General features: G+C 36.8%; 1 protein-coding gene across 1 annotated transcript; it reads left to right on the top strand.

Moving 5' to 3' along the window:
* Positions 1-15,443: 15,443 nt before the first annotated feature.
* On the top strand, positions 15,444-70,319 carry LCA5 (lebercilin LCA5). Its single transcript, XM_010370071.1, has 8 exons — positions 15,444-15,677; positions 34,523-34,903; positions 39,860-40,389; positions 61,365-61,502; positions 62,466-62,562; positions 63,391-63,533; positions 66,096-66,228; positions 67,453-70,319. The coding sequence occupies exons 2-8, from the start codon at positions 34,714-34,716 to the stop codon at positions 68,313-68,315; spliced, it is 2,094 nt and encodes a 697-aa protein (XP_010368373.1). The 5' UTR covers positions 15,444-15,677; positions 34,523-34,713; the 3' UTR covers positions 68,316-70,319.
* The last annotated feature ends 1,770 nt before the right edge of the window (positions 70,320-72,089 follow it).

Genomic DNA, 72,089 nt, shown 5'->3' with positions numbered 1-72,089 from the left:
GTTCTAACTGCCACAAGGTTTTTCTTTTTATTTGGCAACTAAGCAAGCACTGACCTAAAGATAAGCAATGTTAAAACAATTACAGCTCATTCAGTTCACAGACACGAACGGAACCCCTGTTCCATCAGCCATAACTACAGCTTTGATTGGACAAGAGACTGGTTTCAGTAACTTTCTCCTCATAAGAGGACCACTGACCATGGACTGGCTCTCGCCAGTTTACAGAGACTGCACGCTCACATGCTTTTGTCCCAAAAAGACTTTTATTTTTTTCTTTTGAGACAGAGCATCACTCTGTCACCCAGGCTGGAGTACAGTGGTGCGATCTCAGCTCACTGCAACTTCCACCTCCTGGGTTCAAGTGATTTTGTGCCCCAGCTTCCCAGGCATCCAAGAATACAGGTGCCCACCACCACACCCGGCTAATTTTTTGTATTTTTAGTAGAGACAGGGTTTTTCCATGTTTGCCAGACTGGTCTCAGACTCTTGACCTCAGGTGATCCACCCACCTTGGCCTCCCAAAGTGCTGGGATTACAGGCGTGAGCCACCATGCTCGGCCTGAAAAGGCATTTTTACATATAGGGCCTAATTGTAATATATTTAAGTGTTAAGTCTCCACCACAAAGTGAACATGGGTGGTACGTTACGTGTATGTTTGTTCAATTCTTTAGGACCACCTTCATGAATATTCACAGCTCCTCCTGTAACCAGTTGAGCATGTATGTTTAGCCAAACTCTTCAGCATAAAGCTCCTACCCCAACCCCTCCTCCTTCAACGTGCCTGTCTCTGGTCTTGGCTAGAGGCATACCTCCTAGTCTGCAGGAGGGCCACCTTGCAGGCTGTAACTCTTTATAAGAAATAGTCTCCTCCTCTCCTTTTCTAAAATTATAAAAATTATGTTATTTTTTAAAAGTTTTCTGATATTATGAGTGATTCATATCATTGATGACACTGCTTGTTTGTGGACCTCATTTTAATAAGTGAAGTCTTGACCAAAAAGATCCCAGCTGACTTTTAGACAGCCCACTGCAAAGTCAGCCATGGCTCCCTGAATATTTCAATACTGTCTACTGCTCTTTATATATTAAATAATTTGGGAGTGAGGTTTTATAATTCCATAGAACTTTTACATTGATTAAAACGTCCTTGCAGCTTGTAATGGAAAAAGTCCATCAGGGGTATTAGAAATATTCCTTCAAAATGTAACAAAAATATCCTTCAAAAGTAACTCTTTCAAATCTTGGAAACATTGCAAGAAAGTGGCCTTCACCTGGGATCCTTGAAATAGTGGATATTTCTTTCTTTTCTTTTCTTTTATTTAGCTTTCCCCATAGTAAACTGGCACACTGCTCTTTGATGTTCAACTAACATTGCACCCTTGACCATTGACTTTTGTAGAAAATCTTGGCTGGTTTTGTGAGAAAATATAGTTTTCCTGGGGCATTGGTAGGAAAATATGAAAATAAAGGCACAGAGACAGATACCATGATTATGACACTGAAGTACAAGTGAGACAGGTTTGCTGGGGACACTAATAGTTCAGCGAGCACCAAGGCTGCTGTGCAAAGGCATCTCCTATGACGGCTATTACTTTCTGATAACACTCTGCACTAACCACACCATACTTGGTGATCATCCTGTAGAAGTAAGTACTCAATACCTTGACTCCTTGACCAAATAGGAATAGTAGTCAGGTGATCATGAAGCTAACTCTATAAGATAATGTCTAGTTGGTGGCAGACATGATTGGTGAGGTCAAAATCAGGAAGCAGTGATCTTTTTCTTCTTTTCATTTTAATCTCTGTGGTGGTTGGATTTTTATCTGGTTGTGATAAATAAGAGAGGAAAAAAGGATCTGAAGCTCTCATTATACATATATATCTACCTAAGCAGAGGATTACATTAGGAAAAAATCCAGGAGTGGCTTAGTAAACTCTATGGCTGGCCAAACTTTCCATTCCAGTAGACAGTCAGAATTTATTCTTTCTGATACGGGCTCCAGTTTCTTTCCTTCAGTTCCAGTTTCTACTTTTTCCTGTTACCAGCAGCTGCAAAAGTCCAGCCTTTCCTCTTGACTTCTTTAATTCTCCTCCTTTCATCTAAATATTGCTTCAAATTATTTATTTATATGCATGAAACTTAACAGCAAACTCATGGTCATGACATTTTGTTAATAACTTTTTCTTACCATGGAAGTAATTGAGATAGAGAACTTGGAAAATGCAGAACTGTAGAAAAACAAGAAAAATTTTTTTTGGTCCATAATTCTTACTAATCAAAAAAATCACTATTAAGATTTTAACGTATTTCCTCATGTTTTTCTCTTACTATGCATTTAAAAATTTGTTTTTAATCAAGGAAACATTAAAACACAGAAAAACTTAAATGATACAAATATGTCTGTGTAAAACTCTCCTTACCCCCACAGATAATCATTTTTGTCAGTAGCCCACTGAATGTTTTTAAGGAATTCTTATTTGTTTGTTTGTGACGGTTACTCTTTAATCTAAAATAATGTATTTCAATTTTATTTTTTAACTTACTAATTTTAGACAGTATCTATTAACTCACTGTTATAAAAGATGAGGAGATTAGGATACTTATAGGTATTCCCCACCTTCCTCCTCCCTGATTTTTGTTATTTTTAAAAACAGTTGTTAGGCTTGCTTGGAACATCTATTTAACCCTACTACATACCTCAGCTATATGGTATAGCCTATTGCTCCTAGGTTACCAACTTGTTAAGCACGTTACTATACTGAATACTTAGGCTACCAACTTGTTAAGCGTGTTACTATACTGAATAGTGTAGGCAATTGTAACACAGTGGTAAGCATTTGTGTATCTCAACATATCTAAACATAGAACACGTAGAGTAAAAATATGATATGAAAGATAAAAAATGTTACACCTCCATTACAATCTTATGGGACCAATGTTGACTATGTGATGCATTGACCAAAACATCATTACATGTTTACATTGGTGACAGCCTCATCTTGAACTGGCTTTTGCAAATGTTGCCTCTGAACTTGAATTTCTCTGGGCCTCTTTTGAAAAATGTTCCTCTTACCTATGAAATTTTGGGCTGTAAGTTTTTATTTCTTCGTTTGCTCCCTTAGTCTGATTTTATTTAGTTTGTACTTTCCAGAATTTCCTTGAACTTGTTGTGAACTGCTGTCTTCATTCCATGCCCCTCATTCTTAATGTTGTGTTTTTAAACTTTACAAATGCTTTTTATTTGTTTCATGGCGTTTCTGTCATTTCATGGAGACTTTGGGAAACAGAGGATTAGAAATGTGTTCAGTTGGCCGGGCGCGGTGGCTCAAGCCTGTAAGCCCAGCACTTTGGGAGGCCGAGACGGACGGATCACGAGGTCAGGACATCGAGACCATCCTGGCTAACCCCGTGAAACCCTGTCTCTACTAAAAAATACAAAAAACTAGCCAGGCGAGGTGGCGGGCGCCTGTAGTCCCAGCTACTCGGGAGGCTGAGGCAGGAGAATGGCGTGAATCCGGGAGGCGGGGCTTGCAGTGAGCTGAGATCCGGCCACTGCACTCCAGCCTGGGCGACAGAGCGAGACTCCGTTTCAAAAAAAAAAAAAAAAAAGAAAGAAAAGAAATGTGTTGTTTACCGTTTGGTGACACTACAAATAATTTCCTCTATATGGCCATTGCTTGGTTTCAGTCATTTTGTTATAAGCTTGATATCTTATTCATTGGATTAATTTATATCTTAATAACAAAGCCATAGGATCATATTGATACTGGTTCTGATGCCAGGGACCTGAAACTCCCTCATCCCCTTCATCTTTGTTTTCTGTAGGCCCTGCCTTTTTTCATTGTTTCCCCTATTAGATTCAGACTTGCTCTAACCATCTACTTACGTGGTTTCCATAAACCACTGTGCAAAAGCTGACGATGAGGAATAATTATGTCCCACCCCTAGTTTTTACTACCTTCACTTACTTATATTTAAAAAATATTTATTTAGTGGCTATCCAGCATTGGACCCTGTTCTAGGTGCTAGACATATGGTAGAGAATGAAAAAGAATTCCTGTCCTTGTGGTACCTACATTCTAGAAGGCAAGGACATGTTATTTCCTGTAGTACTACAGCCCTCAGCTCTGAACAAATTGGCAAACACTAGAAGGATAAAACATGCAGTGCTGCCAGCTTAGTAAACACACATAATCAAAACTCCCGCTGGTTGAGCAATACCTCAAACTTTCTCCTAATGAAAAACTAAGTAGTCAGAATCTCTTTGTCCAATGATCAGTCGATGTTTAATAATGAAAATAATAATCACATTTAAGGGAACAAATACTTTAAATCTTAAAATTTAAAAATAACACCAGTGTCCTATAATATAATAAAGATTAAAACATTTGGCATATATATAATGGAAATATAAAACTATTATAAATGATACTTATGAAGTTTTTTTAAGATGATAAAATTGTTAATTAGTAAATGAAAATTCATGACACAAAATTATGTATGGCTGGGAGCAGTGGCTCAGACCTATAATCCCAGCACTTTGGGAGGCTGAGGCAGGAGGATAGCTTGAGCTCAAGAGTTTGAGGCCAGCCTAGGCAACATAGTGAGACCTCATCTCTACAAAAAATTAACAGAAAATATTAGCCAGGTGTGGTGGTGCACACCTGGTCCCAGCTACTTGAGACACTGGGGTGGAAGGATTGCTTGAGCCTAGGAAGTTAAGGCTGCAGTGAGCTGTGATTGTGCCCTTGCACTCCAGCCTGGGCAACAGGGTAAGACTTTGTCTCAAAAAATTATTATTATTATGTATATAGTTGGACTATATATGTTAATTCAGCAGTCTCAGCTTCTTAGGGTATTAACAAAAATTACATTTTTCCCCCCTAATCACTGCTTTCAACTATGCATAGGGGAACTCCAGAGTCTCATCATTGAAACATTTCGGACACATTCTATAATATTCTGATTACTTTCAGTGTTTGAAGTATAGTCCAGTTTTAAAACTTCAGTCTAATCTCTAATTCAACCTCTTTTCTTTCCACCACAATGGACTGATGTTGGGGAGCAGTCTCTGGTGGAGGGAGAGGGAATAGATCCAGCTTCTTATGCAAACGGCCCTTGGATCGGGGTAGGGAGGCAACAAGGGCCTCACTCCGGTTCAGCATATTCAGGTCAGATGCCAGTGCATCAAGGCTTGAGATGTTCTCCAGACAGGTCAAGTGTGGTGGGTGCCCTTGGGCAATGCTCAGCGTTACCCAGCACCCCTCTGTCGCTGTGAGGAAAAGAAAGACTTCCCTCAAGTCTACCAGTAGTGTACCTCCCAGCTTCATCTCTGGGTTGCGCTCTTTACCACCCAGCAGCCTCCTGGGGTGGATCATGCTCCTCTGCTTCTCCTCTAACTCATGGAACCATAAAACCTCAGTGGTCCTTGCCATGTCCTTTAAGGTCATAGAGAACCAGACTGTGGGCAGTCTAGTCTTAGCCTCTTCTCAGGCATACTATGTCTTTAAGCCTTAAGGCAGTGGTTTTGCTACACCCATCTTCAGAAATTTCTAGACTAGAAACAGGGAATAGTCTCTATGGATGCCTCATGAACAATGGGAAACTCTCCCAAGAACTGTCTCAAATGCTTTAGTCCAATGGTAGCACAAAATTACAAAACAGTTTCAACTTAGGCTGGGCGCAGTGGCTCACGCCTGTGGTCCCAGCACTTTGGGAGGCTGAGGCGGGTGGATAATGAGGTCAGAAGTTCGAGACCAGCCTGGCCAAGATGGTGAAACCCTGCCTCTACTAAAAATACAAAAAATTAGCTGGGCGTGGTGGCGCGTGCCTGTAATCCCAGCTACTCAGGAGGCTGAGGCAGTGAACCCAGCTGGAGGCTGCAGTGAGCTGAGATCATTGTACTCCAGCCTGGCGACAGAGCAAGACTCTATCTCAAGAAAAAAAAAAAAAAAAAGAGTTGCTAGTTAGCGGGCCTCAGGAAGGGAGATGCCAATCTCCTCTTCTTCAAAGCACCCTATGAATTGCTATGAATTATTTTCTTGGACTTCCTACTCTCAGCCCCATCCACTCTCTCCTTGGGAGAACGAAAACCCTCTCCAAGAAGCCAAATATGGTTTCTTCCCTTCTTTCCCATACACACACCTCTCTTACGGTGAAGTAAAAGTGAAGAGAGGAGTTTCCTAGGGTGATGGTTGCTGGCAGTACGGTTGGTCATACACTTTTTAATAAGCCCTGGTGGGAGGTTTTGACTCCTAATTATTTATGGCTCCTTAGAGAATGTTCTCAGCTTTGGGCAGTAGCCACAATTCTGAGGCAGCAGGAAAAACCCCACTAAGCAGGAAGTGGGAGAAAGAAGACTGAAGACACTTTCAAGCTTAATCATTTTTACCCCCTTATTTGTATTATCTGGAAAAAAAAGTTTTTAATTCATCCAAATATTATGGTTTTCCTAAATATCTTTGGCAACATCATAGTGTCATAATGTTAGGGTCTACCTGGGTTCTATTCCCAATAATTAATTTTTGTGTTATGGATTAGACCAAGGCACGTGAAATTGCTACCCTGTTCTTCCTTCCCTGTTGCCTGGTCCAGATATCATGATCTCAGCTCTACTTGTTTCACTTGTACTATTGATTACGGTTTTTTTTTTTTTTTAATGTAAGGAAATTTTACATCCCTGGAAAGTCAGTGTTATTTATAATATAAATTTATATGAAAGTTGAGAAAATGGAAACATTTTAACTAGAAGCTATTGCTTACCAAGGTTGTATGCAGTCTGCCCTTTGTTGTTGTTGTTTATTAAAAAAAACAATGACAGCACGTTAGCAAGGTGCTAAGACTACCATCAGGCTTAGGTTTTCTCTTTCCTAAATGCAGAAAGATTTGAAGTCAATGTTATTTAATAATTTCAAGTATCACTAGTGTTAAGTGGCCAGCGTTTTGGATGACACAACTTTGTCAATGTTTTACAGTTTCCATTGTTTTCCCTAGTATTGTGCAGGTCCTCCATGCTTTATTTAGCCTAATAGTTACTTATGTACATGTAGTGAGAGGGAACTAAACATCTTTTAGTTTCTTTTCTGTTGGAATCTTATTTCTGAAATTATCTTTCTATTAATTATGAAGACAAAATTTTCAGGTGATAAGATCAAAGATTATTTGAATTTACCAAGGCATAATAATGGTTAAAGAAAAAAAAGAAAAGAAAGGGTAAAAACATAAATATATTAATTCCTCTTTAATAATTCAAGATTTCAGTGATCTGAAAGTATTGGGAAAAGTCACCTGAGTAATAAAGCATGCATCATTTGACTGGATTAAAGTTCAAATCACTGAAAAGCAGCTTATTTTTCATCCGTCACCATGGATACAAAAGGACAGCTGAAGTACTGGGCATCTGACATCGCAAGCATGCCCAAACAGGCCTGCAGGGGAGTTGCAGCAGCGCCACAAAGGACAAAAAGAAAAGCGGCCAGGGAAGGGGAGGAACTCGCAAAGGGAAACAGGTCATTGTTAAGATGACGAGTCAGAAGTTCAGTTGGGAAGATTAAATACAGGGAGACATGAGGCCAGCTGAGAAGCTTGAGGACTTCAGCATTTGTTTACACTGACCTTTCAGTACCCTTCCTAGCCAGAAATAGAACTAGAGGCAGACCGAGACACTGTATCAGATGAGTTGCTACTCAAGCGGTAGTTTCTGTAGCTTCTTCTATTTTCTCCTTATTTTATGCTTGGGCTTTAATTTTAAATAATTTAAAACATTTAAAATTTTAAACATTTAAAAATAAAGTTTTAGACATTTATTTGCCTGGCTCATCTAATGTTAAAAATAATCCCTAAAGTAGCTGAATACTCCAAATAACAGCTTAAAGAATCAAAGGAACCAGTATGTGCTGCACAACAGGAAATGGTAAATATTGAGAAAAATTGCTATTTTAGGTGTTGTTACTCATGAAGAGACACAATTTCTATTTTGGTTTATTTTTGATTTTTACTAACTTAAATTTTTTTTCTTATCAAAATGCAGCACATCTATTCTCAGGTTGCTGGGTAGTACATAAAGACCCAGACAGGAATGCTGGGTGCGGAGGTGTGCTGGTAAAGGTTTAACAAGCGGCTCTGGGGAGGCTATGATTTGCAGCATTTGTTGGTTTCCGTGGTGTAAATATTTTCACCATGGTTGATTTTGAGCTACCAGGGTGACATCAATTGGCTTGCAAAATTTCTGAAAATGTAACAATTGGCTTTTGCAAGCTGGAACCAGCTGGCTCCAGCACAGCAGTGATTATTCCAGCTCTGACACCAGCTTGGGGTGGGATTTTAAGCACCTCACTGGGCCTCGGTTTCCTTATTGGATGAAAGGGTTGGAGCTGGGCTTAATCTTTGGTTGTTAAAACTCCATTGGAGGCCGGGCGCGGTGGCTCAAGCCTGTAATCCCAGCACTTTGGGAGGCCGAGACGGGCGGATCACGAGGTCAGGAGATCGAGACCATCCTGGCTAACACGGTGAAACCCCGTCTCTACTAAAAATACAAAAAACTAGCCGGGCGAGGTGGCGGGCGCCTGTAGTCCCAGCTACTCCGGAGGCTGAGGCAGGAGAATGGCGTAAACCCGGGAGGCGGAGCTTGCAGTGAGCTGAGATCCGGCCACTGCACTCCAGCCTGGGCGACAGAGCGAGACTCCGTCTCAACAACAACAAAAAACAAAACAAAACAAAAAAAACTCCATTGGCTTGCTCTAGTTGTAAGGCGGTCCAACCCGCTTGATTTTGTCGTCGTCGTTGCTCTGTTTTATTTTAGGCTTTTAGCAGCCTGAAAAGCCATGGTTTTTAGTTTCTGTCTCTAGTGTTAGGCAGAAGAGGGATGAGGAAGGGGCTTTACTGGCCAAAACAGAAACAGGAACCGAGAACCCATGACTGTATTCTATCCCCTGGACACCCTTGCAGAGTGATTTGAAAGAGGATTCTTGGGGGCCACTTATGGAAGAGAGTATTTGAGAGATGCTGAGTTGTTAGGGTTCTTAATTCCTCGTAGACACTTCAACTTTGCAGGGCAATTCTGATTTTAACTAGCAGTTTTGTTTTATATTTCTTTAAAAGGTACTGTTTGAAAAGAAGGGTCTCTTAGTAAGGAAAAAACGACATCAGAAGACAACTTGAATAACTGATCATAAAGGCCCTCTTATATTTATAAATAACTGATGATTCTATGAAACTAACAATGTGAATCAAACACCAATATACTGATGTCTGTAGAGTACTTGAAGTGTTTGTCAGAGGCTCCTCAGATGATGCCTTTGTGTGTGTATGTGTGCAGACTACACAGATTGTAATCCACTTGTGCCCCTCACCTCCCTGCTGCTATGCCTCCTTCAACAGAGAGACAGTTACTATGTTTTAAATATGCTTCTTATGTTTTTAATATGGGGTTTCCATATAAGATTTTACTTGAGAAAGGGTTCTGCTGCAGAAAGTGGGTGGGGGATTAAAGACAACTGACTGATGCCATTTAACAAATCCATAAACCAAACTTTAAGAAAGAATGCCTTATCCTGTGTTTCACAACTAGTAAGAGGCAGAGCCATGTATGGAATTAAGGACTCTGGGTTTCCAGACCAGCAATATTTTCCTTTTTAGAAGCTCGCTACCTGGGACCATTACTTTCTATTATATACCTCTGGGTAAATAATCTAATCCTGTGTTGTCCAAGAGGTTAGCTACAACCTACAAGTGACTACTGAGTACTTGAAATGTGGCTGGCCTGAAATGAAATGTGCTGTAACTGCAAAATATATACTAGGTGTCAAAATCTTAGTATAAAAAAAGGTGAAATATCTCATCGATGACTTTAAAATATTGATTTCAAGTTGAAATAATTTGGATATTAAATATTAAATAAAACTAATCTTACTTTTTAAAAACTTATTTTTTTTTTATTTATTTTTGAGACAGAGTCTTGCTCTGTCGCCCAGGCTAGAGTGCAGTGGCACGATCTCTGCTCTCTGCAAGCTCTGCCTCCTGGGTTCATGCCATTCTCCTGCCTCAGCCTCCCGAGTAGCTGGGACTACAGGCACCTGCCACCACATCCAGCTAATTTTTTGTATTTTTTAGTAGAGATGGGGTTTCACCGTGTTAGCCAGGATGGTCTCAATCTCCTGACCTCATGATCCGCCCGCCTCAGCCTCCCAAAGTGCTGGGATTATAGGCATGAGCCACCGCGCCTGGCCTAAAAACTTATTTTAAGGTGACTACTAGAGAATCTAAAATTAAGTGGGTGGATCACATTCTATTTCTATTAAGACAAATCTGATTTATCCTCAGGGTCAGTTTCCTCATCTATATTCTATTTCTCAGGGCTGTTTAAGATCACAAGGTCGAGCTGGGCGCGGTGGCTCACGCCTGTAATCCCAGCACTTTGGGAGGCTGAGGCGGGCGGATCACAAGGTCAGGAGATCGAGACCATCCTGGCTAACATGGTGAAACCCTGTCTCTACTAAAAATACAAAAAATTAGCCGGGCGCGGTGGCGGGCGCCTGTAGTCCCAGCTACTCAGGAGGCTGAGGCAGGAGAATGGCATGGGTCCGGGAGGCAGAGCTTGCAGTGAGCCGAGATCGTGGATCGCGCCACTGCACTCCAGCCTGGGCGACAGAGCGAGACTCCGTCTCAAAAAAAAAAAAAAAAAGACCACAAGGTCATCTTCATGAAAGTACTCTGTAGAGTGCCAGGCAAATATAAGACCTTATTTCAACACATTTTAATTCTTGTGTGGTCATCAACTGTTAGTTGCTCTCTGTAAGATGGTAAAAGTTTTGTGGAGGATTTTTTTTCTTTTGCTGTTGCTTATATGGGTTTTTTGGGGGTAGGAGGAGAAGGAGGAGACAAAGTAATAGTGTACGTTGCAAACATAATAACAAGCACATTCATTTAGTCTCCTCTTTTATATTCAGTGAGTAAAAGACATATTAGACTAGAGCCAATTGTTGCCTGACAGGAACAGAGACATTGAGAAGGAACTTTTCCTAATGTCCACCTTCCAACCTCTCCCTAAGTGCCCCATTTTAGCAGAACCTACTGATAAGCCAACCAGCAAGGGTGTCTGGGAAATGCAGTTTGTTGAGTCCTAGCTCCTGCACCTTAAAGTAGAATATAGTGGCTCACGCCTGTAATCCCAGCACTTTGGGAGGCCAAGGTGGGTGGATCACCTAAGGTCAGGAGTTCGAGACCAGCCTGATCAACATGCTGAAACCCTGTCTCTACTAAAAACACAATATTAGCTGGATGTGGTGGTGCATGCCTGTAATCCCAGCTATTTGGGAGGCTGAGGCAGAAGAATCGCTTGAACCCAGGAGGCGGAGGTTGCATTGCAGTGAGCTGAGATTGCATCATTGCACTCCAGCCTGGGCAACAAGAGCGAAACTCTTTCTCAAAATAAATAAATAAAAAAGTAGAATATAGAAAGCCAGGCTAGGATCTGAGAAACAAAAGGCATATAACTGGCACAATTCCAGTTCAACTTTGCCACTGGTGTAAGTGGTGGTACTCAGTGACTTCACAGTGGCCACCAGCAGGAGTTGCTTGGTCCTGGAGAGAAGAGGGATAGACTGTTGCCTGGCAGAGCAGTGGTCCTGGTATCTTGCCTAGTGGGATGCCCAGTAGAGGTAGGTATGTGTTTGTAAGTATGAGACACTCTCTAGGAAGTCCCAGAAATTATTGGTGGGGAAGTCTTTGGAGGGGAGGGGTACTATAAAGCAGAAGCAGTCAAAAAGTAACAAAATTTGGTTAATCTCATCTGTATTTATAGACTGGGGAACTTATAATTACAAGAGCTTTTCTTAAACAAAATGGGAAAACAGGCCCACCAGACTGATCTATGAACCTATTTGAATAAAATTATTATCACTTTTGGGGACATCTATTAGCTTTGTCCAGTATTTCTTCTTCTAGTAACAGCATTCCAGTTTTCCTTTGGAGAATCGCCTCACTATTCTGAGCGAACATGAAAGATAAGGGGACTTTATCATATTCTTTCCCCAAGCAAACACTTGGCCACAGTAATTACTACTAGTTTATATTCAGGTGTGGGCAGTCAGAGTTAATACTAAGATTTCTGATGGACTAATCAGGAAAGAGATATTATTTTTCCATTGGGGTTCCTAGGTAAATAGAATGTAAATCTGGAGCATGGTGGCCATACCTGGAAGGGAAAGCCTGCCTTAAATAAGACCAACACATAGAAAGTACATCCAAGAGACAGAGAAGAAAAAATTGTAATGATATTGAGCACTTGGATCCAACCATAAGTGGAGCTAGGTCTACTAGATTTTTCTGTTATACAAGCCAATGCATTCTTTTTTTTTTTTTAAGTCATTAAAAAATTGAGGTAAAATTTACATACAGTGAAAAGCACATGTATTTTTATACATTTTGATGAATTTTGAGAAAGGAAACTTTTTTTTTTTGAGATTCTCATTCTGCCACTCAGGCTGGAGTGCAGTGGTGTGATCTCAGCTCACTGCAACCTTCGCCTCCCAGGTTCAAGTGATTCTCCTGCCTCAGCCTCATGTGTAGCTGGGTCTACAGGCATGCACCACCACATCCGGCTAATTTTGGATTTTTAGTAGAGATGGGGGTCTCACCATGTTGGCCAGACTGGTGTCAAACTCCTGACCTCAAGTGATCTGCCTGCTTCGGCCTCCCAAAGTGCTGGCATTACAGGCATGAGCTACCATGCCCCGCCGGAAAATGTCTTTAACTACCATGTCAGTCAAAACAGCATATTCACATGACTCCAAAATTAACTTTCAGTCCCTTCCACTCGATCCCACCTCCATCCCCACAGTGAATAACTGTTCTAATTTTCTCCACTTTAGATGATTTTTGCCTGTTTTTGAATTAAAATTTCCAAGCAACATGACATAAAGAAGTTAGATATAAAATTTTTGCATTTTATGTATCACATTTCTGTAAATTATATAAAATTGTGACAGTGCTTTTCTTTTTTTTTGTAGAATGGTATGAAATAGACAACTGAACTTTAGCTAAGGATAATTATACTTACGTGCTTTCCAAAATACTATATATAGTATGTCCCCCCTTTACAAATTATGGTCATTGTAATTTCTCTGTCTACAGTTACGGAGTCTATTTATCTACCTTTACTTTTTTGAAACTTCTAACCATTCAAACTCGACACTAGTTTCCCCAAAGGAAGTGAGAATAATCCTACTAGTAAGCATTTGTAGGAGTATTTTAATTACATTATATCAGCTATATCATTGCCATATAGCATTAAAGAGGCCAATCGAAGTCCTACAGAAAATGAACATTCAGTTAGCAATACAGCAAATCTGGAGATATTGCACTATCAATGAAAGAAGCCCAGGAATATTAAAAATAAAACACCAAAGTGCTTAATGACCATTGCAGAATTTATTTCATAAGTAAAATCTTTAAAAACAAGAAAGAGTCTGATTTCTGTTAACTATAATTTCAAGTGGCAGAAATATAAATGTGGTTTGGTTAACTTTGTTTCCTTTATTTCTGAAAAGCAGAATCCTGTGTGGCAGTGAAATAAAATGTCAAATGGTACCTTAGAAAATTCTAGCCCTATCAAAAATAATATATAAAACCATATATCATAAAACTTTAAAACTGTTTTCTATTTTGGGGTAACCTTTTAAAATAGTAATTACTAGTTTTTCTGTAAATTTATAAATTTTCTGATCTTTTTTCAAGGTCAAACTGATACTGTTATTTTGAATATGAGGGGGTGACTTTATTTACACTGTAAGAATCCTGAGAATATGTTACACACAACTAGACAATTTTTTGGATTCTCCCAGCGTTTTAAATATTTTCTTGCTTACCAACAACTTCTTAACCTGTAGGTGAAACACACTGAATGCACTAAATCTGAAACCACGAAATTTGGAAGCAGACCTAGGCTTGTACTATGGCATTACTACTTACTACTTTAGTATGTTAAGGTAGATATACTTCTTTGAATCTGCTTTCTCAAGTATAAACAATGAATAGCAATACCTGTCTGGAGTCATGAATGAAGATGGAATGAGATTATACTGCCTGGAGCATTCGGAGGGTTGAATAAATGGTGGTTTCATTCTCTGCTGTCCTTCAGCAATCCTGATTTGACGCTTCTGTGACAGACATTTGTTTGTCCACGTAAATACGGCATGTTTCCTGATTCTTCCTAGCATCTTCCTTTATAAGTAATCCACCCATACGTTTACATGTTAATTCTAACAGAGTCCATCAGTGAGCTATTTTAAGAGTGTCAGCAGAGATAGATTAAAGCATTGATGAAAAGTAATTCAGTGCAATTTAGGGATTACTCATCTTATTTTCACTAACAGATGACTGCCATCTTGTACAGATATATTTCGCATACAGAAATTTACGTTTAATCACAATATTGTTTGGGTGGGTTAGTCTGTAACTTGAAGTATAATGTATTGACAGGATAAAATGCAAGCTTTGAAACAGTGCAAAGGTGGAAAAACGAGGTTAAGCGAGAAGTAGGAATTACCAATCTTCATGGTTAGAAGATTCATTGGGAAGCATTTGCCTTCAAATATTAGATTCTCTACAGAATGGTGGTAAAGGCCAGTGAGCAATTAACCGCCAGAGTAAGTATTAAACCACCTTGATAATCAGATGGCTCGGAGCATTTAAAGCCCATCATGAAAGAGGATTTTTTTTCACCTTCCCTGTCTCCAGCAATTAACGCCATTTTTAAAAGAGAAAATATGTCACACATCAGCTCTCAATAGGCTACTGACATGCTCCTCAAAACGTTCCTTAAAAACAAAACAAAACAAAACTTGTGTGCAATATTTCAGATGCCATTCCACCCCAAACCTGTTCCAAAACCTAAAAATCACTTTCAAGCCAAACTCACGGCTCGTTGGTGATTCACGGCCAGGATCTCGAGGCAGGAACATTAGTGCACTCACCCCGTATCCTCCTGAATCAGCCATTTCGGTAAGAAGACCCAGAAGCACTTGCCGTTTGTTTGTAATTTGTTTACAATTTAAAAGCAAGTTATTTCCCAAAGGAAATCTAAGCAATTAAGTGTTTTACATTAAGCAGTCGCCAATTTTACAATTCATTTCATGAACCCACTTTGCCCTCCGCCCGCGTCCCTCCCAGAGCCCGCTACGCTCAGCAGTCAACCCTTCGCACAGCACAACCCATAGGAGCCTGGCGCCCTCCGCGTTTTGCCCCAATTTCCCTACTTGGGGTCTCCGCTACAGCTAGAGCAGTCGGCCTTCTCCCGCACTTGCCGTCCCGCCTTCCAGTTCCACGGAAGCCAATAAAAAGGGCCGTCTGGAGACAGAGGCCAATGGGAGCTCGACTAGAGTCATCATGATTGGCTGCGGTCTCTTCGTAGTGCAGTCTAGGCCTCCGCCTCCGTTACCCTGGAGCCCAGGTTACCGCTGCTGCCACCCAGGATCCGCGGTCCTCGCCCCTGTCCTATCCCTGTGTTCAAACCTCCGGCAGCCCGGCAACCTCGGCACCCGCCCCGCAGCCTCTGCAGGAGCCAGGCACCCACTCTTTGGCGGCCAGACGCCGAGGCCCCAGATGGGAGTTCGGTCCTAAGAGGGAAGGCAAGAGGCGGGACGCCATCGGCTCTGTGGAAGAGCTGGCGGGTGGGAGGTGGGCTTTGAAGTGGGCGTGGAGATGGGGCGGAGGAGGTAGAGGTGCGAGGTGATGCTGGGGTGAAGCGTCTGGGAGTTGGCGAAGGGGCGTTCTTGGATGGGGGCCTGCGGGTGGTTCTTAAAGCGGGGAAGATGAAGGGATTAGGGACGGGGAGGATTTAGGGACCGCGAGGAGAAGGAAGACTTTGGAAAATGAGTAAAGAGCTCGGCTCCTGAGAGGGTCCCGAGGAAGGGAGGTTGACTGACACTGGGGGGACTGGGAAGTTAGGAGGAGAGGAGCTGGGAAGGGGTATTTACTTCCAGGGACCGGGAAGAGAAGGAAGGGAGCAGGCGGATCTAGAGAAGTGGTTAAGAGTTATTAAAACAAACAAAACGAAAACCTTGGAGGCCCTTGGAGACTCAAGACTAGAGAGGAGGGGCAGGGCCAAGGGCCAAGAAGGAAAAGGAGGCTTTGGTAGCTCTGGGATAATAATAGATGTGTTATTATTAGAGTGGAAAGCCGTACTTGTCCAGGCTGTGATATTTCTATACATCCTTCAGGGATGGGATGAGAGGAGTAAAGATGGTTAGCAAATAAAAGAAAAAAAAAGTGCCTTTTTGGCACACTCGAGTTGGAGTGGGTACTCAGATATAGTATGTTTACGTTAGATAGACCGTGGGGTAGTGTTTAACAGTGAAGAGCCCTGGTCCAGTTCATCTGATATAAACCCCTTTTTCGTTCACTTCGTTCTTTGGAAAGTATACTTGGGCACATACATATTTATGCCCTCCTTTATCTTCACGTTAATAACTTGCATTAGCGATGTCTTTGGAATCAGAAGTCATTTAAATTAGTTTTTGGGAGTGGCTATATGTTTTTTAGAATGGTAAAACCAGTGTTTCCAGTTCTTTACTCATTCCCTCTTTCTTTTGCGTGGTTATTTTAATCTATGTTTCTTTCCAGTTGTTCCACATTTAAATTCTATATTACCATTTTAAATATTTCACTTTGTGATTTCCTGCATGTTAGCTAGTATCTTTATCCAAATAAGTTATAGGAAATAATTGTTTGTTTTGATTCTCTAAGTTGACAAAGTATCATTTTAAATATCAAAAAGTAGTTTGTGACTTTGGAAAAGATATTTTTCTTCTTTTGTCAGTCACATCTCTTCCGTTAAACATATTGTAGAACTGTAATTCTGTAGGACACAATGGAAGCCCGTTAAAATAAAGATGCTACCCTTCTCTTGGGTTCTTCTTCTGCCTGTCATTCTTCAACTCCTTTGTGGGATCTTCTTCCTCTGCCCACTATATTTCATTATTGTTTTTCCCCATAATCCAGTCTTCTGTCTTCTTTTTTTTACTCTGTGTTCTTGGCTGTGTTCTTCCTCTCCTTTGGGTTACACTATTTGTGTTTTATTAACACTCTCCCAATGTTTTATTTCTGATCTGGAACTTTTGAGTTATTGTCAAACTTCTGTAGCTTATTTTTGGTATTTCCACATAAATTTCCCATTCATAGGCATCCCAAACTCAATATGTCCAATATTGAACCCATCACCTTTCCCTGCCAAAGCTGTCCTGCTTGAATACCACATTCTCCTAATTTTGCAAGCCCCAAACTTTGGAATTTACTCACGTTCTTCTCTGTTCTCATACTTCATAATTAATCTGTCACCAAGTGTAGCTTATCTTACTTGAAAAACATTTATGAATCAATTCTGTACTCTGTATCTCTTGTTATACTACCTTCAAAACACTATCTGTCAGTGATTATCGAGACCAGTTGATATTCTTCCTCCAGCTTTCCTGCCCTCCAATTCTTGGATTGGAGATGGATCTTTGCAAATGTCAGATCTGATAATATTAACCCTACTGAAGAGCCTTGGTTTCCAACCAACTTATTAATGACATAGAGATTCTTCTTGTGATATTATCTTCCACCCGATCCAGTCCCACTTATTATTACTTTAGCACTACTCCCCAGCCAATCCCACCCTTTTAAGCTAGCATTGTCCATTTGAAGTAGAATGTGAGGTATATCCATTTTTTCAGTAGACACAATAAAATACAGATGAAATTTTAATAGATTTTTTAAACCACATATATCCAAAATATTATTTTAGCATATGTCAATATAAGAAAGATTATAGACGAGCTATTTTATGGTCTGTTTTATGTACTAAGTTTTCAAAATTCCACATGTGTTTTACACTTACCGCATATGCCAATTCTGAATAGCTACATTTGAGGTGCTCAGAAGCTGCTGTGTTGGACAGCACAGTTGTAAAGTATTTGCTGTTTGGTGATATGCCATGCTTATCTAGTGCTTTTTACTTTTGCAGATGCTGCATCCTCTTATTGAAACAGGGTCGTACTTCACTGTCTTCTTTTTCTAACCTCGTTTACTACCCCACTGTTCAAACACACACACTCGTGAAATTATAATTGTGCTTAACCTCTGCTAATACCGTAAGACTCAATTTAGGTATTATCTCCTCTAGAAACCTTCTCAAACTCCCTCTGTCCTCTAATCTTAGTTTTGAGTTTACTAAGCTTCCTTTGCTTCCTTTTATCATTAGTACTTTTAGACTGTCGTATTATTTTTTTCTCTCTCTTGGTTGGGAATTACTTAATGGTGAGGGATCAGTTGTATTTTACTCATTTTTGTATCTTCAGCTCCATCTATAATTCAGTGCCTGACACTTCGTAGGTGTTCAGTAAATGTCTTTCAAATTAATGAATGAGTGAACATTGTATGATGTTTTCATTTGACTGACTAAACTTTGGAAATATATACTGTACTTAAGATGCTTTAATTTGATCCATTGTTTAAAGTGTTTAAAATAAGCTGATTATATCTTACATTTTAAGTGTAGCATTTACTGTGACCTGATTGATCATATTTGATCTTACTTTAAATCTAAACTTTATTTTTTGGTTTTATTTATTTTTTGTTTTATTTTTAACTAAAAATAGTTTAGTTTTTAAGCAAGATTATGCAGATAAGTAGCAGAATAAGGAAAATGTTTATAAATACGTGGGGACATGTATTAGAAGAGTGGAGAAACTTACTTCTCCTTTGTGGAAGAGAAACAGTTGTAGTTTTCTACAAAAACTAACAGCTTCTCTTCAGCAAAGGAGAAAAACCAAATGTAGCAATATGGTTTTTACTTTTATCTCATCTATTTTTGGGGGAGGAGAAATGTCCTTATTTATATATTTCTCACTTAAATTTATTTCCATTTTATTTGCCTAGTTGTCTGTTGTGTGAACTCTTTTGCTGGCAGCAAAGGTAGCCAGTCAGCAATGTTTTATACAAAGAAGCTGAGCACAGGGATATGTCAGGAATTAACAGTTTATTGATTTTTTTTTTTTTTTTTTTTTTTTTTTGAGACGGAGTCTCGCTCTGTCGCCCAGGCTGGAGTGCAGTGGCCAGATCTCGGCTCACTGCAAGCTCCGCCTCCCGGGTTTACGCCATTCTCCTGCCTCAGCCTCCCGAGTAGCTGGGACTACAGGCGCCCGCCATCTCGCCCGGCTAGTTTTTTGTATTTTTTAGTAGAGACGGGGTTTCACCGTGTAGACCAGGATGGTCTCGATCTCCTGACCTCGTGATCCACCCATCTCGGCCTCCCAAAGTGCTGGGATTACAGGCTTGAGCCACCGCGCCCGGCCCAGTTTATTGATTTTACCGTTTTTTCTTAAAACTGAGATTGTTTACTTAGAGTCAGATGAATTAGATACCATTATGATATTTATATACAATGGATTCTGTAGCTTAGATTTGTTTTCTGATTCATTTGTAATCAGAGATAAAAGAAACTTCTGGCACTCGAGGATCTTTAGGTTATGTTTTTTTTTTTTTTTTTTTTTTTTGACCTGTTATGTGTAACCTATACTGTTTGGGACTTTTTACTTTTTTTTTTTAAAGAAGAGTTTACTTTTGGATGAGCAATGTCAAGAATTAGATTTGGTAGCTTTCTATTATTGCTGTGGTAGCATGTTTAGCCAGCTTTAGGAAATAAACAGTTCTTAGGAATTGAAATTGGGTGCAAGACTTATAATTTTCCTTTTTTGCTTTTATCTAGTTAATTCTTTGATTATCATTGAGAGGGAACTAATGGGATGCATACAAGTACCCGTCATTCCCCTACTCCCCCCCACAACAAACAACTGTTAACTGACTCATTCTTGGTTTAAATTAGTGCAGAACTACACACGGAGTATAAATCTTCAGTGTTCTGTTCATCTAAGATCACTTCTTTCCTTTAAAAAAAAAGAATGGGCCGGGTGCGGTGGCTCATGCCTGTAATCCCAGCACTTTGGGAGGCTGAGGTGGGCGGATCACGAGGTCAGGAGATGGAGACCATCCTGGCTAACACGGTGAAACCCTGACTCTACTGGAAAAACAAACAAATTAGCTGGGTGTGGTGGCAGGCGCCTGTAGTCGCAGCTGCTTGGGAGGCTGAGGCAGGAGAATGGCGTGAACCCGGGAGGCGGAGCTTGCAGTGAGCCGAGATCGCGCCACTGCACTCCAGCCTGGGCAACAGAGCGAGACTCCGTCTGAAAAAAAAAAAGAGAATAATTATATTCACTCAATAGTATTATGACTACATTACATTAGTCATTATATTAGTCAGAAATTATTGTTGTAATTGCAGGTGAAATTCATTTTGTTTGAAGCCTTATTAGGTTTTCAGTTATTTAAAATTAACCTGGAAAAAAATATTTCAGCTTTACAATGGCAGTGACTCTGAGCAAAACTTTTTGATTTGCTAACTTTTCTCTCAGGAATTTTAGAGATTTAAGTAATTCATATGCAATTATTTTGAGTGAGGGAAGATTTAATTAACATTTTCTTTGAAACAAAAAGGAAAATCTTATAAAATGGAACTTAATATTCTATTTGAAATAACATTATAATCATTCATTTCACAAATAATGAATGGTGGGTGGTGTGTTTACTATGGTGAACTAAACAAATAAGATTTCTGTCTCACGGGTCATATTTAGTAGGAGAGGTAAAACAATAAATGTAAGATTATTTCCAGTAGTAACAAGGTCTGTGAAGAAAATAAAGCAGAGTGATAGTATAGAGTGACTGGACTCACTTTAATAGAAAATTATCAGGGGGCCATTTTTGAGAAAGTTATATTTGTTCTGAGAACAGGAAGAAAAGAATGAACCACTTTTGTGAAGTTCTAATTTTGTGAAGTTCTAGTTAGTGCAGCAAGTACGAAGGCTGTTGGCAAAAATCGTTTATGTTGAAGGCACAAAAGAAGGTTAGCTTACCTGAAAAAGGAAATTTGAGAGGAAGAGTGATGTAAGGATAGAGAAGTAGACAGAAGGGCTCGACTTTGTATGACTTTGCAGGCCTGGGTAAGGACTCTGACAGCCATAGGAGACCATTGAAGTGTATTAAGCAGGAGAGCAGTGCTGGTCTGATTTCTGTTTTGAGTTGCTTTTTCTCACTGCTGTGTGAAAAACTGACGTGAAGCAAGGTTGAAAGTGGAATATCAGTTAGGAGGTTATTGCAGAAGTCCTACAGAGAAAACGTGGATGTGGACTAGATTCACATGACTTAGACTAGAGCAGTAGCACTGTGGACAGTAAGAAATGGTCAGATCTGGAATATAGTATGGAGATTAAAGTGTCTGGTTTTACAGATGGTTTGAATGAGAGATGTAGTAAGAAGGAATCCAGGACGATCTTTAGATTTGTGTCATGAGTAATTTAGTGGATGGATTAACCATTTAATGAGATCAGAAACATAGGAAAGAGTTGAGGTGGAAAAGGGACAGATAATGATTTCAGTTTTGGACATGTAAATTTGAAATGCTTTTTAGATATCCAAATAGAACTGTCAAGTAGGAAGGCGAATATATGAATGTGGAAGCCAGGGTAAATGAAGTCTAGATGAGATCACCTAAGGAGAGAGTATAGATAACATGTGCTGTGCTGTGTATTCCAACATTTAGAGATCAGGAAGAGGAGGCAGATTCAACAGAGGAGACTGTCAGGAGACAGCTAGTGAGGTAGTAAGCAAACCAGGAAAAGCAAGTAAGAGAATTTTTAGGAGGGGGAATGGTTGGTTATGTCAAACACTGCTGTGAGGTTAAGGACTAGTAGGACAGAAAATTGGCTGATGGTGGGAGGAGATGTGTAAAAGAAGAAATAAGAAACTTGGCTGATGGATTTAGGAAGGTGAATGTCATTGGTGAGCTTGACAAAAGCTGTTTCAGTGGAATGGTGGAGATGAAAACCTGACTAGTGTGGGTTCAAAAGGAAATGTTTGGAAAAGAAGTGATAGCATTCTAGGTTAAATATTACTCTTCAAAAAATTATTGGAAAATTGGAGTAGAGAAATTGGGTTGTAGATGCAACAGAACATGGAATCAAGCATCAGCTTCATTAGCACCTCTTTGTTGATAGGAATGATCCTGTAGAGAGGGCACAATTGCAGAAACACAATCCTTGACATTGAGAGGTAGTATGGGAAAGAAGATGAGTAAAAGTTTAGCTTTAAAAAGGAATAGAAATGCTTCTTCAGTTTTAGCAGAGTTGAGAGGGCAAAGAGGATGGGATAGATACAGGTGGAGGTGGCTTCAAAGATGAGATAGTTATCATCTGATTGTTATCGAACTATTGAGTAGGTCACTCAACTAAGACTCAGAAAACTTATAGTCTGTTTCAAGTTTTACTAACTGAGCTTTCTGACCTTGGACCAGTTGTGAACTTGGGTAAGTCATTTTGTTTTTCCGGGCCTCAGTTTCCTAAATATTTGCAAAGGAAAGACTTGATTTCCTAGGGTACTGTCCAGTGGCAAATTGTTATGTAATCTTGTTAAGCCATAGTAGTTTTTACTGCTTTATACATTATAAGAAAACTTAATAATTATTTTCTTTACCTCATCTTTATTTCACTTTTTTGGTCTAATTTTTTAATGTCTTTTCTTTTTTATTTAACTTATATTCTATTTGCCTGTTTGCTTAATTGAGCTGTTTTTCTGAAGTGCTATTAGCCAGGCAGCTACAAGTTTCTACAAGGATTAAGGACTAATTTTTTGCAAGTGAATTTTCACAAGTGTCTGAGTTTCCATTCTCTAGGAAAGCTAAGTTATTTTTGTTGTTATATTTCCTAAGGATGTACTTGCTTATTAAAGGCAATGGTGAATTGTGAGATGATATAAGTATTACACATAGGTTAGAAAAACCTACCTTATTTCACAATAGAACCTAACTAATCAGAAGTTTAGCAAAGAAAAGAATATATTCTCTAGTGCCCCTGGGGCTGTTCTTGTTATCACTGTGAGAAACATGCTTACCTGTTTAAACCCATCGAATGGAGTCAGAGGCACAAAGAACAGTGAAAGTGATACTTTTAATAGTTGGTACTTTTAATAGTGGTTTTGCAGATTGGGTGTCTGGTAGACAGGCACACCCAGGGCAGCTATAGCAGGTAATTTATCTCCTAGCACACAAGTTCCTCCCCCAGTTCTTCACTGGTTGAGTACTATTGTGTCCGCAGTTGGTTCCTTCCGGAGGGTTTGTGGTCTCGCTGACTTCAGGAATGGAGCCATGACCTTCGTGGTGAGTGCTACAGCTCTTAAAGATGGCATGGACTCAAAGAGTGAGCAGTAGCAAGATTTATTGTGAAGAGGGAAAGAACAAAGCTTCCATAGCCTGGAAGGGGACCTGAGCGGGTTGCTGCTGCTGGCTGAGGTGGCCAGCTTTTATTCCCTTCTTTGTCCCCTCCTATGTTCTGTTTCTGTCCCATCAGAATGCCCTTTTTTCTTTTCTTTTTTTTTTTTTTTTTGAGACGGAGTCTCGCTCTGTCGCCCAGGGTGGAGTGCAGTGGCCGGATCTCAGCTCACTGCAAGCTCTGCCTCCCGGGTTCACGCCATTCTCCTGCCTCAGCCTCCCGAGTAGCTGGGACTACAGGTGCCCGCCACCTCGCCCGGCTAGTGTTTTGTATTTTTCAGTAGAGACGGGGTTTCACTGTGTTACCCAGGATGGTCTCGATCTCCTGACCTTGTGATCCGCCCGTCTCAGCCTCCCAAAGTGCTGGGATTACAGGCTTGAGCCACCGCGCCGGGCCAGAATGCCCTTTTTTCAATCCTCCCTGTGATTGGCTACTTTTAGGATCCTGCTGATTGGTGCATTTTACAGAGCGCTGATTGGTCCATTTTACAGAGTGCTGATTGGTGCATTTTACAATCCTCTTGCTAGCTACAGAGCTCTGATTGGTACATTTTACAATTCCCTTGCTAGCTACAGAGAGCTGATTGGTGCATTTTACAGAGCTCTGATTGGTGCATTTTACAATCCTCTTGTAAGACAGAAAAGTTCTGCAAGTCCCCACTTGGCCCAGGAAGTCAAGCTGGCTTCACCTCTCACTATAGGGTTGCAATCTTCCTGGACGTTGCCCAAGTTTTGTACTTCTTATAAGGTTAGCCTTATTAGGATACCTTATAAGGCTGATAGATTACACCATCCCCTTCCTTTCTTAAATTTCAATTTCCCAATAACTAAACTTTCTTTCCTTTTATTGGCTGACCCCTCCTCTACATTCTGTTCACTTATTGTGACCTTCTAGGTGCATGAGCCCTGTGGTTTGTTACATTTGTAGGTTGGCTGCCAGTGCTTAGATTTATCATGCCTTGAAAGTGGACCATTTAAAATGTTTTTTCACTAATTCACTCCTCTTTTCTACTTACTTTCTTTGGTTTCATTTTTATTTAAAGCCTTCTGGTCCTTGAATTGCTTTAGAAGTTGTTAACTTTTTTCTTTCTAGGAGAGTGAGTTTAATTTGGTTTCTAATAGTAGCAGGTTATTTTGCTGGTAAATTATGGGCATTTGCTTATTAATAGCTGTTTTAATTAATCTCTGTGCTAGTCCTCTCACAAGGGATAATACAACATCCCACTGCTGTTAAGACTCCTGCCACAGTTATGAGAGATGTAAGGATTAAAGCTACCATGCCTTTCTGTTTTTTAAACCAGCCTTCTAGCCAGCCTGAAAATGAGTTATTAATTCCAGCATTTTCTGCCAGTTTGTTGGCTAGAGTTGTTAGTCCTTGTAAAATTTTTGTGATGGTTACATTTGGGGCAATATTGTTAGGAATGAAAGTACAACATTTCCACCCAGCATAACACATATGCCCCATTCTTTTGCTAGTATTATGTGTAGCGCAAGCCTGTTTTCCCAGACCATTTGGCTGATGGCATTTAACTGGCTAGCTACCTCTTTGAGGGCATCTGAGTATAATTGATGATTTTTGTTGATTATAATAGATGTAGTTAATCTAATCCACATTCTTATTAATAGTTGACCACTAGAAGAGTGCTGACTTAAACCTAGCAGGTATTTGGTTTGCGGCCTTAAGTTGATTAGGCATCTCTCTAGGGACTCCTGTTGAGTTAACACATATATTGGGCTTAAAAGAATTTGTTACATCTTTTCGGTTTTTGTGGCCATGTGTATTTTTGAAAATCTTATGGAATGTCAGGGTGAGGGGAATGGCCAATTGGACTAAAGCACAAGTCCCGGTCCAATCAGATGGTAACAGGTTAACGGAGGTTCCTTTTCCCACAATACCACATGACGTTAGCACCAGGTATGTGATTGCTAGCTGAGTGATTGCCATTGCCTTACCACTGATGTTTAAGATGTGGGTACAAGTTGAGAATTCTCCCATGGGCTTATTGAACTCTGCCCCCTGCCTAGAGAGACAAGAGGATTGGTTTATATTCCCCATAGAGAATGAGGGAATTGCTCTGGGATTTGACTTCCGCAATGCAGGAAAGAGCAATGACAGACTTTTATAAGTTTCATTTTCCTATGCATCCTTGTTCTGGTATAGAGCCAACATGCAATGCATTCCTTCAGGATTGATATTTTATCCTAGGGGAAACGGAACCACCTTTGCCTGCGGTTGTTTTGCAGCACACTCGTAGCAGTTACTCTTGTTGAGGGCTTGTACTGAAATTTTGACCCATTCGACCCAGGCATTCACATCCCTGTACCCTATCTCAATTTCTAAGGTTTGCCTTAAATTCTTTACCTCATTTACCCTTTTAGGGTTATTATTTGGTGGACTAAAGTGTTTATTGGGGTTTGGAGTTGGAGTAGTCCCTGGCAAATGGGAGGTTGAGTTTTTCATTTTTGAGAACGAATTGCCCTAGGGGGTCTTTCCCTGTGATGTCTGCTCCTTGCCCATATACCCAAGACGCTTCCTTTGGTTCTTGGTTTAGAATGGCTGGATTGTTAATGGTGATGAGTATAGGATTGCATTTTAAATTTTGGCAGTTATTTGGCGGGGAGCCCTTGGGCAGATGTAGTTTATTCTTTAAGGGTCTCCAGCTCGGAGTTACCCACCCCGTGTTTACTATCCAACCCTGAAATTGGGTAGTTTACTATACATCATCCCAGCTGGGGCAGAGTCATGCACTACTGTAACCTGTATCTGGTTAAGGGCAGAGATATTTATTTGCCTGTGAGAACTAGCTCTGATTTTTCAAATTCCCACAGAGTAAGACCAGGCAGGCATTAAATCTTATAGTTTGGAGTGCTACCATCTTGGTTACATTAATTACCAACTTGATTGAGTAGGGAGGAGTTCCCTGCCAGTTTCCATTTTGACCTTCTGCTTTTTGTATAGTAGCCCATTTTAGCTATATTAACTTCCAGACATGGGGCCAGCCTATGTTTTCTTGCTAGATTTTTTTTAGAGTTAACTTTAAGGGTTCCTTAGGTGACTTATGCACTTTTTACTGTTGTTTTCCCCTGCCCTCCCTTCTGGGGTCTGTTTTACGAGTGCCTTGATTGGAGTACAGTGAATCTGCTGACTTTCAGCTGTTTGCATGGCTGTTTCAGTGCTTAGGAGCACTTGATGGGACCTTCCCAGCTTGGATGGAGCTTATCTTCTTTCCAAGTTTTAGTCAGCATCAAATCACCAGGCTGGATATGGTGAACAGCAAACTTAAGAGGCGGAGTTTGAGTTAGAAGTCCTTTCAACCTAAGGGATGACAGGGTGGAGGATATGGCCAGTTTATAATTTCTTAAGAATTGATCCTTGGTTTCCATAGTAGGGAGATTTATAGGTCTGCCAAAATATAGGAGCCCATATAATAACTTGTAGGGGGACAATCCCAAGTTTTTTCCTGGGGCTGTTCTAAGGAGTGCTATTGGGAGACATTTGGTTCCAGGCATTTTAGTTTTTAAGGTTAGTTTGGTGATAGCTTTTTGAGAGTTTGATTTATTCTTTTTATCTTTCCAGAGGAAGGGGGATGCCAAGGGGTGTGATAATTCCATTTAATTTGTAAATCTTCCATAATTCCCTTTAACACCCTTGAGGTAAAGTGACTCCCATTGTCTGAATTAATATTTTTCACCAGGCCAAATCTAGGTAAAATTGGTTTTAATATTATTTTGACCACATTCCCGGCAGTGGCTATTGGAAGAGGAAAGGCTTCCGCCCCGAGGGAAAGGTGATTTATGATTACCAGTAAATACTTTAGTTTTCCTGCTTTGGGCATTTCTGTGAAATTTACTTGAATGCTTTGAAATGGTCTTAGTTTGGGAGGCCTTCCTCCTGTGGCCTGTTTTCTAATCACCTTTTTGTTTACCCTTTGACAAGTTACACAATTTCCACATACTTGTTTACTGAGGGTATAAATTCCTGTACACCCATAATTCCTAAGTATTGCATCACACAGAGCCTGGGGTCCCCAGTGACTCCCTAAGTGTAATACAGACATTAGTTCTTTTATTAGAGGTTTACTCACACTAGCTTTCCCAAACTGTCCACTAGTTATCTTGGCTGTCTGCTCCGGCTTGTGGCTCCTGCCGCCCCCACACCTGCAGCTGCACTCCCTGGCCTGCAAGGCCAGTTCTTAGTTACAAAGTTAACTTTCACGAGACCTTGCCCTACTGGGTCCTCCGGATCTAATCCGGAGTATTTTTTCATTTGATCTCTGAGCCTCTGCAGGAATGCAGAGGGAATTTCCTCTTTTTCTTGTTGAATTTCAAATGCCTTTGAGACATTTTGTGTCCCAGGAGTGGACTCTTTGATCCCTTTAATTATTAGTTTCCTGAGGTTCTGCATTTGCGCCCAGTCCTGGGATTGTGATTATTCCAGTTGGGATTGACATTTGGAAATTTTTGTTTGGCTGGCAAGACTTTTTGCCTGGAAGGGTGTTGCCTCTCCCAGATGGCTATGACCACTTTCCTAATTATTCCCTTTTCTTCTCCTGTGAACAGGATATTTATGGTAGACATTGTTTTAGCCCAGGTGTAAAAGATGGGTCCTAGGAATTAGTCCAGCTGGTCTGCTAAACCGAGGGGATTTCCTAGGAGTGGTTTCATTTCTTTCTTTTTTCTCTTTTTTTTAAGTATAAATGATCAATCAGAAATTATCTTCAAATAAATAAAACCAGAAGTATGGTTTTAAATAAAAAGCCCAAGATAAAGAAACAGAAAAGCTGACACTATATGAAGCAGTGGTAATTCTTGGACCAGAAGAGACTTTAAACAGAAAATGTTTACGTAGTATTCTCAGAGAAAAAAATATATTACCTCGGTAATGCAAGAACAGAATAATTATTTTAAAAATCGGAACAAGAAAGAGTTCTTGGAAATGAAGATATTGGCATAATTTTTTAAATGATGGTCTAGAAGATAAATTGAATAAAACTCTTTGAAAATAGAAGAAAAAAAGCAGGCTTATTATTTAGGAGAAATTTCAAAAAGAAAATGGAAAAAAAGGTTAATTATCTGAAGAACAATATAAGAAAACCTCTGGTGCTTAAAGATACAGATTTCCAGATTGAAAGGAAGAGGGGGAGAAAGGGTCCCAACACGATGAAAAAGGCTCACTGGTATTCATGTTCTTGTGAAATTTCAGTATAACAAGGGGAAAAGCCCTAAATGCACCTAGGGAGCGAAAAAAGGAAAAAGATAACCTATAAAGGAATGATAATCTATTTTAGTATAACTAGAGTGTAAATTCTCTAAGGACAGGGACTTTTTGTTCATTACTGCTACATAGAGCTCAAGAAATATATTTTGAATAAAAGAGTGACTGTACCATATGTGTCACAAACAATGCTGATATATTTTGAATAAAAGAATGATTATAACATATGTCTCACAAACAATGCTGAGGGTTTAAAAGACAGTGAAGCAGTGTCTTCAAAGTTCTGAGAGAAGATAACCTAGAATTTGGAATATATGAAAAGTAATAAGTGTGAGGTAAAATAACAACATTCTCAGGCATGCAAGGACTTAGAACATTTACATCCTAAACCATAAACTCTTCCTGAAGAAGTTATTTAAGGATGTGGACCAGTAAAATGATGATGGAAACTAGTAAAGATGACATGGTGTTAATGAAATAGTGCACTAACTCAGGAATTTAATAAAAGTAATTCCAGAATGACAGCAGTACAATAGGTCTAGAAAGTAGTTGGTTTAAATTAGAATAGGAAATTCAAGGAAAATGTCCTTAGGAGGAAGAATGGAATGGACTTAAGGCTATTGGTGGATTAAGAAGCTGGTAGATATTAGTGATATAAGAAATGTTTTTTCCCCTTAATAGGAAAAAAAGACAATTAGGAATTCTAAGAGAAAAACCATGCATAACCAACACGTAGTTGCATGTTGCAACCATATAAAGTGAACGGTGAGTTAAATCCTCATCTTTCATAGTCTAAAATTGCTAACTGAAGATATAGCACACACATAAAGGTATAAGCCATTAAAATGGTTGTTTCAGGGAGCAGGACTTGGATAGTGGGACATTGGATATTTCCTTTATTTATTTATTTTTATGGAACTATGTGGATATATTTGGGGGCGGCAGGGAGAGAACACTGTTTGTGTGTTCTTCCCCTTGTCCATAGAAAGTTGGTGGGCCCCTCGGATTTAGATAGGATAGATCATAGGAAGCTACTTCTGCTATGCAAATGTAAACAGAAATAATTTTCATCTTTACCATATAACCAACTTTTAATTATATTACTGGAATTTAAACTGAAAGTTGTTGACAAAGAACATCAGTTATAATTTACTGAGCATCTCATATGTATTTGAATTGCTAATATAATTGTTGATATTTACCAAGTTCTTACTGTGTAATAGTTATTGAATTATCCCATTTAATCCTCACAAGAATTCTCTAAAGTAGTTACTAGTAATATTATCTTTTTACATATTAAAAAATTAGACTTACATTGAGAGGTAAACTCTCCAGATTTACATAGCTAATGAGTACCAGAGCCACTTACTTGCTGTTATAATTATTCTTTTTTTCTAGATAATTTTTTTCATGTGTAAATATTTTTTCACATGATTGCAGAGTGAAAGATTCAGGCTGATTTATGTATATTTTTAATATTAGTACTTGCCATAGGAATTGTTGATTTTAGATACAGTAACTAATTTTGAGACTGCGATTGCTAGACACTCATATCAGAGGTAAAATCAAAGTCAAGTGCTTTTTGCTTTTTAAAATATTTTTCTAAAGAAAATATCAAATACAGAATTGGAAATATTAGAATAATGAATTCAAAAGTCTTCTATCAGTTTACATAATCGTCAACTCATGGTCAATTTTGTATCTCTACCCTTACCCATTTTCCTTTGGGTTATTTTGAAGCAAACCTCAGACAATTTTATTTATAAATATTTCCACCTATATCTCTAAAAGATAAAGATTCTTTAAAAAATTAATGACAGTATCAATGTCTCACCTAAAACAGTAGAATTCCTTAATATTAAATACGTGGTCAGGGCTGGGCATAGTGGCTCATGTCTGTAGGTCTGGCTACTCAGGAGGTAGGAGGATTGCCTGAGCCCAGGAGTTCAAGGTTACAGTAAGCCATGATTGTGCCACTACACTCCAGTCTAGGCAACAGAACAAAACCCTGTCTCTAATAACAATAAATAGTGTTTAAATTTTCTTGATTATAATTTTTTAATACAATTTATTGTAATCAGGATTGAAATACTGTCCATGGATTGTACTTGGTGGTTGTTTCTTAAGACTTTCTTATTATATAAATACCCTCTTCTCTCCTCTCTTGTTCTGCTTGCAATTCGTTCATTAAAGAATCTAGTTTTTCCTGTAGAGTTTGCTACAGTCTGGATTTTTTTCTGATTGCTTCCTTGTACCTTGATCTCGTACTTTCAGTGTCATTTACATTTAGAGGCTTCATTAGATTCAGATTCAGTTTTTGTGGGGAGGAGGGAAGATTACTTCAGAGGTTTTATTGTGTCCTATCAGAGACATGGTATCTGGCTGTTACTTTTTTGGAGCGATACAGCCATTTATGATCATTATATAGCTTCATTATTTCTTTAAGAGTTGTGAAATGTCACTCGTCTAATTCTGTCATTTTAATACTTTGTTTTTTATTTGTTAACTAGAATAATTCCATAAAGAAATACTTTCCCCTCATCTAATATTTTATTTTCAGATAATAGCTTTTTAAGAGTATATTATAGCAAGATGCATGTGTGATTTTTTTTTAATGTATAAATTTTTAAATTAAATGAGATGGTTTCCTAGAATCTTCCAAAGGTGAATAATTAGGTTTTTGTAAAATATATGAACTCAAGGATTTAAATACTTTTGATATGTTTAAATCGTTTGCTGATATAATTCGTATTGATGACAAATTTGCCTTGTCTTTGGCAAGTAGTTCCTTGAAGTTGGCTCCTGAGTCCATTTGACTGACACTCCATCAGTAGTGTCTGATAGCTTCCTTGCTTTCTAGTATGACCAGACTGCTATATTCTTAGATTTATTTTGTGTGTTTCCTCCCTCAGAAATGGAATCAGGCATTTCACAAGGAACTTTAGGTTCTTTCAATGGGAAGTGGCATATAGACACTACTTATGGGTTCTAGGAATGTTCCTAGTTTTTTCCTTGTTTCTGGGATTTTTCAGTGAACAAAGTGAATAAGTTTTTAAAAAATAAATAAAAGCCATCATAAATTCATAGTGTCACTCATAATTCAAATTTTGAATGTCAAAGTTTTAAAACTCACATTAGTTTATATTTAATTCTTCCATGTTGAAAATTCTAGTGCCCAGCTGCACCAATAATAATTACTCGTTTGTTTTATTTCGCAGTACATGTGTATAAGTCTGAGAATAAAATATCTCAGTAGCAAAATATGATTCTTTGAATGGCTTTAAAATTTTTTTTACACTTTTTTTTGGTCATTATGTCTCACTAGGAATATAAAGTCAAATTATTGTGTTTTAAAGTCATTTGAACTGGTTAATTTTTGTAGTTTTACCACCAACCATGTATGTAGATTGATTTATCTAATTTTATTTTGATTTATGGGAATTGCTTTTCAAAAATCTCATTTCTAAAAATTATAATTTCCAATGTTAAATCTACAAAAATTATATGCAAAGAAGCCAAGCTTCTATCCCTTTGCCTAAACTCTGCTTCCTTCCTTCCCCTGTAGCTGTGTTTAGTAAGCTAACTACCAGCACATGGGGCTTCTTAAATTAAAATTAATTGAAATTAGTTCTTCAGTTACACCAGCAACATCTCAAGTGCTTCATAGCCGTATGTGGCCAGCCACCATCTTGAACAGCACAGATTATAGAACATTTCCATCCTGGCTGAAAGTTCTGTTGGACATAACTACCCTAGCGAACCCATTTTTCTTAATTACTTGATTTTTCCTTCCACTTAAAAATATAAAAAATTACATATGTTGGCCGGGCGCGGTGGCTCAAGCCTGTAATCCCAGCACTTTGGGAGGCCGAGACGGGAGGATCACGAGGTCAGGAGATCGAGACCATCCTGGCTAATACGGTGAAACCCTGTCTCTACTTAAAAATACAAAAAACTAGCCGGGCGACGAGGCGGGCGCCTGTAGTCCCAGCTACTCGGGAGGCTGAGGCAGGAGAATGGCGTAAACCTGGGAGGTGGAGCTTGCAGTGAGCTGAGATCCGGCCACTGCACTCCAGCCTGGGTGGCAGAGCAAGACTCCGTCTCAAAAAAAAAAAAAAAAAAAAAAAATTACATATGTTACCCTTCTTCCTTGATAAATGGTTGCGTACTACATGCTTTTTTTCATCTTTCTTTTCTCTGTATATCCTAGAGATTACATCATATTATGAGCAATACACAGAGATAGTCTTCATTCCTTTAATAGCTTCATAGTATTACATATACTTCATTGTGTGGATGTTTATAATTTGTAAGACCAGTTCTTATTGGTCATTTTATTGTTTTAGTTTTCTACTTACATTAGTGCTACAATAAATAGTGCTGCCTTGTGCATGTCCTTTCATATGTTATTACTAGAAGAACAATACTTTTAATACTAATTTCATCAATGGGATTTTTGTTTCTTCTAAATTGGATTATAAAAGTAATCCAATTTTGTTGTGTTAGAAAACCAGAATATGTTAATGGAGAGAGAAAATTATCCAAAATCCATGTTGTCAGGCAAGCACTATTTTGGTGTTTGTGTATTCCTTGCTTTGGAAAATATTTTCAGTTTCTGAATTCAGATAAGTAATAGTGTTTTCAGTTTTTTAAAAAATGAATATGTGTAGTTGAGATCATACTGTATGCACTGGTTTGAATTTTTTCTTTGCGATAATAGTATAAGCATTTTCCTTAAATACAAACTTTTTGTAAACATTTTCAGTAGCTTCATGATATTATGCTGTATGGATTTGTACATTACTTAATTATTCCTCAATGATTAGGCATTTAATTTGCTTCCATTAAAAAAATTGTACTGTACTGCATTAAATATTTGCACATAACTTTTCTCCTAATTTTAGCATTATTTTATGGGAATCCAGAAATTATTGTATCAAAGGTTAAAGCATAATTAAAGTGACAATACATTTTGCCAGTGTTTTTCCAGAAAACTCTGTGGATCTTTTTCTGATAGCAACTCTGACAACATTGAGTGTTATTATTTTGAAAAATCTTTAATAATTTGTATTGCCTTTTTGGAGTCTTATATTTTTGCCCATTTAATTTTTTACCTCATATTTTTCTCAAAGGATGATATATTTATGTATTGAAGATGATAATTTTTTTTGTCATGTTTGCAAATGTTTCCAATCAAGAATTTTTTCTTTTAGTTTTTAAAAATGTACTTTAGTGTTACATTTTTGGTGTGGTCAATCTTGGATATTTTTATTTTTTCTTTTTTCCTTTTTTTTTTTTTTTGAGACAGACTCTCATTCTGTCACCAGGCTGGAATGCAGTGGCGCCATCTTGGCTCACTGCAACCTCTACCTCCTGGGTTCAAGCGATTCTCCTGCCTCAGCCTCCCGAGTAGCTGGGACTACAGGTGTGCGCCACCACACCCAGCTAATTTTTGTATTTTTAGTAGAGATGGGGTTTCACCATGTTGGTCAGGCTAGTTTCGATCTCTTGACCTCATGATCCGCCTGCCTCAGCCTCCCAAAATGTATTTATTCTTATTAGCAGATTTGTTCTTTACTATCACCACTACCTCCACTCCCACCACCTCCCTGCCTAAAAAAGAAAAAACTGGTAATTTGGTCATTATTGTCCATTAAAATTCAGCATTTGTCTCTGGTATAACTCTTAAAATTGAACAGTCAACTTCAGTTAACATTTGTTCAGAAGTAGTTGTATGTCAGGTACTTATTATCTGTCTAGGCTGTGACAGTCTGTAGTTCCTCCAAATACTGTAAAAAACTTATCTTTGAAAATATAGATAAATTGTAGCGTCTTTTAAAAATTGTGAGCTATATATTATTTTGCTTTTAGTGTCTTTCATTGTAATTAATTGTAGAAACGACTGTAGAGACTGTATGATAAATCTCCTTTCCCCTTCCTTAATTTCAGGGCAAAAAAGTTTGTCTTCTGGATGCTAATGTGAATTGTGGTCTACAAATACATTCTGGAGAAAATAGATTGCACAGAAATGCGTATTATCAGGATCTGAAGACTGTGAAAATGTTTTTCAGTATTGTCATAGTCTCCTCTGGAGAAAATACTCTGTGAAACTATGTGAATAGAAACCATTTTTCAAAACAATGGGCGAAAGAGCAAGAAGTCCGGGTACTGATCAAGAAAGAAAGTCAGACAAACACCATTGTTCTTATTCATCTGATTTTGAAACGCCTCAGTCTTCTGGCCGATCATCACTGGTCAGTTTTTCACCTGCAAGTGTTAGGAGAAAAAATCCTAAAAGACAAACTTCAGACGGCCAAGTACATCACCAAGGTAAGTTTTCTTTAAAAGAGTCTGGTGGACCTAGAAGACTCATTTTGAGTGCTTAAGGACAACGTGTATGAATGAAACTCTTTTTTTGGTATATATGTTGTTGTATACATGGAAGTGGGCTGATTTACATTTTATAGGTTATATACTTATATTTAAATGTTGTTTGATGGTACTATTAAATTTGTTATATTCAGAGTCATACAATACACAGAAGGAAACATACCTAAGCCTTCTGTTTGTTTTTTCTTTTTCCTAAAGAAATGCTTGTCTTGGGGTTTCCGAGATACTGTAAAGGCAAAAAAGTTTATAAATCATATGTACCTTTTTGTATCTTCATTTTTTTGAAAGTAGGAAAAGCATTGATATAAAGTGGTTAAGGGACATTTTTAATAGATTGAGTAAAATTGCTTACTCTAGGTAATACAGTGTTTACTGTAAAAATTGAAATTAAACCTAGGAATGGAATTGGGGCCTTTGGTGTAATTTGCTTTCTTTTGAAGTGTGTTGTAATGGAAACTGGATTAATCATTAGAAGTCATTTTTGTTATTAAAATATTACTAGAATGGAAATAGGCCTTCATACATATTTGACTATATAATATTCTACAAATATCTGCATCTCAATAAATCTCTGGTCAAGAAAACCCCACTGTAGTTAGTAACAAAATATGTAAGGTTTATAAGTACAGCGTAGAAAAATAAGGCAAATGAGATAATTACAGTACCCATTAATAAAAGTAGCACAGCAGTAGTTTAAAATGGTGAGAGTTTAGATTGCAAGGCAGGGAGTGATAAAATTGTGGGTGGAAAAGGGAAACAAGGGACCACATTATGAAACACCTTGCATCCTGTGCTAATGTATTGACTATTTTTGTGGGGAATAGTTAGCCATTGAAAGGAGTTAAGCAAGGGCATAATTAAGTTTGCCTTTATAAAATTTTTACTTCAAAAAATAATATTTGCTCATTAAAAACTACAAATAATGTGTATTCCTTTTGAAAGAAACCCTTTCATGGACCCCCAGTCTAGCTCCATACTTCTAACCATTTATAACAATTAGGAACCTTTTTCTTTTTCTTTTTTTGTGAGTACAGTGCTTTGGTGGTGGTAGTATTTTGGTCTCTTTCTCTAAATCTGTCTCAGTGAGGGGCCTGTTATGATTTTGTAGTTGAGAGCATGATGTCTTATTAAACTTTTGCTGTATAATTAAGAACTAACAAAACAGATCTTAGGGTTGAACCTTAGAAAATGCCTGTTATTCTGAAGAAATACCTAGGGTATTATTGGTAAGGAATAGTTTAATTTTTTTCTTCATTCCCCAGAAACAACTTAGGAGGCCAATTAAAGAGTCAGAACTTTGTAAGCCTTACCTTATTTGAGAAGATAATTGAGAAAAGCTGTGAAAAGCAGTCCAGCATCAGCCAGAAATTTTCAATTATTGTCTTCAATTTGACTTGTACTGTTTTCTGTTTTACACTGTCCTTTGAATTAAAATCTGTGATAATTAGTCGGCCTTAGACCAAGTAACAAGACCAAACTGATACGTTTCCGTAAACACTAAGTTAATTTCTCTTGGTTTAAATCGCAATCAGTATAGACTAACCTAAGGACAAAACAAATGTGATTAAAACAGTATTTTAAACGAATTTTCGGATTGGCATGTTCGATAGCATATTCTTCCTTCCCCTTCCTTAATTTTCAGCATACTTTGTTTTTTTGCATAAAATTCATGCTGCATCAGAATTTATCATGGCAAAATTTAGTAAGTTTTAGTTATACATGTTCATTTGTTATATGTTTATTCTTTGTTTTTTCAATAATATAAACATATCTTGATTTTTTTGGTGGATGCATAATTTATTTTTACTACATTAAAAAAATTAGTCATATTATTTTTAACACCTGAAGGAAGAAAAAGCAATTTTCCACCCACTTTTTAGGAGTGACTTAACAAAGCGAGATGAAGAATGATATACACAACAATCATCTTTCTTCTTACTCTTATTAACACTTAAGAGTTTAAAATATTTTGTCTTGATAGTTTTAAAAATGAAAATAAAAAGGTAGATGAAAGCTAGAAATATTTGTGAGTTCTGGTTAATGGTCAGTTTGTAGTTATAGAATATGCTAAAAAATTTATACTCAGAGTTTTAGGATGTCAGAAAGTTGGTTGTGAAAACCCTTTTTTATCTGACTCAAAATTTTTATCCTGATTCTTATATTATTAGGCTTTAACTTTTCGTATAAAACAAGTTGCTCTGTGAAGTTTCGTTTTATAAGCAGTATAATAAAACCATATTTGGAACAGTTGACATTCATCTTCATATATAGTTATTTTTATGTATAAAGTTTCTGTCATTCCAAGAGCTGAGTACATATCCCATAATAGCGTATATATACCAAAATTCCATTAACTACATATGTTGGGAAAGAAAACTGAAATGATGGACATTTCAACTTTAAAATTATATTCTAAAGTAATGCTGCCCACTGGAAGTATAATGCAGGTCACAAATGCAAGCCACAAATGTAATTTTATATTTTCTAGTAACCAGGTTAAAAAAGAAAAACAAATGAAATTAATTTTAATAATATATGAGTATTATTTCTACATATAGTAAGTATAAAACATTGTGAAATATTTTGCATTATTTTTATTTTTGAATCAAGTGTTCAAAATCCAGTGTGTGTTTCACAATTACAGCATATCCCAATTTGAGCTACCCACATGTCAAGGTTCTCAAAAGCTGTGTGTGGCAGTGGCTACCATAATGGATAGCATAGTTTCAAGGTAGCAATAATTAAGTACTCCCTCATTTCTTTTTATTACTGCTTCCTTTCATGTATTCAGTTATTTATAGAGCTGGAATCCCAAATTGATACACATTCAGAACAGTTTCTATAAAATCTTTTATCTTTTTAATGAAACTTTGTAATGTTAAATTGTGAAAATTACTTATTATTCTTTACTTGTTTACAAAATGGAATCAAGTATCCATGGCTGATGAAACGGGGAAGGAAAGGTTGGATCTTCTAGTGTTTCTTCAAACTTTTGTACTCTGGAATGTGTTTTCTCCTTGAAAAAAAATGCAGTCACCATGTAGATTAAAGATGATTATTCTTAGCAGACTTTCAAGTGCCTCTTTTAAAGGGCTGGTGCTCTGAATATTGAGGCTTAAGTTTAATGAACTTTTAGTAAAAATAAAAACATTATTTCAAATTTTTGAGCAATGTGATTTAAAATGTATTCTTTAAAATTTCATATACTTACATTTTTAAGGATGTGATTTTTTGTTTTCATCTCAAATTAGGTGTTTTTGATTTGAACATCACAGAAAAGAAATCTTCTGAGAAAGCATTTAGAAACACACCTGTACTTCTGTTTTCCATTTTCAATCACCGATAAATGGAATATTCTTATTACTAACAGAGAACACGTAGAACATTTAACTCTCCCAACAACCTAGTTGTGTCGATGACATTGTCTTCTTTCTATGGGCTGGGTAAATAGACTTGGAAAGGTTTGATTGAATTGTCCAAATAGTTAAGTGATAAATTTGAGCCACAAATCTCACTGTATAATATGCTGTCATCCTGTCCCCAGCTAAAGTTGTAATTAATGTAGAGAAAACATACATTTTCTTTTCCTTTTTTTTTTTTTAGTTTGAAGTTCAAGGACACATGCAGGATGTGCAGGTTTATAACATGGGTAAATGTGTGTTATGGGGGTTTGTTGTATGAATTATTTAATCACCCGGGTATTAAGGCTAGTATCCATTAGGTATTTTTCCTGATCTGCTCTCTCCACTTGCCCTGCACCCTCTGATAGGCCCCAGTGTGTGTTGTTCCCCTCTATATGTCTATGTGTTCTCATCATTTAGCTTCCACTTATAAGTGAAATCATATGTTACTGGTTTTCTGTTCCTGCGTTAGTTTGCTAAGGATAATGGCCTCCAGCTCCATTCATGAACCTGCAAAGAACATGATCTCGTTCTTTCTTATGGCTGCATAGTATTCTATGGTGTATATGTACACATTTTCTTTATCCAGTCTATCATTGGTGAGCATTTTGGTTGATTCCATGTCTTTGCTATTGTGAATAGTGCTGCAATGAACATACATGTGCATGCCTTTATAAGAGAATGATTTCTTTTCCTTTGGGTATATACCCAGTAATGGAATTGCTGGGTCACGTGGTATTTCTGACTTTAGGTCTTAGGAATCGCCACACTGTCTTTCACAATGGTTGAACTAATTTTAACACTCCTACCAACAGTGTATACGTGATCCTTTTTCTCCACAACCTTGCCAGCATCTATTATTTTTTTTTACTTTTTAATAATAATTCTGACTGATGTGCGATGGTATCTCATTGTACCCCATTAAAAAGTGAGGAAAGGACATGAACAGACACTTTTCAAAAGAAGACATACATATGGCCAACAAGCATATGAAAAAAAGCTCAACATCACTGATCATTAGAGAAATGCAAATTGAAAATATACATTTTCACATTTCAAATAATGATCCCAATATCTTGGCACGAATGATTTGAATATCACAATGTTTTGTCTAGTGTTTGTTATGTACCACGCTAATGCTGATGATGCTGATTACTCTCATGTTTGAATTCTGACTTGCCATCTTATCTAAAAAGTTAAAAAATGGTTAAAGCTTGACACTGCTGTCTTTTAAAGCTATGTAAAATAATTCTGTATAAACTATTTGGATATCATTTTTGGTGGATCAGAATATTTTTTACCTTTCTTAAAATATAGCACACCTTTCTTAGTAGAAACCTATAAAATAAAACTTGATCTTTTACTAATATTGTAAAATCCTTTCTTAATGACAAAAATAACTAAAGAATGTTACGGACCCTCTTGTGTTAGGATGAATAAATAACACTACTTATGGTATAGCTTTCACTCTACATTATTCCTGTTTCTTTTTTAGTCCCTCGGAAACCAAGCCCTAAAGGTCTACCAAACAGAAAGGGAGTCCGAGTGGGATTTCGCTCCCAGAGCCTCAATAGAGAGCCACTTCGGAAAGATACTGATCCTGTTACAAAACGGATTCTGTCTGCAAGACTGCTAAAAATCAATGAGCTGCAGAATGAAGTATCTGAACTCCAGGTCAAGTTAGCTGAGCTGCTAAAAGAAAATAAATCTTTGAAAAGGCTTCAGTACAGACAGGAGAAAGCCCTGAATAAGTTTGAAGATGCCGAAAATGAAATCTCACAGCTTATATTTCGTCATAACAATGAGATTACAGCACTCAAAGAACGCTTAAGAAAATCTCAAGAGAAAGAACGGGCAACTGAGAAAAGAGTAAAAGATACAGAAAGTGAACTATTTAGGACAAAATTTTCCTTACAGAAACTGAAAGAGATCTCTGAAGCTAGACACCTACCTGAACGAGATGATTTGGCAAAGAAACTAGTTTCAGCAGAGTTAAAGTTAGATGACACCGAGAGAAGAATTAAGGTACAATTTCTCCAGCTTCTAATTGTACTTTCTTGGGAAGTTTCTTATTGGGCATTTAATGTGCTCTCTTAAAATTGCTTATTGCAGTTTGATATTTGCTTGGAAATGAAAACTATTTTTAGTACTGTTTTCTAAGTAAAAGATTTGGGAAAATTTAGTATTTTATATTTAAGAGGAAGATGCAAAAGATTGTGTACATTAATGAGCTACATGTTGACTGATGGATCATAGTCATTTTGGGAAAATACTCTATTTGGTTATCTGATTGTTTCTCTAAAATTGGAAATGACACTGTAATAGCCATAGTATATAAAACTGACCTTTTGGGGCCACTGTGTAAGAAATGCCACATGAACAATGCCTTCTGTTTTTATATCTATGCACATTGTTAAAAATTAATTGTAGTACATCTTTTTGGACATGGTCTGCACCTACTCCCCAGAATGAAAAAACTGTTAGAGCGTGGGTGGAAGACTGTTAGGACTAACTAGTCTGAGAATACAGCAGCTCTTGTAAAAGTATGTCTTTCCTGAATGGAGAGAGGAAAAGAGTCCTATCCCATGACTTTTACACAGGGCACTCAGTTGCCACCTTCTGTGTATATGTATTAGACAGAAGCCCTGAGTCAGGTTCTGTTGCTTAAAATTGACAAGTAGTTTGGAAAGCAAAGGTATGAAAAAGTATGGCAATAATGCTTGCTGTGAGAGTGAGCAAAGGAAGCTCAGAACTATCAATAAATTAGGTTTTTGCAGTATATTAATTAGATGTTTTTAATACATGGCATGTTGTGGTACTTAGTCTATATAATATGCCATGCCCATTATACCAGTGCCATGCCCAGGGACAGGGACTCATTAAATACACGCTGTACATCAGTGGCCAGAAAAGGCGCCTATTTTTTTTCCTTCAAAATTTGCAATTATTGTCTTCTGTTTCAGTGCACAGAAGATACCCTATTATGTAGATTCCAGTAATGATCAGCTCACAGTGCAAAGCAAATAAACTATTTTTAAGAGCCACTTACCCATGAACTAGGGTAGGAGTGGGGACTGAGAATAGTTACCATAAACAACAAATAACTGACATTTTAATTATTTTTAAAGGGAAGCATAAAATGTGCCAAATAATGGATTTTAAAATTATGAAGAGCACAGATTGCTAATTAATAAATTTGATAAATAGCTGAGTGTGTATATAAAACTACATATAGAGAACATGAAATTGCAGTGCATACACACACGTATACAACTATATACTGCAGTTTTCTCTTATGTGAAGGGGATTGACAGGTGGTGGGGAGGGAGAAGAGAGAGAGAAGAGATAAGAAATGGGACTGACCCTGTGGATTGTGAGTTATACATGGAGGTGAATTATATGACTGCTCACTTGGGAGCATGAAAATCAGTCACCTATAATGTTAAGTCTTTGAAGTAGTTAACCATATAGTGTCCTCATTTTTTTTCATATTGGAAGTTTTTTAAATTTTTATTTTGAGTTCATTGTAGATTGCCATGCAGTTGTAAAAAATATGTAGAATAACTATAATATTACAGCCAGGAAATTGGTCGTGATACATACAATTCATCAACTGCATTCAACTTTCCCTAGTTTTACATGTGTGTGTATTTAGTTCTGTGCAGTTTTATCACATGTATAGATTCGTGTGACTACCAACATAGTCAAGATATAGACCAATTCCATCATAAGAATCCCTTGTATTTTACCCTTTTACTGCCACAGCTACCTCCTGCCTTTCCCTCACTAACCTATGACATCGGCTAATATGCTCATTATTTCTCTAATTTTGTCATTTCAAGAATGTTATATAAATGGAATCACACAATATCTAACCTTTTGACATTGGCAGATTCCACTTATACATTCACTCAGATGGTTGCATGTATCAATAGTTTCTTTTTTCCCTGAGTATTCCATGGTATGCACCACTACGGAGTATTATGGTACATCCTGTTGAAGGACATTGGGTTTGTTTCCAGTTTTGGGCTCTTAACTAATAAAACTGCTATGACCATTTATGTGCAGATTTTTTTTTTTTTTTTTTTTTTTTTTTTTTTTTTTTTTGAGACGGAGTCTCGCTCTGTCGCCCAGGCTGGAGTGCAGTGGCCGGATCTCAGCTCACTGCAAGCTCCGCCTCCCGGGTTTACGCCATTCTCCTGCCTCAGCCTCCCAAGTAGCTGGGACTACAGGCACCCGCCAACTCGCCCGGCTAGTTTTTTGTATTTTTTAGTAGAGACGGGGTTTCGCCGTGTTAGCCAGGATGGTCTCGATCTCCTGACCTCGCGATCCACCCGTCTCGGCCTCCCAAAGTGCTGGGATTACAGGCTTGAGCCACCGCGCCCGGCCTATGTGCAGATTTTTGTTTGAATATACATTTTAATTTCTCTGGGATATATGCCTGAAAGTGTACTTGCTGGTTTTATGATAAATCTGTGTTTGATGTTGTAAGAAACTGCCATTCCGTTCTCTCTCTTTTTTTTATACTTTTTTCTTTGTTGTTGTTTTTTCCATTTGTAACAATCATCCGAACGTTCTCTTTTCTAAAGTAGTGGTACCATTTTTTATTGTCCCGCCAGTAGTGTGTAAGTGGTCCAGTTTCTCAGCATCTTTGCCAGCATTTGGTGTTAACACTTTTTAAAGTTTTAGGCATTTTGATAGCTATGTACCATCATCTCATTGTGGTTTTATTTTGCCTTTCCCTAATGGCTAATGATGTTGAACATCTTTTCATGTGCTTATGTGCCATCTGTAGATCTGTGCATTTCATTCATGTTTTCTGCCCATTTCCTAATTGGATTGTTTGCTTTATCTATTTTTGGAGAATTCTTTATTATAATCCAGATACAAGGTTTTTGTCAGATATGTGGTTTACAAATGTTTTCTGCCATTCTGTAGCTTGTCTTTTCATCCTTTTCACAGTGTCTTTCAGAGGAGAAATTTTTGATTTTGATTTTTGATGTGGTTCAGTTTAGCAGATATATCTCTTACGGGTTGTGCTTTGGTGTCAAGTCTAACACGTCACCTATCCCTATTGTCCTTTGCCTGTTTGTCCCAAAGATGTTCTTCTATTTTTTCATCTCCCAGCTTTATTGAGGTATAATTGACAAATAAAAATTGATTACTTTTAAGGTATACCACTTGGTGTTTTATAAAATTGTTATGGTTTTATATTTTACACTTAAGTCCATGATTCATTTTGATTTAATTTTTGTATAGACTGTGAGGTTTAGGTTGAAGTTCTTTTTGTTTGTTTGGCCTATGGATGTGTAGTTACTCCAGCACCATTTGTTAAAAAGGTATCCCTCCTTCATTGAATTGCTTTGGCACTTTTTTGGGGCATATTTTTATGGCTTTATTTCTGTAGTCTCTATTCTGTTCTATTGATCTATGTGTCTATTCCTTTGTTGTTAGTACACACTCTTGATTACGTACAGCATCCATAATAAACCTTAACATTAGAGAGACTGATTTCTCTCATGTTATACCTCATTTTAAACATTTTAACTATTTTAGCTACTCTTGATCGTCTGCCTTTCCACATAAATTTTAGAATAAGCTTGTCTACATCTACAGACATCTTCCTGGAATTTTTGTAGGAATTGCATTAAACATAGATCAATCTGTGGAGAATTGGTATCTTTACTGTGTTGAATCTTCCTATCTTGAACATAGTATGTGTCTCCATTTATTTAGGAAATCCGATTTTTTTCATCATTATTTTGTAATTTTCAGAATACAAATCTGTATATGTTTTAGATTTATACCTAAATATTTTATTTCTTTTGGTGCAATTTTAAATTGTCTCAATTCTTACTAAATTAGAAAATTACTTTTGAACTTTTATTTTTGAATTTCAAAACGTATTTTTGTTGTAAAAGTTATTTTCACAAGGAGTTAAGAATGTTTTGTGCAAACCAAGGAATGACTTGGTTTTAGAAGTTTACTCCCAAGTTTTAGAAATACTGGATTTATCAACTGTATACCTCAAAGTTGGGTTGGTACGTTTAAACTGCTTCATTTCTGCTATATTGGAATCAATATTTAATATGATATTATGAACGTACTTTTTTTTTTTTTTTGAGACAGAGTCTCACTCTGTCCACCAGGCTGGAGGGCAGTGACATGATCTCGGCTCACTGCAACCTCCACCTCCCAGGTTCAAGCGATTCTCCTGCCCCAGACTCCTGATTAGCTGGGATTACAGGCACACACCACCACGCCCGGCTAATTTTTGTATTTTTAGTAGAGATGGGGTTCACTCTGTTGGTCACGCTGGCCTCGAATGCCTGATCTCAGGTAATCCACCCACCTTGGCCTCCCAAAGTACTGGGATTACAGGAGTGAGCCACCACGCTCAGCCATGAACCTACTTCTCTTAACCCAATAAGTTCACATCAGCTGTTGTACTATAGTAGCTCTCTTGTTATTTGGGGGGATAGGGGGAGTGTAGCCAGCGCAGCCCACCTGAGGGTAATTGTTCTCCACTTTTTAACCTACTTTTTCATACTTCCTAAATGCAGCCTCTGGTTTTTAACCCATTTTGTACATCTTTCATGATCTCAGCAGTCAATCCAAAATTTGAAATATTTACTATTGAGTTTCTTACTTTACTGCAAAATTCAGCATTTGTTTTTGTGCCTCATTTTATTTTTCAAATTTTACTTCAGCCAACACTGTTGATCCTTTCTCTTCTAACTCAGGTATAGTCAAACCACTAACTGATTAAGGGAAAAAGAACCAGAAACTTGATTGTGATGTTTCATTTTGCAAATTAACTAAAACCCAAGAAAGTCCTGGGTATCCCTTGAAATTACAGTAAAATCTTGGTAAAGATCTCTGTTATTGTTAAGTTCTATGATGTTCTTTAGTAAGGATACTTGTCTATGTGTTTTCTTTTTTTTTTTTTTGCTGTAACTTTTTGTTTTATTTTAAGATAAAGCTGGAAATTGTGTCAAGCAGCTTTGTTTATTTGTTTATAGCTTATCTCATTCCAGGATTTCAGGCCACAACTCATTCTTCTTGCTAGTTGCAATTCCTTCTTAAGTGGGGGTGGTGGGGGTGGACGAAGCGTCTTCAAGGTTATCTATAACTAGCTGAGCTGTGAAAAACTTTTCCCCAAAACATCAACCTGTTAAGTTGGGTACAGGCTTATTTTGTTCGTTGATGGAAGTGACAGAATGCACAGAATCTTAGTAATTTATGAACGGAGTAGTTTAGAAATGGATAACTAGTTAGAGAGGTGAACAACCAAAGGTATCTGTGGGGACAACCACCATGACAATTGTCTGTCCTCCTTCAGAAATTATAGCCTATCTTGTAAGATGTGGTTTGCTCTGGTTCCAGGCCATAGACCAGGGATGGAGAAATACTTGATGGGATTAAACTTCCTGAGCTCTGTACAAAGGGCAGACAGTTACCTCAGTCTGTATACTTCCTTCCTTCCTTACAGTTGACTTTATACCTTTATTTTGGCTTTTATATCAATAAATTTATTGAATAAAGTCCTGTCAGTGTATCAGCCTCAATTTAATATTTTGTCACGTGGGATACCTATTAACTTCCTCAGGAATGGCACCAGGTTCAAGAGGCCGAAAAAGAGATCCAGAGCCAGCAAATGAGACATAAGGTTTTCTGAGGGTAACTTGCATACAGGGTGGTCCAGTGATGGTGGGCTGGACGGTAGAACTGCCACCTCTTGCAGAAAGCATGCAGTTTATATAGCATTTTCACTTAACCTCCACCCCCTAACAACCTCCACCTGGCAACTTCTTTTAACCCAAAACAAAGAGTCTGGATATCCCTGTATGGCCAGCGTTCCATGAGACAGGCCAGGGACTCAGATGTTCCTCACAGGTAAGGATGAATCTCTTGGGTTGGCCACTGCTTGGAACTCTGAACACACATTCAGGTGTGCCTGCCATACAGGATCATTCTCAGGGTGTGCTTAAGTTCAGTTATTGTTGTCAGGTGCATCTACCATACATATACATATGCCGTACAATATTTAAATGAAACTGTAACACATGTACAGCCTAACTTTTATAGAAGAAAAACATTTTTTAGTTATATGAAGTAGTGGTTTTCAAACCTTTGTTCTCAAGACCCTTTTATATTCTTAAAAATGATTGACACCTCCCTCCAGCTTTTGTTTATGTGTATTTAGCACATTTGAAATAAAAATCAGGAACATCAAAAAATTTATCTTAATTCACTTAGTAATAAACAACTCATTATATGTTATAAGATCTTTTAACAAAAAAATCTGTCTTTCCCAAACCAAAAATAAATGAAGGCAAGAGTGGCATAATTTTATATTTAAAAAATTTTTTTAATGCCTGGCTTAATAGGGGACAGCTGACTGGGTCCTCATATCTGCTTCTGCTTCAATCTGTTGCGTTATGTTGTGATTGATAAGTATGAAAAAAATTGAGCCTCACGCAGATGTCTAAAGTAGTTAGAAAATGGGGGAGTATTTTGTTAGCCTTTTCAGGTAATGAATAGTCTTTTTTGGTATTACGCTAAAGCTTAACAAGTGATTTCTTAATGGTTAGTTGCAATGTGGAATATGAAATCATATTAATGAGCTTTTTGTATTTGGATACACTAACATTCATTGATGGTCTTTCAATGGATGTTTTACATCACGCATTGATCATTTGGAAAGTACTGGTTCACTTTCCAAATGTGTATATGTTTCAGTGGAGCCTTTGGAAAACTCCATTGTATACTCATGACACAATATGAGTGAAAATAGCAAATAATATCTTAGTATTATAAGATAGTTTTGACTTTGAAGACCCTCCAAAGTGTCTCAGGGACCTTTAAGGGTTTTCATATCATTCTTTATGAATCACTGACTTAACATAGACAGTTCTTTGTTAGAAACTTCATTAGTAATTCCCCTAATATGCAGTTTCTTTTAGTGACTGCAAGACTGCACCATTTCTTATTGGTCCAGAGACTGGCTTCAAATAGGGGCTGAAGGTAAAGGCATCAATTCTGTCCTAACTCCTTATAAGAAAGACAATGTTGGGGTTGTGTTCCTGATCAGGGATGCAATAGCAGATCAGTCATAGCTATGACCAACAGTGTGTCATAAAGCAAATATCATGAAAGGTAACTATCATAAGAAACCATAATCATGAAATGGGAAACTATCTTCCAAGCATTGTGAGAAGATCATAAATGTAATATTATGTACATAATTATTAAAAGGACTCCAGTAAACTATAGGGTACACTTTTAGTACATATAAAAATTCAACTTTTTTTTAACGTTAAGTTGGCACAGAGTGAGTTACTTTGTTAGAAAAACAAAATAAAACTATTAAGACTTTCCTTTTTAAAAAACTCTGTCTCAAAAAAAAATAAATAAATTTCTAAAGATTTTGGGGAATGCTTGAGTATCATCATACAGCTCAGTATCATGGAACTATGAAATGAAGTTTGAATAAACTTCTTTTTCTTTCAATAGATTTTACTATAAGAGATTGGTATTCAAATTCTCTTGACCCTAGAGCTGCCCTCAAGTAGGTATAAGTGTTGCTTGTTGATAATATTGCCTCCATGTAAACCACTTTCAAAAATAAGAATTGAAATTCTTCCCTTTACTTACATTATCTTCCCTTTACTCTTACTAGTCTGTCTTCCTAGATACAGCATTGTCTTCCCTTTACTCTTCTTAGTTTATTCAGAACTGGAAGTGAACTGTCTAATATTGGGCCAGTCAGAATCACTTTCCTTTATCTTTACCTGCTATATTTTGCTCTAGTGGCTTGGAAGCTGCTCTGAAAGTTTTTCTGCCCTTTCACCCTTCAGAAACCCAAATCCAGAAGCCTGCCTTTGCCTCTCCTATCTGTTCTGCATTTATCTAACAAATGAAGCTAATTAGTACAGAATAATGGTCAAACCAGGTTAGCCCTGTTCTTGTCTAACTCTGAGTTTGTACAGTTTTCCTAACCTCCAGGTTGAAGTTGTTTCATCTAAGAAATTAAACAATGATTTCTGAGGGTGACATTCAGTTCTGAAATCTGATAAGTCTAAATTCATACTTTCAAAGCTTTCATATGCAAAAAGTGTTTTTAACATGGTAAATTATATTTATGCTCCCCAATTAAGTCCTTATTATATCTATTATTTAATGTTGGAGAAATGAAAATTTCCCATTGTTGAAAAGAATAATTGCCTAGAAGACAAAATATCATTCATTGAGATTCTGCTAATTTTTATTGTATAATCAAAGAACCGCCTAGATTTTATTATTTATGTATATTTTTACCTTTTCTGGAGGGAGAAGATTTACAATGAAATTATGAGATTTATGATTGAAGGGTAAAGCTTAAATCAGTTTCAGAAAATAAGCTTTGCAGTATCCTTAGAAAATACCCATTTAGGTGGAACAACTGTTAAGACAATTTTGTGTTAATATTTAAGATAACCTTCCCATTGAAAAAGTAATACAAGCACTAAAACAGGGCTTAAAATTTATACAAAAGGATAGACAATGAAACATCAGTTTTCCTTCTATGCTATGCTTTGCAAGCCCCTTCCAAAGAAACAGTCACTGTTAAGAAATTGTTGCTATGTGTGCAATCTCATATCTATATATTAATGTCCATTTTTCATTCTCTTACCACAGATGGGAGTATACCATACACATTGTTCAATACATTTTTTTTCACTGAAAAGTATATTTTGGCACTTTTTACATATTTTTATGTTATATACATATATTTAGATAGATATGTGTGTGTATTTTTGCACACACACGAAAAAATCAGTCTCATGATTTATTTATTTATTTATTTTTTGAGACGGAGTCTTGCTCTGTCGCCCGGACTGGAGCGCAGTGGCCGGATCTCAGCTCACTGCAAGCTCCGCCTCCCGGGTTTACGGCATTCTCCTGCCTCAGCCTCCCGAGTAGCTGGGACTACAGGCGCCCGCCACCTCGCCCGGCTAGTTTTTTGTATTTTTTAGTAGAGATGGGGTTTCACCATGTTAGCCAGGATGGTCTCGATCTCCTGACCTCGTGATCCGCCCATCTCGGCTTCCCAAAGTGCTGGGATTACAGGCTTGAGCCACCGCACCTGGCCAGTCTCATGCTTTTTAAAGGTTGCATATTATTCCATTGTGGAGATATATCATAATATGATGAACCCTTTCCTTATTAATGTTAAATTTAAGTTTAGCCTAAAGCTGTCTTCTTTCATATTTTAAGTTTGGCCTAAAAGTTTCTCCATACATAGCAACCTATAATCTGACTGAATATGTAAACAGACAGTTAGCTACTCTTGTACCAGTCACAGCCAGTCACCAGTGGCCAACTCTTCAAACTATGTTCAAGTAGTGCAGACGCCAAGCTGTAACCAGCCCCCCTGATTCTTTACCTCACTTCTGTTTTCTATATGTCACTTCCCTTTTTCTGTCCATAAATGTTACCCGACCATCTGGCAGCCGTGGAGTCACCCTGAACCTATTCTGGTTCTAGGTACTGCCCAGTTTGTGAATTGGCTCAAATAAACTCTGCTCATGTGTCTAAAGTTATTCTTTTAACATTAATATATATGTTGGCTTTTGTTTTGAGGTAGTATAAAAGATGCAAAGCATTAAACATTAATTTTTATTTGTATATGTTAGTATACTAATGGAAAAACCCTGGAAGAGGAAGTCCCTGGGTCAGTAGAGCATTTTAAAATCACTTTTGGCTATTAGTTAATATGAGGACTCTAAAGAATGGTACTGGATAATAGTTGTTCTTGGATCAAAGTTAAATTCTTCATTTTGGGAGGATTAAATTGGCCTTTCTTGTGGTTATTATCATTCCAGGAGATTCTAGAGCATTTCCATTTTTTGTTTCCCATCCCCTAGGCATTTGCGTTTTTATGAAAGCATCTTTAATATGGAAACATTGATGGACTTTGCTAACTTAGTTGAGTTACGAATTATTGGCTTAGAATTCAAGGTTGAATTTAAAAAATTTTAGCTTATATTTTAATTAGGCGATTAATTAGACTGTTAATACCTACCCTTTAACCTATTAAGTTCCCAGTGAAACGTCATACACACACACACACAGACAAGTTTCAAATTCTGGTTATACACCATTCCAGCTTTATGATGTGTGATACACCACTTAAATTATTTGAACCTTAGTTTCCAGTCTGTAAAAGTTTGCAGGTGATCATAAACAGGGTTAGGGATAAAGTTCATAATGAGTCTGGCTCAGTGCTTGGTACCTACTGGACACCTAATTTATAAGTGGAAAAAGAGAAATGTACTAAAAGTACATTAATTAAAGGTAAATACATTAAAGCATGGTAGCATTCTTGAGTTTGAAAGGCCCGTGGAAATAATTTAGTGCAGTGGTTTTCAATTTGAGCTCAGTGGACTTCAAGAGTTCTACTGTTTTTTAAAAAAAGTTTGAAACTACTGATTTGGTCTATTGGTTTTTCAAATTTTGACAGTTCTTCACAGGCAACCAGATACAACTGAATTGTTCTGTGGTACTGATTGAAGAGTTATGTTACAGAGGGGACTTCAGAAACTCACATGCCTAACAACTTGAAGCAACCTCTGAAACACCTCCATGGGGAACTGTCTAGTCCAATGCAAACATTGAACTGTTGAGGAAACTGAGAGATGTTATTTGCCTTCCTCTAGGTCACATAGAATCAGATAGGTCATGGCCGGGCACAATGGCTCATGCCTATAATTTCAGAACTTCGGTAGGTGGAGGCAGACGGATCAGTTGAGCTCAGGAGTTGAAGACCAGCCTAGCCAACATGTTGAAACCAAGTCTCTACTAAAAATACAAAAATTAGTCATGTGTGATGGTGCACTCCTTGTAATCCCAGTTTCTCGGGAGGCCAAGGCAGGAGAATCGCTTTAACCTGGGAAGTGGAGGTTGCAGTGAGCCGAGATCATGCCACTGCACGCCAGCCTACGTGACAGAGTGAGAATCTGTCTCAAGAAAAAAACAGAACAACGAAACAAAAAAGAATCATATAGGTCACTAGAAGCTCGTGTTTGGGAGTAGAATTGCAGTATTCTGTCTTCTGTTGCTCTATTATTTTGTTATCATTTTAGTAAAATCCTTGGAATTTTATCATGTTTAAATGCTGAGTAATAGGTTCCTCTTGTAATAGTACATTTTGTGTTTTTTCATAGTTTTAAATAATAGCAGTAATTAAAATATTATAATTTTGGTTATTTTATCAGCATCTTCTGATGAAATGATCTAAAAACTGTAAAATATACTAATTGTTTTTTCAAAGTCTGTCATCATGCTAATTCTCTATATGTCATTTGCTGAGCAGAAATCACTTCTAAAATCTGTTGTATTTTTGGTGCTAACTAGTAAATACTGTGGAGTAAAATCTGTGTTGGAAGACAAAAGCTCAGGGTAAGGAAAGGCAAAACACTTTTAAAGAAAACAGATTTCATTAAAGAAAACAGGTTTCATTAGAACAAGAACAAGATCCATTACTTAGGGCAGACTTGTAATGTACAGAGGAAGCACAACTATTGGATTATGAGTTTGCCTCTATCTTGTCCTGCTCAAAGCAGATGAAGAAATAGTAAGACACAGATAGCTCATTTAAATTAGCTCAGTCTCCAGATTCAAATGAATTATCCTCCAGAGGACTGAAGAACCTTGCAAATGTGATTCCAGAGCCTTTGTCATTGTACTTTGGAGAGTTAGGAAGACTAGGAGAAGTGAGAAAGTGAAAAAAGGCAAATACCAGTGTTTTCAGAGGTAAACAGAGGTAGGTGTTAGAAATTATCAGTCAGTGAGCTTGATAGAAATCTCTACCAGGTTTTTAAATGTTTTGGAAAATATTGCTTACTTAGAGCTATTCTTACTTTCTTTCCCCCACCCCCTGCTTAGGATTGCTAGAATAGTGCATGAAGATATGCTATGTCTACTATATTCTCCTATGTATATATACTATATATTACACATCTATATTCTATACTATATACTACATACTATACCATTATACTATACAGTTATAGAATATACAGTTATAGAACTGTATATATTATATATAGAGAACTATATAGAACTCAGTATGGTATATACAATTATAGAATTCTATACAGTTATATAATACAGATGTGTATAGTATATGCAATATATTAGTATACAGAACATGCAATATACTATATGCAATATATTATATAACTGTAAATTACATCAATTAGCATATAGTAGATATAATATGGATAGTATATGGTAAATTCAGTAAACCTTTCATGTTTGTATTTTAATGGAGAATTATGGACTGGTTGAAAATAGTGTTAGAAAGTTTTACAATTGGATCAGTAATTGTACCCAAAGGGTGCAGGTAAATAAATAGCTGTCAACTTGAAGAGAAGGTTTCTAGGTGGGTGCTTTCAAGTGCTGTCTTAGGCTCTGTTCCTTTCAGCATATTTATCAGTGAATTTGACCAGGTTCCTTAACAGCACGAACAAGTCTTATTTGATTTTGTATCTACAACATTTGGCACTCTGTCTGGCATAAAATTAGTGTTTCTTAAAATAATGAATGGATGGATATGTTCTTGACAGGTTCAAAAACAGGAGGCCCAATGAATTTGATGGATGACAAGATCAAGCTTGATCCCCCTAGGCTCAAAATCTGGCCTAAAATAAGCAAGATAAAATTTAGTCAGGTTAACTGTTTCACCTCAATTTTTTTCCATCTATTTTATGTGTACACTATGGGGAGCCCTGGATTAATAGTAATTGAAGTTAAAGCATAATTTTTAAAGTATATGAACCTGTAATTATATGGCCATTTAAAAAATTGGAAGGGAAGAAGTTAACCAAGTATGGTGGTACCTTCGTCCTAAGAGGTAATAATAAGTCTAATTTCATTGGTCAGATCACATCTAATAACAAGTACCAGATTTTAGGTAACAAACTGACATGTGGAGAGCAGACAAGATTACCAGGGTGTCAAAAAACTGGCATAAAAGAAGCAGTGGAAGAAACATAAAATCATAGAAAAGATAAGGAAAAATGTTAACTTACTTCATTGTTTAAAGGGTTGTCACATGGAGGGGGAGAAATAGATTTATTTCCTGAAGGCAATACAAACCTAATGGATATTACTAGAAAACTGGTTTGCACTCATTCAAAAGAGCTTCCTAATAATTGGAATTGTCCAATAATGAAATCAGTATCCTTTGATTATCAAGCTTTCTGCTACCAGAAGTATTTGTGCAAAGATTCAATGTCTACCTTCTAGGAATACTGTAAAAAGGTATTACTATAAGGTGGACTCATGACCTCCAGGGTCCTTGCTTACACAAGGATCTGAGTCTTTAGAATTGAGCTATAACAATACAGAACAGATATTAAAACAACTGATATTGATAGACTTATTTTAACAAATGCAATATTGGTATTTAAATCTAATTCTTTACTAATTAATAAAAAACAAATGAAGGTAAAATTACTTATCCTTTGTGTTAACTTTCAAAAATTGTTAAATTATATTTATTTCCATTAGCAAGATAGAATTCTGTGATATGTCCTTTGGAAAAAATGTTAAGTATTTTAAATTTTATTGTATTATTAACATATTTGTTTAAAGATGTTTTGAAATTTACAGTAACAGTGGGGGGAGAATATCCATAGTCCTACCAGCCGAAGATAACTACTATTTGCATTCTCTTCTTTATCCTTTTAGTTTATTTAATTTCTTAAAGTACTTCTGATTTTTTTATGAAATATTTTGAATATACAAAAAGTATTTAAAACATTCATGTACCTACTTGATATTTTGCTATTTTTGCTTTAGATCTTATTTTTCTAAAATACATTGAAGTTTCCCTGTATCCTTTCTCCAAACATCCTTTTTCTACTCTCCCTGCTCAGAAGTAACTACTATTCTGAAGTTGTTAGATATGATTTTTCTAAGCATTTTAATTTTTATTTAAACATATTTTAGAAGCTTTTTATTTTTTATAAGTAGTACATGTACATATATTTTTTAATTAGAGAAGAATTAAAAGATAAAATGAAAACATTCTCATTCTTACCACTCAGATGTCACCACTTTTGGTATCTTAGTGTGTATCCTTTTGGATCTTTTTCTGTGAATTTGTGTATATATTTATGTGTAAGGATATTTTCTTCTACTAGTGGCTTGCTAGGGTTTTTGTTTTAAATCATGGATTGTTTTGAATGTGAAACTACTCTCGTTCTTTGCTTCTTGGGATAGGTGCTATTTAGTTGTGATGCAATTTGTACACATTGCTGAATTCCTTTTGTTAGTATTTTAGTATTTGGGACTTTTGCAACAATATTCATATTTTGGAATGGTGTACGATTTTGTTTTTCTACTATTGACATCAAGATTATAAAAAATCTCATCAAAAATGACATAGAGTTTTTCCTTTCTGTTCTCTTTTACAGATAATCTGTTTCTTAAAATTTGTTAGATTTCACCACTGAAACCTTCTGGATTTAGTCCTCATGTGGGAATTTGGTTTTGCTTTTTTTTTCTTTTTCTACTTAAGCTTTTAATTTTTAACAGTATTTTTAATTTTAAAAAATTTCTTCTTAGTATTTTAATAGTATTTATTAGTTTAACATTATTTCTTGCATATCACCGTTTTCATTATTGTTCCTTCAGGGTTCACTTCCTTTCTTAACTGAAATATATATGTAAGTGAGAGCTTCTGAGTGGCAACACTCTTTAGTATTTGTCTGAATATATTTTATCTTTTTTTTTTTTTTTTAGCATATTACCACTTTTTAAAAATTACTGTAAAGTGGACAGTGTTCAGTTCTGTGAATTTCGGCACAAATATTCCCATAATCATCATCACACAAGCAGAACAGTCCAACAGCCCCAAACCCACTCACGGGGCCTCATAAGCATACCCTCCCATTCCCAGCAACCAACCTCTCTGTGTTCTCCCATCCCCCGGGTCTGTCTTTTGCGAGTGTTGTGGCAAAACACTCGCAAAATCACGATTTCCTGGGCATCGTGCTTGGAGGTGCACCCAGGGTGTCCTGTGATCAACAGCCAGGCCTCGGGGCTGCTGGGTATTTATTATTCCACGTATGGCTGTGGCACATTGTAACCTGTTTTGGGCAACTATAGACAGCGCTATTAACATCTGGGCACAGTTTTTCTTAAACATCAGCTTCTGTTTCTCTAGGGTAAATACCCAAGATTAGGGTCACCGGGCCCCACTTTTGTGTGAGTTCAGTTTTGTAAGAAACCGCCAAGCTGTCTGCACCGTGCTGAACCCCAGCATCGCACAGGAGTCCCGACTGCCTGTCCTCACCAGCACCTGGGGCTGTCGGAAGACCTTAGGCAGGGGCTCCAGCAGGGGTGTGAACAAATTCACTGCGGCTTCGGTGCACATCTCGGTGCAACCAGTCACGCTGAAGGTCATTTCAGATGCTTTCGGGCCATCCTCCCGTCCTTCTCAGCGAAGCATCTGTTCAGGTCTCTTCTGCTTTTAAGTCCGGTGGTTTGTTCTCTGTCATGAGCCGTGGGAGTCCTGTGCATTCTGGATACGAGTCCTTTGCCGGCTGCATGGTTCATAGACATCTTCCCCCCATCTATCGAAAATGTGTCTCTTCAATTCCCTAGGGGTGTCTTTTATATTAGAAGATTAATTTTGATGAGTCTTACCTACTTGTTTTCTTCCTTGATTATGGATCATGGTATGGCTAAGAGCTCTCACCCTAGGTCTCGACAATTTCCGTTTCTTCTACAGGTTTTGTAGTTTGGTCTTTTACATTCAGGGCTATGGTCCACCTTAATTTTCATACAGGAATTTCTCCCTGTTTTCACTCTTTTGCATACGGCTGTCCCATAATTCCAGCACCATTTGTTGAAAAGACTCAAATTCCACTGAACTGCTTTTGCGTCTTTGGATCTGTTCTGGACTCCACTCTGCCAGCTGACTCGTGTGTCCATCCTGAGCATAATTTATGACTTGAGTGGCTGTCTCTGTGAAAAAAGTAATTCTGTCTTGAGCATCCCCGCCGCTGGTCAGCACGCCGATGGCCTTGCCGGCCCCGGAGAGGTGCTCCAGGAACTTCCGCAAGGAGCCCTTGCGGGCCCGGGAGTCCTCCACGTCCATGGTGAGGAGGCCGAAGGGAGTCGCTAGTCCGGGTGCGTGGCAGGCAATGGGGACCTGTATATATTTTATCTTTACTCTTCAATGATAATTTCACTGGGTCTTGCTAGATTCCAGGTTGACAGTTACTATCATTTGGAACTTGAGTATTTTTTAGCCCTGGTATTTTTTTTTTTTAACACATTCTTATTGCGTTTAATGGTTTCCTGTTTTGCTCCAAAATATCTAGGGGGGTAGGATTTTCTTAGATTAATATTTTATATGGAAATAATTTCAAGCTTACAGAGAGTTGCAAATCTGAAAACAGTACAAAGGACACTCCTATACAGTTTACCCAGATTCGTCTGTTGTTAACATTTTATCCCATTTGTCTTATAATATTATATAGACAATTTTTTTTTCTTACTATTTGAGGGTAACTTGGATACGTCATGCCCCTAAATACATCAGCATGTATTTTTTAAGAATAGGGATTATGTTCTTATAGAACCATAGTAAAATTGTGGTTATACTGTGATTTACACTTATACAATAATTTCCTCTAATCTACCATCTGTTTTTTTTCAGTTGACTTAATCATATCTTTTTTTTTTTTTTTTTTTTTTGAGACAGAGTCTTGCTCTGTCACCCACGCTGGAGTGCAGTGGCGCCATCTTGTCTCACTGCAACCTCTACCTCCTGGGTTCAAGCGATTCTCCTGCCTCGGCCTCCTGAGTAGCTGGGATTGCAGGTGCATACCACCATGCCCAACTAATTTTTGTATTTTTAGTAGAGATGGGGTTTCACCATGTTCGTCAGGCTGGTCTCAAACTCCTGACCTCGTGACCTGCCCGCCTCACCCTCCCAAAGTGTTGGGATTACAGGCGTGAGCCACCGCACCCAGCCTTCATCGTATCTTTTATAGTACTTTCTGTTCTCCAGTAGGACCCAGTCTAGGGTCAAGTATTACACTGAATTGTCCAGTTTTCCAGCCTTCTTTTATCTGGAACATTTCCACATACTGTTGTTTTATTTATGACATTCACATTTGTTGAACCATACAGCTCCCTACCCCTTTTCATTTAATAGAATATCTTTAACTTTGTATTTCTTTTATGTTTCATTGTGTATAGACTGGGGTTTTTGTGTTTTTGGTGAGAATACTGAATAGGTAATATTATTTTCCTTCTTAAGATATCACATCTGGAGCCACATGATATCTCCTGACCTTCACTAGTGTTGTTAATTTTGATCTCCTAGCCAAAGTGCTGCTCAAGTTCTCTAACATTTACCCATTAACTGTTCTTCCTCTTACAGTGAAATCAATAATCTGTCCATGTGGAGCAGCCTTAAGAATATGTAAATATCTTGTTCCTCATCAAAATTTAGCATCCCTTGATGATCCTTTTCTGATCCAGTCTTTATCATGACGCTCTTTCCAACTTCATCTCTCATTATATCTTCAATTCTGGAAAATTCTTAACTTTTTTGCTTCTTTTGTTTATCAGTTTGCTTTTTCCTCATTTCGTCATTATCTTTTAAATTCTTATTACATTACAAAAACATTTCATGAAGAATATGGATGGACAATAAAGATGAAAATTAACTTTAGTAGTCATCAAAGAAATACAAATTAAAACAATTGTATCCTTCTTTAGGCCAATCTGATGGATTAAAGAATTACAGTATCCTGTTACTATAAGTATCTAGTGAAATAAAGGCCACTAGACTTTCAAAGAAAATGTAAACTGTTACAACCTTTTCTAAGGGCATTTTGGTAATGCTTTTCAAAACCTTAAAATTGTACAAATGTCTATCAACCCAGAAGCTTCATTTTTCAAAACTTATATACTTGTTTTTACTGTTTTTTATTATCTATAAAAAATTTTAATGCCTTTTTGTACTCCCTCCCTTTTGTCAATCCCTGCCCACTACTCCTCAGCTAATCTACTTTTTGTCTCTATAAATTACTTTGCATTTTAAGAATTTTATATACGTGGAGTCATATAGTATGTATTATTTTATTCCTGGTTTCTTTAGCAAAACTGTTTTGAGTTTCAAACATATTGTTGGAAGTATCAGTTGTTCATTCTTTTTTATTGCTAAGTGGTGGTTACCCTTATTGTATACATATATATGACATTTTGTTTATCCATTAATCCATCCCATTGATGGACATTTGGATTGTTTCCAGTTTTTAACTATTACAAATAAAGCTGCTGTGAACATTCATGCAGAAGTCTTTGTATAGACACTGGCTTCTATTTCTCCTGTGTAAAGACCTAAGTGTGGAATGACTGTGTTATATATAGTAGATGTATGTTTTACTGCCCAACTGTTTTCCAAAATGGTTGTACCATTGTACATTCCCAAAACAAAAGTGTATGAGAGTTCTGGTTGCTACTCATCCTAGCCATTTTGTATGCTCAGTTTTTCCAGTTTTAGATATTCTGATAGATAAATAGCATTGTTTTATTGTGGCTTTAATTTGTATTTCCTTTATAAGTTATGATATTGAAGCATTGTTCTATGTGCCCATTTGTCTCTGGATATCTTTTTGGTGAATTATCTGTTTACACATTTCCTCCATTTTTTGCTGAGCTGTTTGGTTTCATGTTACTGAATTTTGTGGGACAGATATAGATGTTTAGATGTAATATACAGTTGACCATTGAACAACATGGGTTTGAACTGAGTGGGTCTACTTATGCAAATTTTTTTTTTTTTTCAATAAACATAGTCGGCCCACCATATCCACAGGTTCCACATTCCACAACCAAATGCAGAAATAAAAGTATTTGCAGTGTGTGAAACCTTTGGATGTGGAGGACTGACTTTTTTTTTTTTGAGATGAAGTCTTGCTCTTGTTGCCCAGGCTGGAGTGCAGTGGCATGATCTTGGCTCACTGCAACCTCTGCCTCCCGGGTTCAAGTGATTCTCCTGCCTCAGCCTCCCGAGTACCTGGGACTACAGGCACATGCCACTACACAGGCTAATTTTTTGTATTTTTAGTAGAGATGGGGTTTCACCGTGTTAGCCAGGATGGTCTCGATCTCTTGGCCTTGTGATCCCGCTGCCTCCACCTCCCAGAGTGCCGGGGTAACAGACATGAGCCACTGCGCCTGGCCCGACTTTTTATATACTCAGGTTCCACAGGACTGACTGCAGGACCTGACTATGCCTGGATTTTGGTATCCACAGGAGTCCTGGAACCAATCTCCTACAGACACAGAGGGATAACTATACATTTCTTCATACAAGTCCTTTAGCACAGCGGTCCCCAACCTTTTTGGCACCAGGGACTGATTTCATGGAAGACAGTTTTTCCATGGACGGGGTTGAGGGGGATGGTTTCAGGCTGAAACTGTTCCATCTCTGGAACAAGTTGGTCAAGCATTAGATTCTCATAAGGAGAGTACAACTTAGAACCCTCGCAGGCACAGTTCACAATATAGGGTTTGTGCTCCTGTGAGAATCTAATGCTGCTGCTGATCTGGCAGGATGCAGAGCTCAGGCGGTAATGCTCGCGCTTGCTCACTGCCACTCACCTCCTGCTGTGCAAGCCCGGTACCTACCAGGCCACAGGCCAGTAGCATTCTGTAGCCCAGGGGTTGGGCACCCCTGCTTTAGCAGGTAGGGGATTTGCACATATTTTCCCTAGTCTGTGGCTTATCTTTTCATTTGCTTAATGGGACCTTTCAAAGGTCAGGAGTTCTTGATTTAGATAAAGTCTAAGGCGTTTTATTTCTTAACATTTACCCTGAGGAAATAATAAATGATTAAAGTTAGATATATTAGGATGTTCACTCTAGGAAAAATTGGAGCACCCTAATATTGAACAGCAGAATTTAGTTAAGTTATGATAATCTGTAAAGTGCAATACTATTCCATTGAAAAAAGATTGTGTTATTACAGTAGATTGACTTAGGGATTTATGGTGTTATTTACTGAGAAAGATACATAAAAGTCTCAAATTATATACATCAAAATGTTGGCAGTGATTATCACAATGTAATGAGATTGTAACTGCTTTTTACTTTCTGTTTTTCTTTGTGATTTTATTTATACTTATAATAAACATTTATTTGTTATCTATCTATCTGTCTATCTATCTATAAGATGCTTTAAAAAAAACCACAAGTTAGAAATGGTGTCTTGACAACTTAAGTTATTTTATAAGAAAATATTTTAACATAAATTATTTTATACACTTGATGGAACATGTTTGAAGACCATGGATGGAAATGGCTATTGTTTTTATCTAGAGATGTTTTACTCTAGGTACTCTCTGCAGCTTTGGTAGTGCTGTGTAATTTTATCTGTCTTGGTATCTTATTATTTGCCCAAGCAGTGTGTGTGTGCTTAAGATTTTTTGTTTGTTTGTTTTGTTGTGTTTTGTTTTGAAGATAGTCTTGTTCTGTCACCAAGGCTTCAGTTCATTGGCACAAACTTCCAGGCTCCAGTGATCTTCCCATCTCAGCCTCCTGAATAGCAGGGACTATAGGCATGCACCACCATGCCCAGCTAATTTTTAAACTCTTATAGAGATAGGCTCTTGCTTTGTTGTCTGGGCTGGTCTCAAGTGCTCCTCCCGCCTAGGCCTCTCAAAGCGCAGGATTATAGGCATGAGCCACCATCCCATCCTTAAGAATTTATTTACAAATTACTATGAAAAACAGATAGGAATAATAGGCTTGATACCTTACTAAATTGTTGGTAAACAGAGCTTATGTACATGAATGCTATGCCCAGTCTGATTTGTAGGTCTTGGACAATACCACTAAAAACATCATTTTGACACTGCTATGTGTTATGTTTTATTGTTGGTTTTTTTTTTAAAGGAGTGCTTTTTATGTATTTATACATATAGGAACTATCAAAAAACCTTGAGCTGAGTACTAACAGTTTCCAACGACAGTTGCTTGCTGAAAGGAAAAGGGCATATGAGGCTTATGATGAAAATAAAGTTCTTCAAAAGGAGGTACAGCGACTATATCACAAATTAAAGGTAAGTATTTTAAATTGCATTATGTTTTCCATAATGTGTATTAGATGAAAATTAAATATTTTAAAACACTAAATATTACTATTCATATTTGTAAGTTGGTACAATATAATTTACAAAATTCTGGTATTGTCTTTAGTACTTAGAAAAGGTTTTTGGTATAATCACTATAACAAAGTGAAATTAAAAACAAAAACAAAAAAGGGTGAAACACTGAATACACCAATAGAAATGATGTAACTGAAGTAAATTGTAAAATCATAGAAGAAAATTTTGGGAACTAGAGCTTCACTGTGTTGCATGGTTGAATAATTCAGTGTTTTTCTTTAGATCACCCAATGATTTATTATTTTTGAAGTTGTTTCAAATGATGCTCTTCGTTTTCACAGTGTTTAGAGAAAGTATTCAAATTATTTAATTTTGTTAAAACAGGCAATTTTCATTCTACGTCGAAGTCATCAATGAGTTCTAGATAGAATGAAATTTTGCACAAAATTTTGTGTAAAATAGTGCAAAATTATACATTATCTTATGTTTTCTTTTTGTTAATAAAATTCTCAGAAAAAGCCACAGCCCCAAAATGGCCAAGTATGCCTGTGTTTGAAAGAGTGGTCTAATTTTTAACTCATCAATATTTCAGAACTTACATTTGAGAGATACTAAATTATTTGTCTCTGTGTCTCAGTTAAGACAATACTAGCTATATCAGGTAAGAATGGGTAAAAAATGAAATTTGCCTTAATTTTTTAAATTTCCAGGACATATTAGACTTTTTCAGGAAAATTATTGCTCTATCCTAACCTCAGTATACTAGAGACGTTTTTTTCTATAGTTTGGTAGTTACAGAAGGAAGCTGAACCAGGTATCTTTTAATATGGTAAGAAAATACCAGATGACAAAGTGAGGGGTTTTGTTTTGTTTTAAACTGAGACTCTACTTCCTTAATTATGTTGTGTTTGTTTTCAGGAAAAGGAGAGAGAACTGGATATAAAAAATATATATTCTAATCGTCTGCCAAAGTCCTCTCCAAATAAAGAAAAAGAACTTGCATTAAGAAAAAATGGTATAGTAACTATGATTGTTCACAAACTGATATTATTGCTATTATTTAGTGAGAGTACAATAATTCTGAAATGGAAGGGAAGGAAAAGAATCTCACTGAAATATATTTAAAATAAATGTATTTTTTGCAATTTAAATTTCTGACAATTTTCAGAAATTCTTTTCAGTTTTCTCTGCTTTTTTCCCCGGAAGAGAGGCTGTTAAAATTGTTTTACATAACTTTTTGAAATTTCCTTATTATAATTTTTTAAATGTTTTTGAAAATATACAAATATACCCCAAAGTAGAGAGTAATATGATGCACTTTCATTTATGTATCATGTAGCTTTAACAGTTATTCTTTTTACCAGTTTTATTTCATCTATTTTTTTCTACTTTTCTCTAGAATATTTTAAAGTAAATCTCAGATGTCAGTTGATTTCACCTACAAATACTTTGTATTGTTATTTGTAGTTTTACTTTCTTTTTTAACAAAACTGTAATTTCCCTCTTATGTGAATTGCAAGATTTTAAAATATAAACGTTGTGAAACTTAAAGCATTTGTAGTCAGAATTCTCCCCAAATCATACAATTGCCAGTAAATCCTAGAAACAAAAATAGTAATAGTGAGTATTAAGCTGAGCAAAACATACATTATATTTATATAATGAATATATATAAGTGAATATTTATATTCACCATTTAAATGAAGTGGTGTGTTTAAATGTACATGTATATGTACACACACATGCATATATATATGTGTGTGTATATATACATGCCAGTTGAATTCCATATATTTTGGCATTATTCATTGTAATAATAATTTTTAAATGATTTTCATTGTAGCTGCATGCCAGAGTGATTTTGCAGACCTGTGTACAAAAGGAGTACAAACGATGGAAGACTTAAAGCCAGAGGAATATCCTTTAACACCAGAAACAATTATGTGTTATGAAAACAAATGGGAAGAACCAGAACATCTTACTTTAGTGAGTTTAGCAGTATTATTATGTACCAAATTCAGTATGAAGTTATTCGTAAAAACACAATATCAAACATTTTAAAATTTCAGTAATGAAGCTAGTACTATGTCTATGTGAATATGCAACTAGCCTTTTTGAAGGGAAAGAGGTATTGTGTATTTTATAAAATTCTTTTGGCTTGACTCTTTTAGTTTACATCACATATTTCAGGTGCTTCAGAATGATGGATTGTGCCTCCTGGGTTGGGGGCAGAAGAGAAGAATTTGCCTTCTAAGTTTCTCTTATGTACCGAGATAGTCTTGGAAAACCCTCAGTACTTTTATGTTTAGTAGCAAGTAATAGTAGTTTTCTTTTCTTTTTTTTTTTTTTTTTTTTGTAGCGGAGTCTTGCTCTGTCGCCCGGACTGGAGCGCAGTGGCCGGATCTCAGCTCACTGCAAGCTCCGCCTCCCAGGTTTACGCCATTCTCCTGCCTCAGCCTCCCGAGTAGCTGGGACTACAGGCGCCCGCCACCTCGCCCGGCTAGTTTTTGTATTTTTAGTAGAGACGGGGTTTCACCGTGTTAGCCAAGATGGTCTCGATCTCCTGGCCTCGTGATCCGCCCGTCTCGGTCTCCCAAAGTGCTGGGATTACAGGCTTGAGCCACCGCGCCCGGCGTAATAGTAGTTTTCTTATGATTTCTTAGAATTTGATTTCTTAGAATTTGACTAGGTTTAATTTTTTTTTTTGGTCTCCTATATAAGAGAATTTTACATGGTAACTGACTGAATAATGAACAAAGTAATGGCAATGGAATCTGATCTTATCCTGTTCAAATTAGAGTGGAATTCAGGGAGTCTCTGTTGGACTTTCATTTAAAAGGACCTCCATTCTGAATCACTGGAAAGTCTCTTTCTCTAAGCGAGTTTTATCTTTAATGTTTACCGCTTAAACTCCAAAGAAAACAACATATCGGCAACCTAGCATATTTCATACAATGGTATGTGTTTATACCTTATAAGTTTCCCAGTGACCCTGAGGTCTCTTCTTGAGGTGTAAAACAGAAAGGATGGACTGATTTGATTTCTCTGTATATTCTAGCTTGTTTATTTATTTTTGCTTGATAATTCATACAAGTTAGTTGTATCCGCTAAGTGTGTTTCTGTATTTGTACTGTCATTGAAACTAGATCATGTTGATTTGTCTTTTTGAGATCACAAAGTGAGGAATGACAAAGTAATTATTAACTTTAAAAGAACTAAAAAAATTGGTCTTTTTATAGTATACTTTCAACAGAAGGAATAGAAACCTGGTATAGTGAAAAGAGTGTAAGAATATGAGAGCCTTGGAGTTAGCTCTCATTTTAGTTAAATTCTAACATTTTAATTGTGTGACTTCTTGGAGCCTCAGTTTTCTCATCTATAAAATTAGGGTGGATTACTTTTCAGGGTTGTGACAATGAGTAATCATGAAATTTTTTTATTTTTCATTTTTTATTTCTTTTTTAGTCACATGAAATTGGAAATAATCATGATGTTCATAAAACTCTTTAGACTGAACCTGCCACTGTAAAGGGCCTCACCAAATGGTAGCTTACAGTACAAGCTAAGTTGCTATTGGAAAAAGAATAGAGTGGCTCAAGTGAGAGAAAAATTTCTCTCTCTTGTTATAGACTGAAGTCAGTTGGTAGTTGACAGTTGGTAGACAGCTTTGTTTCATGGTAGTCATCCCCTGTCTTGTTGATCTTCCATTTTGAAGAGTGTAGCCCTCTTGTGTATGGTTGGAACTTGCTTACCACCCCTGTGGGAAAGGGCAACAAGGAAATGGAGGGCAAGTAGCATTTGGTTTTGTAAATGTGATCTGAAATTGCACATGTACTTCCACTCCCCTTCCATTAGTCCTTTCTAGCTGCAAGGGAGGGTAGCAAATGTAGTCTCCAGCTAAGCAGCTCTATGTCCTGCTAAAACTCACAGGATTCTGTTGCTAAAAGGAAGAAGATGAAAATGGATACTAGACAAGTCTTTACTAATAATAGATATTTCACTTTTATTAAGAAAAATCACACACCCACATATTTGAAAGTTACCATAGGAAACAAGGAATTTTAAGTTTATAACATTTTTATTTGATTTGAATATCATAAAATATATTAGTTGGAGGCTTGGACATAATATTGTCACTGCTTATGTTACAGTTCAACAGCATCTCAGTTGATTCTCATAGTTGGCAAATAGCCATTACTGGTTAACTGTATTAATCAGATTTTTGGTGAAAATGCACAAAGCAAGGATCCTTCTAAAACTTGTCTCTTCAGAACTTTATGTACCATTTTGGCTTTACTTCAGTTATACTGGTTCTAATACGTCTTATAAATGCTTCTTTACAATTTTAATAGAAATAATCCTGTGTGGTTTTGAAGCATTTTTCAAGGAGTGGTAACTTGTGATTTACTGATTTATTAATTGAAAATCTGCATTAATTTTTAACTTAGTTGGTAATCATGTTTAATGGATAAATCTGTGTTGTTTAGTTCCCCCCCTTTTCTATAATTTGTGAACTTGCATTTTTTTTTTTTTTTAAACGTATAATAGGACTTGCAGTCTCAGAAGGAAGATGGGCATGGAGAAGCAGGGATTCTAAACCCAATTGTGGAAAGAGAAGAAAATTTTGTTAAAGGTGAAGAACTCCATGTCTTAAAACAGGAGGTTGAAAAGCTGGAGGATGGTAAGAAAAAGAATTTGTTTAAGCATGTGACAAGTCAGCATTCCCTGGGAAAGAAAGAGTGAGCATCCTTTAATATCTTCCAACTTAACTGTGAATCGGTTAGGTAGAACAAAGAAAGGTGGATACAGTGGTAGGGGATGGCTTATCAGAAGCTGTACACATTTGAATAATGTTATTAAGGAAAGAAAAAAATTGAACACTCTAAGTCATTTGCTATTTAGGGTTAGGGAATAAGGATGAGTTGCATTCAGAAAATTCTGATGAAGTAGGATTCAGATGCCATTTACTAAAGTTACTATACTTGGAGTGTTCTTACATATTTTAATATTTTTAATTTTTTCATTTGGAAGTAGTTTCAAAGTTAAAGTTGCGAGAGTAGCTAAAGAACTATTTGTGAGTGAGTTGTGTATCTCATGCCCATACCTTTAAATACTTCTATGTATATTTCCCCAAACTAAGACATTCTCTTAGACCGTATTCTAATGTAGTTTTCAACTTCAAGAAATTTAATTTTGATGCAACTCATTAATCTGTCATTCATATTATTATTTTGTCAGTTGATACAATATTGTTCTTGATAGCATTTTCTTCATTCTGTTATAAGATCATGAATTGTATTTAGTTTTCATATCTCTTCAGTCTTCTTTAATCTGGAGATTTTTGTTACATATATATATGTACAGAAAGAGAGAGAGAGAGAGAGGGAAAAAGAGAATGTGTGTGAGAGATTAACATTTTTGATGAATATAGACCCATTTTTAAAAACAGAATGTTCTTCATTTTGGGTTTGTCTGAAGTTTTCTCTTAATTAGATTCAAGTTAATGCATCTTCTGTCAGAATACCACGTAAGTCATATCTCAGGACATGACATCCAAAGGTTTCATTTATTTTTAAGTGTAGAGTCTTTACTCCATCTATCCATCCATCCCTACTATACAGCATTATATTAGTTGTAAAAAAATAGGCAAAGAACCTTTCTTCACCACCAGTATCTTGAAGAACAAATTTTGTTTTATAAATGAGGATCTTAAATGCAATACATATTAAATATATTATTCTCTATTCCCAGAATATCAAGTAAAAATGAAATTTATGATGTCTTTTCTCACTTGACTTACTATACCCAAATTAAATATGGTTGTTTTATAAAACTTGATAGTTTTCCTGTTTAAAAATACTGACTGTTACAAAATCCCATTAAAAAAAAATTTGATTTCATACAGAATGGGAAAGAGAAGAACTTGATAAAAAGCAAAAAGAAAAGACATATTTACTGGAAAGAGAAGAAAAGCCAGAGTGGGAAACTGGAAGGTACCAACTAGAAATATATCAAATTCAGAATATGGATAAATTGCAAGGAGAGGAAGAAGAAAGACTGAAGAGAGAAATGCTACTTGCTAAACTGAATGAAATTGACAGAGAACTCCAAGATTCTCGAAATCTAAAATACCCTGTTCTGCCATTGTTACCTGATTTTGAATCAAAACTACACTCCCCAGAGAGAAGCCCCAAAACATACAGGTTCTCTGAATCCTCAGAGAGGTTATTTAATGGGCATCATTTGCAAGACATCGATTTCTCAACTCCAAAAGGAGAAGGTCAAAATTCAGGAAATGTTAGAAGTCCAGCCTCCCCTAATGAGTTTGCATTTGGTAGGTATGTGCCTTCATTTGCAAAAACATCAGAGAAGTCAAATCCATTTAGTCAAAAAAGTAGTTTTTTGGATTTCCAAAGAAACAGTGTGGAAAAACTTAGTAAAGATGGTGTAGATTTAATTACAAGAAAAGAGAAAAAAGCTAATTTGATGGAAGAGTTATTTGGTGCCAGTGGTAGCAGCACCATTTCCTCCAAAAGCAGTGACCCAAATTCTGTGGCTTCCGGTAAAGGAGACATTGACCCTCTAAATTTTCTCCCTGGGGATAAAGGCAGCAGAGATCGAGAACATGATGAAGATGAAGACTTTTTCCTCAATGAAGGAAGAAGTTTTAATCCAAATAGACACCGATTAAAACATGCAGATGATAAACCAGCAGTAAAAGCAGTTGATTCTGTAGAAGATGAAATTGAAGAAGTAGCACTGAGATGACTGACTAGAGTATACATTTTTCCTAATTGTAAATATTGAAATATTTTAATACAGTGTGTATTATAAACATTTAGACTTTTTAATGCTACAATGTCCTTATTAAGGAATGATTTTTAATAGCTAAATACAATGCAGTGAAAAAGTAGATCATACATACACCACATAGATAGTTTGCCAAGAATGAAGGAGGCTTTTTTGAATGAAACCAAAAATAAAAATGTATCTTGAAAAATGAAATAGATTTTAACTCTTCAACCAGTGCTATGGCAAGTTTAACTGCACTGGAGGTGGTATTCCTTTTCTACTTTTATCCCTATTTATGTATTTTTGATCATATTCTCATTGAGCTAAATACAGTCTTCCCACTAATTGTTGAATGAAAATTAAGGGTAAAAGTCTGTGTTGGGAAGTGTAGCTCCAGATGGTGGAGAACCAGTGCTTCTTAGGAGCCCTTCCCTTTATGGATAGGGCCAGGGGTCCCTATCTTTCATGGCAGTGCTGAGCTACTCTTGAGTGATAGCAGTCACAGCATTGGGATTTCTCATTCCTCTGAAAGTACCCACAGCTAAACACTACTCATTTCCCAATTTCAGTATTTACTGAAATCACTTACCTACAATTCTGTTAGAATATTACATTGAGTTCAGAAGACATTTCTCTGTTTGCAAGGACAGTTGCTCTCTGTCATAGCCCCCAGAAGCTTGGATACAGTGTAATTCCTCTCCTTGTTCTCCTACATTCTTTGTATCTCAGTGACTGGGTGTAAGATTTCATGCCAAATGCAAGGAATAGTAGAAATACATACCAATTACAAAGAATAGAAGAAACTTTATCCCAATATATTACAGAAAGATCTTCAGTTCAATTATGTTTCCAGAGTAATATAATTTGGAAATGTTAATGCTTTTAAGATTTGAACTTGTCCTCAAACCAAGGAGACAACAATAGTGTAATACTATTGGACTTACAGGACTAGTTTTAAAGCAACTTTGTAGAGAAGATTTTTAGACATAGGACTTCTGCCTTGCTGACTAGAGTGGATAGTTTTCTGTTTAAATGCATTGGTCTTTTGGCTGTTTGTAATTCACTTCAGCTTATAGAGAAGTTGATGAGTTTGGATCATGCTGGATATGATTGGTCTTTAAAAAGCAGTAATATGCCACCAACCAAGGAGAAAACACTGTTAAAATGAAGAGTGGTGGAAATAGTGTGTTGGGAAGAATAAAAAATTTAGATTGGCACTTATTCTAAAGTCAGCTGTTTTTTTTTCAAGAATTTACAAGCATTTGCTCATAGTATGATTTCTGATGCCAGGCATGCATACTGATGAGGGGAAGGCATTACTGTTAATTCTGAGTTCTTATAAATGCATATTATTGAATTTCATTGCATGACTATTTATCAAGACTTACCTGGTTAGGTCTCCAATTAAAAGATGTACCACCTATCATCTTCTAAATTGTGTTCCTTTCATTTATTGGGAACAGAATATCTCAAAAGTGCTGAACTATATTAAAAAGTTTTCTTAATAGATTTCTACGTCTGATATGTATAACCATTTACTATAATATGTTGCAAATCATTCTAATATATGTAAAACAATATTATTTGTAATGCAGTTCTTGGTAAAATATTATGTAATGTTAATTTTGTTCCTAGCTGCTAATTTTTCTGCCAAAAGTATTCTAAGTTTTAGGTTGTTTTAAAGGCTTTTAAAACTTTTTAGTTAAGTTTTTTATTCAGGTCATTTAACCTAATTTTTTGCTTTTTTTCTACCTGATGATCTCTTTAACCAGATGCAAGAAGACAAAATTATTAAAATTAAACCTAAAGTTAAGTTATAGATGTAAAGGCATTTATGATATTAAGCATTAAAATTGGAAATTAAAATGTACAAAACAGGGTTTTCTTTATGAACAAACCTTAGAGGGTAAATTTTTTTTTTCTAAATGTCATTAAATTTATTTGTACTCAGAACTCTTACTAATAAAAATTAAAAATGCACTATGACTCTTTATTTGAGTGATACCTGAAGTTACTTAGAAAATATGTAATGGAAACAGGACCTGCAGGGTTAATTTTTGTTTCATTATACACCTTTTTTTATGTTCAGTATTTTTAGTTGAAGTAGATGAATCTGCTCTAAATCAGGTTAGACAGTATGCTAGTCTTATCAGATAATTATAGTTTTAATTAATCCTTTCACTGTTAATGGCTATCATAATGGCACATATTGCTCATATTTTTTTTTTAAAAAAGGTGAGGGTAAAGAGGATTAAATTGAATTGTGAAATAAACACAAGTTCATTCCATGGCTGACTTGTAATTTTTCTGATCATCCTCTTCCACCTCATTTTCCAAGATACTCGACTTCTGGTATCCCTGACTAATTGTTAGTTGGATAGAGCATGTAAATCTCCCTGATGAAAATGGGAAGAGAAATTTGTATTATGGGATAATATGGATTTTCTTAGAATTAAAGAAGTTACCATAAATTGTGACGAATCTGCCTTAAAAAGTTTTTCCCCTTCTACACAAAACTTTCCTCTTTTATGTTAGTCTCCTTTTATATCGCTTGAAATTGCTGTCCTTTTATTTAGGAGTTTTTTGTTTGTTTGTTTTTTGGGTTTTTTTTTTTTTTTTTTTTTTTTTTTTTTTTTTTTTTGAGACAGTCTCACTCTGTTGCCCAGGCTGGAGTGCAGTGGCACAATCTTGGCTCACTACAACCTCTGCCTCCCAGGTTCAAGCGAGTCTATTTAGGTGTATTTAAAAAAATTAACCACTAGTGCTTCTTGGATGCCCTAGACTATGTTAGATGGCAGGAGAGCATGGAGAGTAAACCAGACAGGCCCCTGTCTTCACAAAGTGGATGAAGAGCACAGTGAGCCAGACTGCATGAGTTTCTATCCCTGCTCTCCCACTGTTCCCTGTGTGTCCTTGGACTACAGCTTGCTCAGTTGTTACTGGTCTTTAATTGTACTACTTATGGTGGTTATGAGTAAATGAAATACTTAGGTTTATGCTTGGCAGGTGCCTGGCACATTATAAGCACTCAGTAAATATTAGCTGCTATTACCATGACTGACTATGAGTTTCTTGTAGGGGGGAAAAAATGAACAAATAGAATACAGGTATGAATGTGTAATACATTAATGCTATACTGTGAATAGACATAAGCAGAAAAAGCTTTTAAACCTCCAAGTTATCATAAAACTTCTGTACTAAATATATTATGTCTTTTTTATCTGCACTTAGAACTCTCCTTCCTTTATTTAGTATTAAATTTGGGAGGGGAACAACACACACTAGGGCCTGTTGAGGGGTCAGGGTTGAGGGGAGGGAGCTTAGAGGATAAGTCAGTAGTGCAGCAAACCACCATGACACACATACCTATGTAACAAACCTGCACATTCTCCACATGTATCTTGGAACTTAAAGTAAAAAAAAATAAAACAAATAAAAATAATAAAAAAATTTGCAGTAAGATTGATGAGTTTGTTTCCTAACTCACAGAAGAGTGAAAAAACTAAACTTTGAAAGGATTTTCTAAAGACAGGTTCAGTGACATAAGGAGAGGTGAGAGTTAACAGCTTCACAGCAAACAAAATCCAGAAACTTTCAAACCCACATAACTTTTGGGTTGCATAAATTCATACCTCAGCTGTCCCTTAATGTCTGTCTGTGCGTATCCTTGGATAAGTTACAAAACCTCTCTGCACCTTCGTTTTCTTCTTTATAAAACAGGGCTAATTAGAGTGCCTACCTCATAGTAAT

The sequence above is a fragment of the Rhinopithecus roxellana genome, chromosome 4, assembly GCF_007565055.1.
Source record: "Rhinopithecus roxellana isolate Shanxi Qingling chromosome 4, ASM756505v1, whole genome shotgun sequence".
Taxonomy (NCBI): Eukaryota; Metazoa; Chordata; class Mammalia; order Primates; family Cercopithecidae; genus Rhinopithecus; species Rhinopithecus roxellana.
This window is presented reverse-complemented; position numbering and strand designations above follow the sequence as displayed.

Coding starts and splice junctions, on each gene's coding strand:
- LCA5 (XM_010370071.1), top strand. CDS start 34,714: ATGGGCGAAAGAGCAAGAAGTCCGGGTACTGATCAAGAAAGAAAGTCA. Junction 63,534..66,095: donor AACCAGAACATCTTACTTTA/GTGAGTTTAGCA, acceptor AACGTATAATAG/GACTTGCAGTCTCAGAAGGA. Junction 66,229..67,452: donor GGTTGAAAAGCTGGAGGATG/GTAAGAAAAAGA, acceptor GATTTCATACAG/AATGGGAAAGAGAAGAACTT.